Here is a 72,089-nt window from a genome sequence, read left to right as displayed (position 1 = left end):
GACCCATAACGAGTGGTTTACCCCAGGGATCGGTCTTGGGGACTTTGTTGTTTAGGATATACTTTTCTGACGTGCAGGGCAAAATTAGTGGGCTATGGCTAACCATGTTTGCAGCTGACTGAAAGCTGGGTGCTGTCATCAATTCCCCTAGTGATGTGGACATCCTCCAAGAGGTTCTCTCCCAAATAAATTACTGGTGCCAGAAACATGGCCTCAAACTGAATGTCAAAAAATGCATCATCATCCCCTTTGGGGAGAGTGACCTCCCCACAAATTATCACATTAATAACAAGGTTCCAAGCAAGCGATCAGTTGTGAGGGACTTGGGGAGCCAGGTTAATAGTAACCTGACTTTTTTCCACCATATTGCCTCTGTTGTACAGAAAGCTTTATACATGGCCCACTCATTAGTAAGGGTATCTCATTCATGTACAAGGTGGTCATAACATCCCTATATTCTTCCCTTAAAAGACCCATTATTGAGTACAATGCCCCTTTCTGCATGTACCTCACAAAGCACATGTAGCAACTGGAAAGACCACAGAGGTTCCTCACCAAGAGAATACAGGGCCTCAAACATCTACCCTACACAGATATTCTAAAGGATCTATCCCTCTACTCAGTCTCCTACAGACTCCTCAGAGGTGACCTCTGTCTGGCATACAAAGCAATCTCAGACTCCGCCTTGATGGGACTGCTGCATATCCACAAGTCAAGCTCCACTCAAGTAAACCCCACACGTGACCTCAATAGGACTTGTTTGCAGGACAGATTTGTGTCCCAGAGATTCCCTCTTCTGTGGAATAGACTCCTGCTCCACATCAAGCAGAGTACCTCATTAACCCTTTTTAAGTGCAACCTGGATAACTGGTTGTGGAACAGAAAATTCAACCCTGGGATTCCATCTGTGTCCCTGCTGGACAGGGGCATTGGGTGCTGACTTGTCTGAACATGAGCTAAATTATTGGATAGGCTTGTAAGGGCCTCAGGGTCAATAACCTAGTAACTTCCTATGATCCCATGAAATCAACAGTTATATAAGTCATGGGATTTTGCCCTTTTTTGAATGTGTATGACCCTGGAGTTAGTATATATAATACCTGGGGTGTGAATGGATGGAGACCCAGCATGAGGGAAAAACTTTTTTTTTTGTTTTACTTTATGTAATCTCATGTGTAACCTATTGGTTTACATTTGAGATTAACATATTGCAATGCAATATGTGCTGATTAATGGTAATCACCAATGAGCTTGTTTGATGTTTTTCGATCAAACCCACTTGCAGTTATTCCAATTATTCATTATAAACCCATATACACACACACACACACACACACACACACATATATATATATATATATATATATATATATATATATATATATATATATATATATATATATATATATATATATATATATATATATATATATATATATATATATATATGTCAATATCCATATATATATATATATATATATATATATATATATATATATATATATATACATATATATACATATATATATTTATACATACACACACACACACACACACACACACACACACACACACACACACACACACACACACACACACACACAGATGCATATATGTATGTTACTTACTCTACTGGTGGACGCAGATTGAATGACTGAATTTCAACTGCCTGAAGTTCCAACACAGTGATGATGTGAGTTCCTCCATAGGAAATCACTGTTGGTGAGTTGTGCTGGCAGTGATGCCCTTTTTGGGGGAATTTCCACATTTCCATCTGGTGTGACTGTGGAGTTGGTATATATAAATTTTGGAGTGTAGGGACTTTGTCTACATAACATTTAAGAAGTGTTTTTCTGCATACATGTATATTTATATGGTAATCAACACATTAGACTTTATAAATATGTAGATAGCACTATATTTTCAGTAGATGAGCAAATGCTCCAATCCTACCACTCAGTATGACTGTCTAATGCATGCCACCAAAATGAATGTTTCTTATAACACTGTAGGTCATCAACAGTAATCTAAAAGTATATTCTGTATGGTTAAAAACAGACTCTGTGATGTAGTACATTAATCCAATTCTTTCTAATGAATACTTCTGAGATCAAACATTCTAATTGCATGGCTTAAAGTATCTTTGATAAATACAGCTGCATTAATCATTACCCTTTTGGTATAGTATTTTCCAAGCAGGTCTCAGGAGAATAGTTGGAGTTCCCCTACCTTTCTCCATATATTACATCAACCATTTTTTTAAATGGAATTTATTATATTATGCAGCAGAGCCAAGAACTGTAATAACTCTGATAAATGACGACATGTTTATATAGACTCTGCTAACAAACTAAATCATTAATTGCATAATTTTTAGTTTACATAGATGACATGATGTATTTCATTTGTATGTCTGCATTCACATTTAGAAGAAGCACTTTTAAATACCAAAATTTCAAACAAATTAAACTGCAATATTTATTGTGTTTATAGACATATTGTTTGACTCATCACTCTACTTGCTTTACCTTGCTGTGCACTTCCTTTTATTACTGAGCTAGATGGACTTTAAAACAGGAAATTCCTCTTGATTCATACATTGCTAAAAAATTTTAAACTTTTTCAAGGCCAACCTTTTTGACTTCTTTTCATTGTCTTCTGTGTCCATTTCAACTTCATTTGTCTGAGAGAACTCCTTGTTTCTGTCATTTTGCATTGATTCATACTGTTGAATACCCTTCAGGCCTCCTTATGAGTTAAAAAAAGTGTTACATCCAAATTGAATGTGCATTCTGAATTGTGCTGAATAAAAGATGTGCACTGTTGAATCTCTTACTTTGCATTCCCACATAAAAGCTAAAAAGTGAGCTCCTGACGACAGGTATAGTCACAATAGTCATTATTAAAGAAACAAGCACACTTGACTCAAGTCTTCCACATCTTGCCTGATTATCATAGCAACAACCAAATCTGATCCTTTATTTTAAAATTTTCAAATCACACCAGAATGTGCTTTAGCTGCCTTGCAGATGCCACCACCCCAGCAACAAAAAAAGCTATATACTCTGTCTAGCCTTATCTGACTAGAATGTGATCAAGTCAAACCAATCATCTCATCTTATTCATAAGCCACACACAACCCTGCCATTTTTTTTACAGACACACTAATAATTTAAATGTTTTTCCAGCAAGCTCTGAAGTCATAATCTATTTGTTTCTGCTTAAGCATTCCTTATTCATATAATAGTCGTGCACATTGATCGTTTAATTCCTCAAAGTCCTTATTTTCATTCGGCATTTCTTGGATTTTGCCAGTATATTAACTGAAAGCATTTACGACTTGTGGAGTACTCTCCATACCTTCCTGTAGTATAGTTACCAAGCCCTAAATTTATCACTTCCTGTCTCCACGGCAACAATCAATGTTTCTCAATGTTTCTTATTAGGTCTCTCCAACAGCACTTCTTTCCAAAAGCCTTTCGAAGATATTGTTATCTTGTCACTGTTCTTTATATTGTTAGCAACCATTTCTGAGTACTTCAATAACTCACTGACTTACTCAGCTTTGTACTTTTTTACCATGTTTTGTTGCTAATAGCATTACACATTTTCAAGTTAAAGTATTTAACTGTAACCAGCTTCCAAACTATTACTGTTTAACACCATGGACACCAAACCTACAGCAGCACCTAGGGAAGGTATCACTTGAAGTCTCCAACTGATCTACAGATTGTGAATGTATCTGGAGAGGAGGCTGATGTGACTACTGATAGTAAAGCATGCTTGTGAGTTTAGATGTTGTGAGGACTGGGCTTTAAATGAAATGTTGCTTCTAGGTGACCATTGTGGGCAGAAAAGGTTGGACTCCTGACTTAAATCTGTCTACATTCAGCTGTGTGCTTGGGAATTACTGTAAGAAAAACAGCTTACTGAGAACAAATGAGAGTTAAACAATATTTACCAAATACAGGATAATCACTTGGAACTGGACCATTTCATAAATATTAGGCAGGAATAATGATACGTTTTTGAAGGAAAAAATAAAAATCTTGTGGTAGCTATTAAGAAAATATAAGAACATATTGCAACAATGCTATTTATGACATATGTATGGTATTAAAAGGAATACTGAAGCAGTTTTTCTCATTCTAATGGGGGCTTTCAAGGCATAAAGGAGTTATTTGTATAGACAACATGAAATAAAATAATTTTGGTACAGTAGAATGGAAAGGTAAAATAAAAACATATACATAACTGGTCAGATGAAATTTTGATAGTGGAGAAGGTGCAGAAGATGAAGGGTTTAAATGAAGTGACAGGAGAAGAAATGAGTGTGGTAGAAGTATATGTTAAAGTGAAATGAGAACAAAGAGTTATTAAACCATTGCCAAAACACTGCAGTCCTGGGATACCCAGATTAAATTACGAATATTATAAAAGTCTGGATAGAGATTGGGTGTACATCTTCTCAGTTGATTTAACTGAATGCTATAAATGGTTTTGGATGACAATGATGTTTTCAAATTTATTTGGGAAAAGAGAGGGGGATATGATCTAAAACAGTTGCTCTACTAATTAAATACAGATTACAAAACACTAGCAGAGAAGTTTTAAGTAAGGCAGTGAGGTTAGAGGATGTTTGAATGAGAAGGCTGTGAAGAGGAAAAGCAAAGGAGATATGAAAGCAGCTTATATGGTTAAGGGGGTTTGCACACATTATGAAAGGGAAGAGAATGTGTTATTCTTGTTTAGTTATATAAAAATGAGTATATTAATCATGAGATCTGAGGAAATATGTTTGAAGAAAATAAAGTAGGGAAAGATTTAATAGCTAGATAAACAGGGCATATTAGGGATAAAACCTAATATAATTGAATGGTGAATTACAGAACTGAGTTCAGTAAATTGTATGGATTAAAGAGATATTCAGATTTTAAGTCCTTCCATTTTTTTGAGAAGCCAAAAAGTAAAGACTGGAGAAGGGTTAAAATGCATTAGGTTTAAAAGCTTGAATGATAATGTAATTTTCACAAATGAGGTAGTTGTGGCAGCAGCAATGGAAAAGTTGGAATATGGCTTGAATTAAGTAGGTTTTGAAAAATAATAAATGGAGGCAGTTTGGCTGAGATGGCTAACTGAGAACAGCAACTGTTGAAAGCTCTCTATCTGAAAACTTTTTTTCTGACAGAAAATATAATAAAAAAATAAAATAAAATTTGGAGCTAATTGTATTTACTAATAATAATAGAAAAGATTTATAGCCTCAAATTCTTCAAAAGCTGTAATTTTCCTGTTTGAATTTCAGATGCTTGGTTAAAAGAGAAAAGACATCAACATAAGCCATTCAAGGAATGGTACCCAGGAGTCTTGTGTCAAAAAAGACATCCAGTCACTAATATCTAGTTTGTAGGATGTATTACCTAAAGTGGATAAACTGGATTCTAGAATAGAAAGTTTCATAAAAGAGATCCAAAAGAAAATAGAACATATAGAAATTATTATGAAACAAGTGCACAAATCAGCAGTATGTAAGAAGCTTTAAATGATCATGAAGGCAGAATAACTGACGATGAGTCTCCAACTGAATTTCTTTCAAAACAAAATAACTGACTCATAGATAAAGTTGATGATTTAGAAAATAGACTGAGATGAAATAACATCAGAATTTATGATATACTTGAAAGGTATGATGGAGACAATATAATAAACTTCTTAAAAACCTGGCTACCTGTTGCTGTGTCTTTTGGCTTTTCCCGGTTAGGGGTCACCACAGCGGAACTCCGGTCCGCTAATGATTGGTAGTTGATTTTTACATGCCGAGTTACCAGCCCTGATGCGCAACCTTCAATGAAGGTACGCCCATTCACGCATGTCTCCACACAGAAGACGCTCTAGCTGAGAATCGAACCGGACAGCGTCTTAATACCTGGCTACAGAAAGCATTAAATCTTCCTGAAATTTTATCTTTTGGAATTAAAAAGGCATATAGATCCCTGAAAGGACCTACAAAGAAGGAAAACTCACCACCACATTCAATTATTGTTAAGTTTATGTCAAACTTAAAAAAAATCAAATATTAAAAACAACACGGTCCAGTCCACCTATTAAAATAGGTGAACATGTAGTCAGATATGAAAATGATTATTCTAATAAACAAATGTGTGAAAAAAATCCTGCTTACCACAAATTAAGGAACTTAAAAAATATATTAAAGTTATGTTGGTGTTCCCTGCAAAGATCAAATTATTTCCTTCTGAAGGAACCAAAATATTTGGCAGATTGGAGGAAGCATTCACTTTTGACAGCAAAAGTAAAATCCTTAATAATACTGAAGAAATGGATTGGAACATTATCTCCTCAAGAGACAGAGTGAGCTGAATTCCTGGAAAACTGATTCTAAAATTCAAAAGTTTAAAAATAAGTGATTTTTATTCTTTGATTGCAGGATTTTTATTTTCTAAAACAATGGATTTGTCTTTTAAGTAAACAGATTTATATTGGTCTTTAAGCTTCAAAACATATGTTATTTATGAAGCAAGTAATAGCTTAAAAAGCTTGATAAGAACAGAACGTTCCGGTTCAGTCAGAATGCTGGATTCTTGCTTGCTTTGCTTCCCACTTTGTACTGTTCTGAATAAAATCTGGGTCAAAGTTTATCAACGGTGTCTGTGAAAACAGAAATTAACTTTATTTTTCTTTCTTCTTTTTTTCAAACATATATGTGAGAAATCTACTCAAAATAACATTTTTTCTTTTCTTAGAAGTGAACTGTAAAACAAAAACTGTAGTTATCTTTTATACTGAGCTGTTGCTGACATATAATTTACTTACATTTTGCTGAATGTTAATACCTTATACTGTAGTGTTATTAACTCAAACTGCACATATTAATAGAAAAAAGTAAAGTTAGATGTTTGTTAGTGATTAAAACAGTTTAAAAGAATTAAGAAGAATGAAAAACTTACAGAGGAAATCAGCAGCTACTGTGTGCCACGAGTTGTCATTTTCACATGCTGTAATCAAATTCTAATGTCAATATGTGAAGCTTAGATCAGAACAGTAGTTCACAATGGATAAAAGCACACATTCAAAGTAAACAAGCAGGCATTCTTTTATATATAGTCAAGATTGACTGTAATACTAGAATTAATAAGAATAATAAACATCTTATAATAATATGTTTATGCATAAGGGATGAAATATCTACTATTTAAGATTAAGCAGAGATAATGATTAAATAGCTCTTCTATGGAAGATTTTGGAAATACAAGTTATATAGAATAAAGTAGAATATTATTGGGCAAATAAGACAGAAGAAATATATGTAAATAGCAAACTGCTTACAAGAAATATATGCATTACATACACCTGCATATGTCAGAAATGTAAATGTACAAGATGTCATATAATTTACATAGAAAATTATATAAAACTATTTGAAAATATTCTAAAACCTGAAAATTGAAGCTTGGCCATGTGAACTTCAAAGCTTTTTGCATATTGTATGTTATTAGATTTACTGGGGTGGCCACGGTGGTGCAGCAGTTAGCGTTGCCACCTCACAGCAAGAGGTTCTCTGGTTCAATTCTCAGCGGGGTGTCTTCTGTATGGAGTCTGTATGTCCTCCCTGTGGTCATGTGGGTTTCCTCCTGGTGCTCCGGTTTCCTCCCAAAGACATGCAATAGATGGATTGGACACTTTAAATTGGCCCTAGGTGTGAGTGTGTGTGCCTTCTGTGGAAGGTTGGGCACCAGGCTGGCAACTCGACACCATAAAACTCCACAACTAATAGACAGATGAACTGCTGTGGCGACCCCTAACCGGGAAAAGCCGAAAGAAGAAGTATGTTATTAGATTCACTAATGCTACCTGAAATAACTCATTTCATAAGTCAGAGCTGAAATTTGAGTGTTGTATTGTTGAATAAATGTATCCATTTTGATAGAAGATAAAGTAGATTTTTCAATATGTTTGAACCCTGGAAGGGAGAATGCAATTTGAATTAAGCACATTGTAAATTTTGAATACAATATAGACTTGACTTGTTTTTTTTTTGACTCCATAGAAATAGCAAGACATTCTTTTTGACCTCAGTAATGTATATATTTTATGAATTAGTTTAATAAGTTTAAATATTTTTGAATATTTTGATATTTATTATATTAAGGGTGTTGCACAATTTTGAGATATAGGCACTTGTACTTTTGAAATTAATTCAGAGCTTTTGTTAGGTCTATAGTATGCCTATATCTTTTTACATATTAAATATATACTTGCATTGATTTTTTCCTTTTATGTAATAGTTTAGTATGATAATATTACCTCTTATGTGTAAGTTACAGACATCTTTGTCTCTTCAAGTCTCACTTTGTTCTACTTATTTATTTAGAGAATTAGTTATAATAATGTTGAATGAGTGAATAATTTTGAAATATTTAATTGATAATTTAATATTTGTGATAAATAGAATAGTCTTATTAAACTTCTATGTAGTAGGGGATGGTTTTAAATGGCTAAATTTAACTAAAGTAATAGTCTGTTATTATTTTAAACTTTTATATGATATTATATTAATTACTGGTAAGTCACAATAGATTTTATTTAGTTTTTTTGTTGAACTTTTGGTAGGTAAAGAGATAGTATAGTAGTGACCGATAAAACCAAAATGAAAACAGTAAACCAAAACCAACCACGAAGGACAAGCAAGCCAATAAAATCCACTTTATTGAACAATAAGATTTGTTGTTGAGTGTTTTCGTTCACGATAATCAGAACTTCATCAGAACATAATTGTACCCTCCCAACCTTTCAATATATACACTTGATCCAAGTCACCTGACCAATTAAACACAAATTGTTTCATTTAAACAACCCAAAATTGAAAAAGACAGTTGTAAAATTTACAATAAGAATAATATATAATAGCAATAAAATAACCTAATGTTAAACACAATTCTAAATTTCATAATGTCTAAGTTTTAATACTGGGACCAAAGAACAATTATAATTTTGCCCAGGATGAACTGTTGCATCCAACTTAATCTGCCACAGAACTTCTTTGAAATATAAATGCTCTTCAGTAACTTTCCCCTGCAAATCAATTTTAATAGAATCAATAGCAAAAAAAAAATCTAAAATCATGACAATTATTTATTTATTTATTTATTTATTATTTATTCCAGTTTGATGATCGGGGAGGTCCACTGGGCTCGGGGAGCCCATTTTCAGTGAAGGACAGGGGAGAAAAGCTCCAACAATACATAGTTACATGAATAATTACTAGGAAACTTTGCGTAACTGACAAATAAACAGGTAGCATTCATAAAGAAACAAACAATTACAATTTTGTTTAGGTGTAAAAAACAGGCAAATGGCCTTGAGGCTAGATTTTACAGTATAGTTATATATGTTGTTTGTCTTTCGGCTTTTCCTGGTTAGGGGTCACCACAGCGGAACTCCGGTCCGCTAATGATTGGCAGTTGTTTTTTATGGTGCCAAGTTGCCAGCCTGGCACCCAACCTTCAACAAAGGCATGTCCATTCAACACATGTCTTTTGAATGCCCACTCGACCAATACAAATGAGCAAGATTAGCTAGGTGAAAGGTTAACCAAGAGTAAAAGTGGATAAAATTATGCTTAAGAATATGTCTGTATAATGCATTTGTTAGCTTTTCATTTCTAATATCCAAAAAGTGCTTATACATGTGGCCCCTTAGTTTTTTAGAAGTTTTCCTCACATAAAAAGGGGCACTGATTACACAGGGCCCCATATATAACATCACTAGAATTACAGTTGTAGTAATCCTTACCCATATATTTCTTATTTTGCACAACAATATGATCACTTCCTAATACATGCTTACATTGCCTACATGCACCACACTTGTAGGTCCCTAATTTATTTTTCCTAGAGGTCTGACTATCCCTCTCTAGTAACTGTTTCAAGGTTGTGTCTTTTCTGTTTCCAATTTTTGGTTTGGATCCCAATTTGTCCAGCATGTTTAGGTTTGTAGGAAATATCCACCAATATTTGAAAATAATATTAATAATGTTAGGGTTGTCCAAACAAAAGGTGGTAATAAAAACCTGGTTACCCCAGACAGATCTTCCTGAAGTGGTTGATGCCATTGCCTGAGTACCACTTAGAATGGGTGAATAAATTCCCCTTTCCATTTTCGTTACTACCACCATTTGAATTTGGAGTAAAAATTCAGTGGGGTAACCCCTAGCTAAAAACATGCTAATAACTTTGTCACATTCAGCTAAAAATTATGACCCATCTGACACCATCCTAGGAAGGCAAATAAGCTGATCTTTGACAACAGCATTCTTTTGATGCTGGTAGTGTCCACTAGAAAAATGAAGATATGAATTAGAGAATGTGAGTTTACAAAAAATATTGGACATATATATTTGATTATTGAAATCCTTACTGATTTGCACATCCAAAAACACTATGTGATCATGATGGTAAGTATGAGAGAAAGTTAAAAACTCTACAATGTTATTAATGTACATCAGGAATTCATCTACTCTTGCCTGTGATCCGTTCTATAGCAAAAATATGTCATCCAAAAACCTGGTGTACATCACTCTATTCCTCACAAAAGGACCATTGAAAATGTACTGCTTTTCCCATTCAGCCAGTATATAGTTAGCAAACATGGGAGCACATGCAGCCCTCATGGCTACCCCAGTAGTTTGTCTAAAGAATTGGCCTTCAAAATATAAATAATTATTCTTTAAAACCAATTCCATTAAAATAGACATACCATTAACATTACCCAGCTTTAATTGGCCATATTTATGTAGTTGTTCTTCAAACCAATTGATCTCTAAATCATGTGGGATCACAGAAAATATGTTATGTACATCTATGGTGATGAATAAGGCATCCATATGAAACTCCACCTCGCTAAACATTTTTAAAAATTGACACAAGTCCTTACAAACCTGTTCAATATTAACAAACCATGTTTTAATTTCACATCTAAATATTTTGCAATAAAAATATTTTTGATTTTTTAGCACCTACAGTTGGCCGAAAAGGGGGATTGTTAATGTCCTTGTTTATTTTTGGAACCCCCAAAATACTAGCAACCACCGGTTGATGGTCATTCAACATGAACTCAAAATCACTTTTTGAAATGCTGCCTTCTAAGAAAAGATCTGTCAAACTTAAATCAATTTTCAAATATTCAGTATGCATTTCATTCTTTGATACCATTTCATAACCATCAGAGATCAACAAACTATTAATTTTGTTGACATAATCAATTTGGTTCATGACCACCAGTCTTCCCCCTTTATCAGGCTTCATTGCCCATATCTCAGTGTCAGATGTCAATTCATTGAGCAGGCTATATTCATTCTTACTCAAATTGCTAGATTGTTCCTGCTTGTGATATCTATGAAAATTTCTAATTTAATTTTCACAGCATTTTTCTTACATTTGATCTGTAGCCTGTGTGGGTGGATTAAATGTACTAAGGCAATCTAAAGATAATGCATTAGAAGGGGCCATATTATTGTCAAACCATAATGTTACATTTAGCTTCCTTACAAAAAGTTTCAGGTCTTTAATAGTTGTTGTAATGTTGGTCTATCTACTAGGAGCAAAAGTCAACCCTTTTGACAATAAATTGGCATGTGCCACGGTTAACATTTTATTAGAAAAATTATAGATGCAAAAGTCTCTGGTTGAATTTATTTATTTATTTATTTTACATTTGTTTACCGGGATAGTCTGACTGGACACATGTCCATTTACAGTGGAGACCCGGGGAGAAAAGCTCCACATTCAGTACAGAAAAACAAATAGTTGAACAAAATTATAACAATATGATCATCTATACAGAAGCAAAAAAATGACAATATATAAAAAATGTACAACTTTTGATACAAAACAAAATTTGATACTAGATAAAAAAAATATAACTTTTGATACAGAAACAGAAATTGACACTAAATAGGTATTATAACTGACTATAGAGACAGACAGAGACCACTTATAGAAATTAATTAGTGTAAATGTAGCATGAGCTAGTATAACTATTAGAAACTTGAGCAGAAAATATAAAACCTGATACTGTGGAAAAATTACAGTAGGTATAATTGGATATGAAGCTATCTGGGGTGGTAGAAACTATAACCAGAAATTCAGTACCTTGTGTTTCATAAAAACACTCAAAAATTACTGCTGGTAGATTAGAAATGAAAAGCTAACAAATGCATTATACAAACATATTCTTAAACATAATTGTCATGATTTTGGATTTTTTATCGATTCTATTAAAATTGATTTGCAGGGGAAAGTTACTGAAGCGCATTTAAATTTCAAAGAAGTGCTGTGGCAGATTCCTGGACTAAATGACAATTTTTCTTTGGTCCCAATATTAAAACTTAGACTACGAAATTTAGAATTGTGTTTAACATTAGGTTATTTTATTGTTATTATATATCATTCTTATTGTAAATTTTATGACTGTCTTTTTTTAGTTTTGGATTGTCTAAATTAAACAATTTGTGTTTAATTGGTCAAGTGACCTGGATCAAGTGTATATATTGAAAGGTTGGAAGGGTACGATTATGTTCTGATGAAGTTCTGATTATTGTGAATGAAAGCGCTCAACAACAAATCTAATTATTCAATAAAGTGGATTTATAGGTTCATAGGTTCATAGGTTCATACTAGGCTATCTGCCCGAGGGCATTTACAAGCCTAGCCCATAGTTTTGTGGCTTACGCCACCCCTTTAGTATGGGGAACTATATGGCTTCCTTGTCCTCTGTAGATAGTATAGTAGTTTGTCTACTTGATAGGCAAACTACAAACTTTGGTATCCATGGTAGGTTTTGTTTCATATATATACAGTTACAGTTGCAGACTTCTTTTTGTTTTTATCTACAAGTTTTAGTAGTTTAGTTTGCAGAAAGGAAGGATTCAAAAACATGGAATGTTAAAATAGTGCTGAAGGAATGTACTACAGTCTTATATACAATTAAATTAATATGGTGGATAAATGTGTCATATTATCTTTGAAAATAAATATTTTAAATACAATGTATGAATATTTTTAATATATTATTCATTAACATAAATGGATTAAATAAGAACAACAAAAGGAAATAATTAGTGAGATGTCTAAAGTTAAGTAGCAGAGACATTATATTCCTGCAAGAGATTTACATAATATACAGTATTTAAAAAACTTATGTAATTTTATCATCTGCTTCTTTTAAAAAAAATAGGTGATGAACTTCTATACTTTGGAGAAAATCTACTGTAATGCCTAAGGTCATGAAATCCATCAATGATCCCAAAGGAATGTATACATTTGTAGTAATTAAATATAATAGCAAACTCTATACACTAGCCAATTTTTAATGGATCCCTGGAATAGGCTCAAGAGTGGCTAAAGATCACTTAAACTTACCACAAAGTCATTAGAAGGGTATTTTAATTTTAGCGGGAGATTTTAACTGCATATCTACTATAGAAGATACAAGTGAACAAAAGAAAGGTAAAATTCTGACATCAGCTAAAGCACTAAACAGATGTAGTAGTAGTAGTAATAATTTGGTTGATTTAATAATAAAAGCAGAAGATAAGTTATTATTCTTCACTCATTATTCATATGTGCATAGGGGTCAAACTAGAACTGATAGGATTTGTGCCTCTACAGATTTACTTAATAAAGTGAATTATTTAAAAACTATTCCTTGTCCTTTATCTGATCATAATGAACTAAGCATTAATATATTAATGTCTATAAGGAAATTTCAGATTATTTATGGGATCCCAGTATATATAATGAAATTAAAAGAATTTTAGAGTTATCTTAAGGAACAAATTGAGACTTTTTTATCTTTGAATTATGACAGTGAGGTTAGTAAAGTCATACTATGGGACTCCTTAAAAATGCATATTAATGATAGAATGGAAAGATGGGCTAGTAATAAAATGAAAGAGTGGAATAAAGAGTTGTTAGAAAAACAAGATGAAATAGATAAAGCAAGGTTTGAACAACAAACAAATAAATTAGATAAAACATCTGAAATACTTGCAGCAGTAAGCTTACCTTAGACATAGAGGAAACACTTAATATTTTAAAAAAATCCATGAGGATCATAATAAAGATAGAAGTAATAATCCTGATGATTGCAAAAACTGACACATATTTAAAGAAAAATGTTATTAATAGATCAACAAATATCTCAGTTGAATAAGCCTGTTACCCTAAAAGAAGTTAAAGAAGCTTTAAAAATGGAAAATGGTAAAGCTCCAGGGTTAGATGGTTTAAGTATGAAATTAAACAGCCTGCTTCCATTAAATATTTTAGAGTTACTGGGTGACATTTTCATGATAATTCAGAGTGACAAAATAATTCATCCCTCATGGAAATTTTCTGTAATCTCACCTATACTTAAAGAAGGAAAGGATAAAAAAGTAAGTTTCCTCATATAGACCTATATCATTATTAAAATTTAGACTGTAAAATATTTACTTTCATTTTTGCTACAAGATTAAGAGATACAGTAGATGAATTAATTAATAAAGATCATACAGGATTTAAACTCAATAGATTAATGTATGATAATGTAAAAAGGGTAGTAACTATCCTAGATTAGCAAATGGGATGCACAAGAAACTGGCCTAATTAGCCTAGATATTGAGAGGGCTTTTGATTATGTAAATTGCAATGACTTGTTTAAAACTTTAGAAGGATTTGCATTTTCGGAACAAGGCTTTGTGGTTAACTGCAGAAGTATGGAATTGAAGAATATTCCTTAAAAAAAATTAAATAAAGTTGCCTAGAGAAACAAGCTGTTCATAAGGTAAAACAGTAGGAAGTCTGCTGAAATTAAACAAAGTTACTTACAGAAATGGCCTGTCTCTAAGGTAAAACAGTAGGAAGCTTGCAGTTGTTTGCTTTGTGATTAGCTGCGGAAGTATGGAACTGAAGTATATTCCTTACAAAAATTAAATAAAGTTACCTACAGAAACAGGCTGTTCATAAGGTAAATCAGTAGGAAGTCTGCTGAAATTAAACAAAGTTACTTACGGAAATGGACTGTTTCTAAGGTAAAACAGTAGAGAGCCTGCAGTTGTTTGCTTTGTGGTTAGCCTCACTCTCTTTGCCCTCGCTACGCTCAGGCTCACTACTCTCTACTATCCTGCCACAATTACCACCCACCCCACTACCTCTAATTTTATATCTAACTAACCACTCCCACTACTCCCTCAAACAATCCCCAAGCTATACTACTCTCTTTCCATACCTCCAACTACCAATTACCTTACCCATCTTACTCACTGTCCACTTATTCAACCCTTGAAGATGTACTCTGTTCTTAAGTCAGCACAACCTCTAAACCATCTAACACTACTTATACTCCTCCCCATTCTACTAGGTGCATACTACCAAACCACCTATGAAAAACAATACCTCCTTGGCTATGACTACCCCAAAGCCTGGTCCACAACTTTCCTACCCAGTTGCACTATCCCAAATAAACTAGACATTAATATTCCAATCTACCACAAGCCATTTAACAATCACACAAATAAAGCTAAAGATTTACCTACCTCTACTAAAACTAGACACTATCTATACTTAATTCTCAAACTAACCAAACTTATAGCAAGTATCCAGGCTACAATTCTAAAGGATGGAAACATTCACCCTAACCCAGGCCCACTAATTAACACCTGTAGAGTCAACAATCCCACTGTTCCCATCTAAGTCTAGCAAAGATCCTTATCTAATCTCATGGTAAGTCATCTGAACATTAGGAGCATTAAAAACAAAACTACGGGACTTACATGCTCTCCTAGCTACCTATAACCCAGACATTCTTGGTCTTTCAGAAACCTAGCTAAATCCTGCCATAACAGACAATGAAATTCTCCCTCCAGGCTATAACATTCCAAGGTCGGACCGTATAGGCAAAAAGGGTGGAGGGGTAGCACTTATATATAAAAACACCCTTGAAATGATCAAAGTAGCCCCTGAGCTTCGCACATACAATAATGCAGAGATCTAACTGCCAAAATTAAAATTAACAATAGAAAACATATCAATATTGTCTGTGGATACATTCCCCAGGTAACAATATAGGTACCTTAGAGGGTATTTTCAATTGACTATCTAATGCTAATCCCCAAGAAATTATTATTCTAGGGGATTTTAACATAGACTGGAACCTATGTTCCTCACAAATCCCAACCACCCACATTAACCTATATGGATTTTCCCAACTAATAAAATCTCCCACTAGATTCAATAAAAAGAGTAACAAAGGAAGTGTCCTAGACTGGATACTCAATAATTAACAACCTCAGAACTATATCTTGGGGACCCTCCCAGATGACTTAAGTGATCACCTCCCCATTTTTATCATAAAAACCAAAACTAATAAAATCCATTAGCCCATTTATCAGACAATCAGGAATAAAACGAATTTCAATTCCTACAGCTTCCAATCTGATCTAATTCATTGTAACTGGACCATACTCCACCATTTTACTTTAGATGAAACCGTAAACTACTTTAATTCCACCTTTCTCTCTATCCTAGACTCACATGCACCCCCACTTACTTCCAGAGCTAAACCTAAAACAGCACCGTGGCTTACTAAAAGTACTAAAATAAAGATTTCTGAAAGCAACTCAGCCTGGTCCAAATGCAGAACCACCAAATCTGTATCTGACCAGCTCTATTACAGGCAACTTAGGAATGACACAAAAATAGCTATTCTAAAAGACAAAAGAGATTACTTCCATAATCTACTAACTAAGCATCAAAATCAATCACAAAAATTTTGGGTAGGTATAAATAAAATATTAAGGCTTGGCAATGTTACCACACCAACCCCCTCTTCTCCATCTAGGGCTAGCACTGTCAGTCTACCAGACACTTTCAATAACTTCTTTACTGATACCATACTCACCCTAGCCAAACAGCAAACAGATACCTCTACTGATGGTCTGGAACTAAATGTCACCAATTATGAGAAGACCTTTAGCTTACAACCTGCCCCCACTAGTTACATTAGAAAACTCTTGACTAAAATTAAACCAACTACCCTTGCTGCTGACCAGCTCCCAGTTGAATGCTTACAACTGGCAGCTGATGTCATCGCTATCTTGATCCTAATAAATAGGACAATCACTGAAGCCACTATTCCCAGCATCTGGAAGGTATCACATGTCATACCTCTGCATAAAGGTGGAAACTCTTTAGAGTTATCCAACTGTAGGCCCATAGCCACCCTCTCATCCTTAGCCAAAATCATGGAAAAGTATATTCATATCCAGCTTATGCACTACCTAATCCGGAACAAACTTCTCACAAACTCAGAACATGGCTTTAGACCTTATCATAGCACCACAACAGCATTGCTGTCATTCACAGACACCATCAACCAGAATAAGAACAAAGGTAAAATCTTATCAGCTCTCTTTTTAGACCTTTCTAAAGCTTTTGATATGGTTAGTCATAACAAGCTAATACTCTCTCTTCATAAACTTTCCTTACATAATCATACTATCAACTGGTTTCAACATTACCTTCAAGGTAGAAATTAGGCAGTGATCTGGCGAAGTAGACTCTCCACCCTTCTAACTGTTTGATTAGGAGTTCCACAAGGCTCCATATTAGGTCCTCTACTATTCTCAATCTTTGTTAATGATCTACAGTCAGCCACCCCTGAAGCTACCTGTATACAATAGCAGACAAATCTACTCTGCTCTGCTCAGCCAACTCCTTCCCAGAACTCCAGTTCCAGACCCAGAAAACATTTAACTTAGTCAAAAGCTGGTTCTCTAGCAGATATCTACTACTAAATGCTAACAAAACCAAGTTATTGCTGTTCTCCCCAACCCATCACTCCCCTCAGGTCACCTTCAGAACCACATCCAACAACGGTACCATAATATCCCCTGATAGCCACACCAAACTACTTGGGGTACTAATTGACAGTAGTCTGAAATTTGACCTTTATGTTAACCAAATAATTAAAAAATAAAAATAAAAAACTGGGCTCACTATACAGAAACAAAGCCTTCTTAACCCCTTTGGCCAGAACCAACACAACATGCACCCACCTACTTTCCACTCTCCTGTATGCCTCCCCCATTCTCACTAACCTCTCTAAAACTGAACTAAATGAATTAACTGTCTGCTGCAACCATATCGCTAGATTCAGTACAGGGGCTACCTATCACACACATCACTGTCAGAATCTAAAACTACTAAAATGGCTCGAGTTCCCCAACCTACTACTCTACAATCAACTTACAATGGCCCATAGAATACTTAACCAACCAGGCAGAGTTCTGGATATACAACCCTTAACTACCCCTTGCATCAGTACCAGACCACTGAGATCTATTGATAAATTAATGGTAAAAATCTCTAAATCCTGCAATCATGCTGGTGACTGGGTATTCTCCAATTACATAGCAAAAATGTGGAATTCACTTCCTCCTGACTTAACCCTTGAACCCTCTCTAACAAAATTTAAGATTGCAGCAAAAGATTATTTCACCAAACACTGGATATGTTCCTGTCCTAGCCCAGGTTAATCTCCCTCCTCAGGCTACCACTCTGTTATGCTCATTGCTTTATATTTTTCTCTTACTCATTTCCCTGGCATTTCTACTCAGTTATTATATTGCTCCCTACAGCATACTACCCAAACTTACTCCCTAATTTTTATCTCATCTTATTATCTCCTGCAATCTTTCTTTGTATTAATTGTTATCTGAACTGTTGGTATTATATTTTAACTGTATTTGTTAAATTATTCTTGTATTTCTGGAGCTTTTCTCCCTGGGCCTCCACTGAAAATGGATATGTATCCAGTTGGACTTTCCCGGTTAACAAATGTAAAATAAATAAATAAAATTTATTGGAATATTAAAAAAGCTTGTACAGAGACTCCTAAGAATATGTTAAAATTGGGTCTTATATTTGTCAAGGATTCACTTTAAACAAAGGCACAAAGTAAGGGTGTCCCTTAACCCATCTATTATCTGCATTAGTTATCAAACCCTTAGCTAATAGTATAAGAAGCAGTGAAAAAAATGATGGATTCTCAATTAACAAGGATCGACAATCTAAAATACACCTTTTTGCAGATGATATTTTACTAACTATAGGAGATTTAAATTATTCAATGACAGGAATAGATGAGGACATTAAATAGTTTCAAGAAGTATTGCTGCTGAAATTTAATAATAATAATAAAACTGAGATTTTAGTGTTAAATCAGTTACTGGATTGTAAGTTTAAAGATAAATATAAACATAATTGTGAAGAAAAAGAACTACAACATTTAGGTATAAAATCTATCAATATGTGAGTAAGATTAATAAGAATTTTCAAAAAACAATTGAAGAAGTGTTACTTCTTACTAAAAAATAGAATTTTTTTTACTTTTGAGGTTAGGTTAGTACTTATTAAAATGATTATATTACCCAAGAATATATATATATATATATATATATATATATATATATATATATATATATATATATATATATATATATATATATGTATCTATATATATATATATATATATATATATATATATATATACACATATATATATCTATATCTATATATATATATATATATATATATATATATATATATATATATATATATATATATATATATATATTGCTTTCAATAGCTTTAATACCTGACAAAAAACTTCTAAAGAAAATGGAAAAAAAATTAACTTCATAGATTATGGAAGTATGTTGGTATTAGCTACCCAGTTGTAGAATCTTATTGTATTGCTGCAAATTTTAACTCTATTATACTCTGGATAGACTCAATTTATACTAGTCAATTTAAAACAATTCAGGAACAGATTATACTAAATTCTTATAAGTTTATCAAATACAATAATTTAGAAATGTGTAACAGTCCTTTCATTTGGTTAATAACATTTACCTTAGAAGGAAATTAATTTCAGTCTTTATACTCTGCATATACGAAATCAGTTCTTAATACAGTCAAGAAATATGTTTTTATCACTCCAAGAATATCAAAATGGAAATGTTTGTGCTTCCCATTGTACACACTTTTAGATTTAAGGAAACTTAGAACAATGTTAAAATGAATTTACTAAAAAAGACCTTAATGATTCAATGTTTCCTAATATTGTATAACAGTATGTGATGTTGAATTTCTTCCTTTTTTATGTATATATTGTAAATATCTTAAATTAACAAAAAATATCTTAAAATAATAAAGTGTTAGTACTACGGAGAGAGGCAGAGTGTATTGGGAATAGGCAGAGAACAGAAAGCACTAACAGTATGGAATAAAGAATTGTTTGCAATGGGTACAGTTTACGTTTAATTAAATAATGTCAGTAGGGTTGTGTAGTGACATAGGGACTATGTACACTTTAACAGAATGTTCTGAAAATGGGCTATTTTCCTGCTGTATAGAGTATGTGAAAATCTTCTGCAAAAGAGATGCTGTATTACAGAGATAAAGAAAGGCACTTAACCATAAGTCAAGCAATAGTTTGTCTGGGAGATTTAGGCTTATGTGGGTTTTCAGAAAATAAATGAAGAATGGCTAAATTGTAAGGAAATAATCACATTTTTGTATAAATTCTGGAAATGGAAGTGAGAGTGATACATTTTTTTGTTGTGGTGACTTCAAATTTCTTAGGCTAGGACAGATATATGAAAAGCTCATAGTGAATATAAATGGATCCACACAGCCTATTGACACATCAGAATATTTGGAACTGATAATTTCTTCTTTGCAGTAATTTATCTGTAGTTTTTCTCTCTACTGAATGTCATATGGTAAGATGCAAAATGAGTTCCCCACAGAAGACTATCCTTTTCCAGCTTAGATTTGTTAATCTTTTCTCAAGATTTTGGCCAATTTTCCTTAACAGTCATAATGTTGATTAATAGACCTATTTGAAATGACACTATGAAAAGACTGGGCAAGCTGGAACCAGAGCACTCTAGTGCTGAGACATGGTCATTGGCTCATTTTATGAAGTGAACATGCAGTCTAAATGGATACCTCTCCAGCAAAACCTCTATAGTTTTAGTACTTATAGATAGCTGTGAGAAGTTAAGAGGCCTAAAATCTTGTAATAAACCATATTCTGAGTGCATAGTAAACTGGGGTCTATCAGGTCTGAATCCAAACAGCAAACAAATTCCACCCCCAAATCTTTCATCACCATGTCAGATGAATGCATCAGCTGCAGACAATTCCTTTAGCCTAAGATTCAGATTTCAAATGATCTGGAGGATAGTACAGTCATTTAATATATACCTATATCTGAAGAGACTGACTAATCTCAGATGAAAGTTGTTTAGGTTAATAGGCTACCAAGACATAAAATATATATATAGGCCTTATATTTAGGAATCATCTTCAACTCCTCTATGAATTATTTTGCTCTTGAAACATTTTAGTAGAAAAGTTGAATTTTATAACATTTACTTTCATATTTATTTTAGTTATTCATATTCACATACCTGTGATGAACTTTGTGAAGATTTGTTGAATTTTACTGCTGATCACATGAAAATGGTTAAATGTACACTGTAACACTATTATATAGTAGCTGTTCACAGTAGCCAAAAACTTTGTAGTTTCTGGTCTAAGTACTTGTGCCCCCCACCGATTTCACTATGCAGGACATCTCCATACAATAGAAAATATGGACTTATGCCATAAAATAAAAACAGTATATATTTTGATGAGCAGAGTCTCATCTCTTTTTGTAACGTGCTGCTGAATCTGAATGTTCATAGTGCATTTTGTATGCATCTGTCTTTGTCTTCCATGAAAGGTGTGAACAGTTGCAAAGTCTGACTTACTACACACAGAATATTGACACAGAACACAATGCTGTTCACATGGAAGTGCATGTGGCACCCTAATGCTCCACAAACCTCTTAATTAGCATATATTGCCAGATGTTATCATGTCAGGTGAGATGTGTTCAACATGAAGTGCTTGGCATCTTTCAAAAATGGCACTGATTTCAAAATCATGTCAAACTCTAAAGTTGCCTGGGTGTAAAGTTTCTTCTTTCTTCCTCTGTGTAATAATGACTTTGGATTTGATTATATTAGTTAACAGTGGTGTTTAGGGAGAGCAGCTCCCTACATGGGATGTGGGTAGTGTATGGAGTGGCTTGACTTTCGGAGCCCTTGTATAAAAAGTAATATCTTTGTTTGCTGTTTATATCACCTTGTGGGATTACATCTAATTTTGCCTTTGATTACATACTATACATGGATATGCTGCTACAATAGCAAAAATGTATTGAAAATTTAATATCTTTCAGTTAAACTGCTGATACAGAGCCTATGAAAATAAAACACGTTCAAGAAAAAAATAAAAGTGGTGTTGTCAATATCAAAGATCTGACTCCACAAATATAATTTATGGGATGCATGTTTACAATTAAAAAATAATAAAAAGGATTATGGCATTAATTGTTTATGGAAACTATAGATAAGGACTATTGTTGTGCTTCTTTTGTTTTTGATTTAATTTATTTATTCATAATGAATATTTTCATTTTGAGAAGGCCAGCAAGCAGAGGGTCAAGTATACCTGCTTAGTGACTGGTTCTGTCACCAAATCATGTTGCTATATGTTTGCAAGAGGTTCACACACACACACACACACACACACACACACACACACACACACACACACACACACACACACACACACACACACACACTTTCATATGGTATTCATGATTCTGTCATTCATAAATCACCTGATTTGGTAATCTTCTGTCTTTCACTTCTTCATTATTTAGAAAATCTCTTATTCTGTATGCCTTATTTTTTAGCAAACATAAAGTAACACATGAAGGCTTTTCTAAAAGTTTCATCTCTTAAACCGTATATTAATGGACTTGGGCATTTTGGAAAAATGTTCAATGCACAGTAATTGAAGTATCGTACATGATTTGCAGTGATCTGATCTATTGTGGAGATCAGCCGTTCTGTGAGTGGTGAAAACAAGGACATCATACAGAGCCCCAGTTGAATAGCATGTAATACGATGGTCTTGCTTGCTTTTGAAGCAGATGCACTAGTCCCAGAGTCAGACCTTGTTGACCTTGTCTGTCTCATGATTTCAATGTATGTGTACAAGATGACGATTGTAATAGATGAGAAGTAGACACCAGTCAGTGTAATCCTCACATTTGTCTGCCATGCAGTCATGATGAGCATGTCTCGTGCACAGTAGACATTTGCCATAAAAAATATCATTGGTCTTGTTGCCAGTATTTCCAAGAGGTCAATTAGGAAATTAAGAAGTCCTAAAATCCAAATAACCCATATAAGAAATGAAATCCTTCTAACTGTGCAAATTTCAATGTGCCTGAAAGGTAGACAAATAGCTATATATCGCTCTGTTGCCATGGCAGTAAGGTTCAGGGGTGTATTAAAGAAAGTGCTTCCAGATAATATGACAATTAAGGTGCAAAACCCCTTGGAGATTTGCTGAAAGTTAATCACCAGTAGGTACAGCAGTACAGTAAATATTATATGAATGGTGTCATTAAGTAACATGTGAGCAAAGAGGATATATCGTGGAGTTTCTCGGAAGACATGATTTTGGAAAAAGGTGTAGAGTTGGATGCAGTTGATGAAAATAAAGCAGGAAGACATGGTTAATATGAAGGCCATCTTCATGTGCACTATCCAATTTACTTCTATAGCTGATACAGAATTAAGGACATAATCAGTTTCAGTTCCAGAATTATTTAATAGCATTTCTTTTCATCTGGTACACCTAAAAGTAGAACAGAACAGAACAATAAAATTCACAGACTACTTAAATTTCCTAAACAATACCATAGTTGCCTTCTGATTTTTTCTTGTATTGCCTTTTATTCTTCTATTCTCAAAGTTGCGTCTTCACTATTCATCCATAGCTCACTGGAAACTCTCAGCAAAGTCTATAGAGACATGACATAATGGTTGTTTACCTCAAATGTAAAAGGTACAGGGTTTGATACTCACTAAGGGAAATTGACTATGCCTAAAGGGTTCACAAGGGAAGCTAGCCTACTGCTCAACAATGAATATGTACCCTGTGGTTGGTTATATTTTCATTGATATTCATATTTATTCTTTGAAGCCAGCCTATCTGGAGCTGATTGAGGCTGATGGGTCTGTTTGGCATTAATCTGGCAGCCATGAAAACTGCTGAACTTTTTTCCAGGCCCACTGCAATGAGCCAAGGCTGGTGCTATTAAAGATTAGGTTACCAAACTGAATCTAATGAAATGCTAGGGTGCCAAAGACTGATGGTGCTGAATTTTTCATATCTACAATTGCATTCAAAATATTGCAATAACCTCCATGGGCTACATCTTGAACTGTGCTTCATCTTTAATTAAAGTTAATCAATACAGCAATACCTTTTATGATCCTTTTTTAAGGATGCAAGCCTCCCTGTACCCCTTGGATGGGGAGAAGACTGCAACTCCCAACTTCAGCCCTTCCTCATTATTCTCACAGCAAGGTTACAATACCTCAGGGAAACAGAAGCACTTATATTCCCTTTTCCATGGGGCTATGTTGCATTAAACTGAAACTAATAAAGAGAGGCATGAACAGACCATCTCCACAACCCAAAGGATACAGAGGGCTTGGCCTTCTCTAAAATGAGTGCTGAACAAATAGGTAATAGTTTTACATTTTAACAATGTATGACTCTGTACCATCTTTACACTGCAGAATTCTGATTCAGACATTTGTTTTTCTCGATTTCAGGTTTAAACATTGATGACATTGTGGCACCACAGTCTCCTTTGTACTTGTGTTTACTGTACCTTGGGCTGTTAGCATGCAGTTTACAGAATGCACATGCATATTGCAAGATGTCATATCTAGCAGTATTGGGAAACTCTTTCTGGGAGAAGCTAAAGCTATACATATCGTGTCTATTTATTTATTTAAACTTTGTAGACTGATATTCTACACTGATCCTCTCATGCCATTTTTAAATTCAGTCGCAGAGTACAATCTTAAGAAAATTAGAAAAAAAAACAGTTGTGATGAAAGCAAATGGGATTTATAACTATTAAAATTAGGCAGTAAATTGGCTTAAGAATATAATGTGGAGTTATATTTTTAAATAGAGAGAGAGAAAAATCTACATAGTAGTTGGAAAGTAAAAATATTTGTGTAGTAGTGTAGTTACTAAAGCTACAGAGTAAGTTGGATGGAGGCTGTACAGGAGGGGGGATGTATACTTATGAAAGCATTTAAACTTAGCAGCTTCAAGTAAATGTTTTAAAGATCATTCTGTAAAGTTTTCTTAGGACTCACTCCCTTTCAAAGAAGTGGGAAGGCCTTCCCAGAGTTATGTACTATGGTAGAGAACTGTACTTACTGCATGGCAGTCTGTTAAGATGAGATGGTACATGGGTGACTATAAACCTGAGACTGTATTGCACTGGGCCAGCCTTAACAACTATGGAGCCCAGTTTGAAACATTTTGGTGGGCCTCTTGGCTCCACCCCTCCCATTTCCTAGCTCCTTCCCCAGCCTACTTAACCTTCATTTTAGATTAGTTATCACAAATATATGGTATTACACTATTGAAAGCAAAACAATATCCATGTTGTTTAGCTTATATTTTGAGATAAAACATGTTAGAACAAAACTGTACTTAATATTGAATCTTTTTTCCTTACAATTGTACAAAATATGTTAATATATAATTTTTTATCTAATTTTATAGGTAAACGTTTGAAGATTACATGTTATGACATTAAGCAGAGTGTCTGAAGGACAATAGGCCCACAGAAACCCTAGGGTTATAAATGCTATGATAGACTTTGTTTTCCAACCTTTTGATCCAAATCATAGCCTCAGCAAAAAAACTTGAGTAAGAAAAGAAGGCCAGCCATATTTTTTTGCTTTCAAAGAAGAAATAAGTTGTGTACAATGTTGATGGTTCAAAGCTAAAAAAAAAAAACAGTAGTTCCCAATAAAATGAGAACACAAACACCTGCAAGGATACATGAATAATATCTAGAAATAGTGATCCCCCCGGAAAAAAAAAAACATTGTTACCTGTTTATCCCTCTGGTATTAGATTGAGAAGATGGTAAAAAAATAAAAAAAATAAATAAATGGCCACAGTTACTTATTTCAGTTCTTGCTGTCATACATATGCACAGCATGCTTTCCATCCCCACTCCTAAAAGACAGTCATCTTCTGTATACCCTACTAAAGTTAAATTGGGATGACAGCAAAAAAAAACAAAACAAAAAACCCCCAGAAAAAGTGGTCAAAGTAACATATTTCACCTTGTTACTGTCAGTCGTGCTATGTTATGGTGTGTACATGTGTGTGTGTGTGTGTGTGTGTGTGTGTGTGTGTGTGTGTGTGTAGATAGACAGATAGATGCATGTATGTATATAAACAGTCACACAGCATGCTTCATCTTTACCCTGAAAAGACAGACACCTGTATGATGTTTGACATTTGATTGTGAGAAAAGTATAAACAATAATGAGCACTACCTCAAAAAGACAGACAACTTTATCATATCTGACATTTATCAGAAAATGAAATAAATAATGATCACTATAATGCATACTAACTTGTTGGTCTTTTGGTCTTAGACAATACATTATCCCAAGATGAAGTATAGCAGTTTCTTTGCACAACTTTGAGGCCTGACTGTGAGAAAAGTTAAACAATGACCACACTTCCCCAGCCAGCCCCTAATTATGCCATAACAACCCTCAAAAGGGCCAGTTAACAAATGCAGGGTTGGTCTTTTGGGGGTAAAAGTAAGGAAGCATGCTGTGTGTGTGTGTGTGTGTGTGTGTGTGTGTGTGTGTGTGTGTGTGTGTGTGTGTGTGAATGTGTGTGTGTGTGTGTGTGTGTGTGTGTGTGTGTGTGTGTGTGTGTGTGTGTGTGTGCATATGCGTGTGTGTGTATGTGTATGTGTGTGTCTGTGAATGAGTGTGTGTCTGAATGTGTGTGTGTGTGTGTGTGTATGTGAATGAGTGTGTATGTGTGTTTTCGTGTGTGTGTATGTATGCATGCATGTGTGTGTGTGTGTGTGTGTGCGCATGTGCATGTGTATGTGTGAATGAGTGTGCATGTGTGTGTGTGTGTGTGCATATGCGTGTGTGTGTATATGCGCGTGTGTATGTGTGTGTCTGTGAATGAGTGTGCGTGTGAATGAGTGTGTGTGATTGAGTTTGTGTGTGTATGTGAATGAGTGCATATGTGTGTGTGTGTGTGTGTGTGTGTGTGTGCATATGTGCGTGTGTGTATATGCGCATGTGTATGTGTGTGTCTGTGAATGAGTGTTCGTGTGAATGAGTGTGTGTGATTGAGTTTGTGTGTGTATGTGAATGAGTGCATATGTGTGTGTGTGTGTGTGTGTGTGTATGTGTGTATGTATGTGTGTGTGTGTGTGTGTGTGTGTGTGTGTGTGTGTGTGTGTGTGTGTGTGTGTGTGTATGCATGTGAGTGTGTGTGCATGTGTGTGTGAATGAGTGTGTGTGTGTTTTACATAGCTGACAGCAAATATGCAAATAGATAAATGCTCCATTCCAACACTATGTATAATCACAGATATAATGAAATGACTTTTCACACATTTTCCCACACAGCTCCCTCATAGTAACACGAACCCTGACAAGCTAGGTGTATCATAAGATGCATACATAGACATTTTCTGGCAAATGCCAGATTGCTGAGAGGTGTGCCTTGTGCTTTTAAGGCAAACTGTCTAGCCTGTAAGGTGGACTTAAGGAGCATCTCACAAGACATATAATTCAAAGGAATATCTTCTTCTTTTTTTTCAAAACAGGTTTATTGTTTTAACATACAAGAGAAATATCATAACAATTTTATACAAGTAATTAAAAATAGATATGATTATAACATTCAACAAAACAACTAAAGTATTTACAACGACATCCACTTCAATCAGATCAATTAATTAAACTAAAATACCATGCTATTGAAATTAGGATTTTTTTAACACATTTTGTAAATTATCCCATACAATATAATAAGATGTTTTTCTAGTTGTTCTTGACCTAATTGTGTTTATTTCCATATGGCACACTATATTCATAACATTTTTAAATTCATTGAACGAAGGAGGTGTATCTTAAATCCAATTTCTGGTTATTATTTTCCTAGCCACTGCTAGAATAGACCATAACAAGGGAAGCTTAACCTTTTTAACACTGTGATGTACAGGTGTGTTGAATAATATAAGAGATTTAGAAATAATGAAATTATCTGTAAAAAGAGCCTGCAAAAATTCATTAATTGACTTCCAGTATTCTTTCAATTTTATACAGTCATAAAACATATGAGCCCAGTCAGCATTAATTTCTACATTACATCTCTTACATAGATTATCTTTATTATTTATTTTATTCATCATCAAATGTGTATAAAAAGATCTATGTAAAAATTTCCATGTATAAAGTCTCCAGACAATGGAAGACGTAGTTCTATAGGCAGATTCCAATATATATTGTTTATCTTGTTGATTTGGTGGGTCCCCATTAATAGAAGTGAAATAATTCCAGTATGTATCTACACTGTAAAAAGTTTCTTGTCTGATAATTTTATGTATGTATGAAAGTTTACCTTTATCAGAAACTTTATGTTGTAAATTTAAAATCAAGTAATCAATCAGTGTTGGAATAGATTCTTTAACTGTTATAGACATTAGATCTATTCTATCAATGAGATGTTGTCTAAAGGTCTGAACCTCTAACCAGCAAGTTTCTCTTAGATCAAATTCTTGTTTTAAGAAATCTAGATTTTTAACTTTATTATCAGATATCAACTGATACCAGTACTTTAGATCATTATCTATAGCTAAATGAGTTCCTTCAGAAGTAGATGACAAAAGCATACCCTGAGTATACATTATAGGAATATAATAAAATTCCATTCCCTATACTTAGGGTGCATGAATATAAAGTTACGATAGCTAATAATAATATTTAATGGGTAACAAACCATATGTTTAGGTGTAATAGGTGAAGTACAAAATTCCTTTAGTAACCATAACATGGAGTTATTTACAATCATATTTTATGTGTTAAGGAGATTTTCATGAAGTGCATACTAATTAGCTCCCAATAATCTTTCCATTTTGCGACATATGACTGATCTATTAATAAAGTAATAACTTTTACAATAGAAGAGATAGTATATAAATTAAAGTCTGGAAAAGAAATACCCCTTGAGACCAGCTATTAGTATGTTTCTTTAATGCAATCCTATGTCTATTAGGTGCCCATAGGAAATTTAACATTAGTGTATTCAGTTTCTTGATAATTATTTTTGTAGGTGGAAGTATTATTGATTGTATTAAGTATAAAATCTTGGGGAATATTATCATTTTAATAATTGTAAGTCTCTCCTCCATAGTAAAAACATATTATTCCAGGTATTAAAAGATTTTGTATATTAAGAAAACAGGTATTATAATTATTATATATAATAGATTTAATATCTTTAGATAGTATTATACCTAAATAAGTTATCTGACCTGAATTGGGTACATATTTAGTAAAATCACTAATGAGAATATTTTTTCGTGTATATATAGGTAGTATTTTAGTTTTTCTTCATTGAATATTAAACCAGAAATACTTTTAAAATTCATCATTTTATCAAATAGAGACTGCATAGAAGAATTAGATCCTGCTGATGTAATTAGAACATCATCTGCAAAAGTTGAATTTTGGATGTTGTATTTTCATCTATTTCAAAACCCTCTATGTCAGTACTGTTTCTGATCAAATTAGCCCAAGGCTCCATTACTAACGTGAATAATAGTGGAGAAAGTGGACATCCTTGTTTTGTACCTTTAAAATGGGTATTTTTGTGAAACATATGTTCCTACCTTAATATAAGCCAATGTTCCTTTGTATAAATGCTCAATTAGATTTACAAATGCATCTGAGAAGTTTGTGCACTTCAGTAAGGTAAACAGATAGTCCCAACTTACTGAATCAAATGCTGAACTTATATCAAGACTAATAAGTGTTAAATCTTTCTTTTCCTATTTGCAAAATCAATTAATGTTAAAGTTCTTCTTATATTATCAAAAGTATTTCTATTTATAATGAAGCCTGTCTGATCTATATCTATAATGCCGGAGATGATTGTCTTCAATCTATCAGCAAAAATACTCATAAACATTTTATAATCAACATTAAGTAATGAGATGGGCCGATATGAAGTACATCTAGTTGGATCTTTATTAGGTTTTAAAATTGGCGAAATAAATGTATATTGCCAAGATGGGGGGGGGGTTATTAACTCAGTTTGGGCCAAAATAAAAACCTTATGTATTAATGAATATGTACTTTTAGAAATTATTTTATATATCTCTGGTATAATACCATCATTACCCGGTGCTTTGTTTGATTTAAGCTTATTTATTTGTGTAATAACCTCTGTATATGAAATACTTTTGTCCAATAGTTTAATCTGTTGTTTATTAAGCTTTTTATTCATGTTTGTGGTTATAAACTCCTTTATTTTATCTTTAGGTTCCATGTTAATGTTATTATGGTTAATTTTGTGAAAGTGATTTCTAAATTCATCTAGTATTTCTGGTATACTAGAAACATTCTTCTTTTTCCTTAGAGAAAAGATTTCTTTGATATGGTTTTGTTTATTCAACCTTTTTGTTTTATTTTTAAGTCTATGTAAGTATTTGGGGCTTATTGAATAAGACAAAACTTGTATTTCTCTAAAGTTATTTTAACTTTATGAGTTAAAATTTCTTTGTATTTCTCATTTAGTTTGTTTATTTCTTCAATAACTTTCTTGTCCATAATATTTTCTTTATTATTATGTTTATAAGAGTCTAATTTACTTTGAATATCTAACAATTCCTTATCCCAAGATTTCCTTTTATAATTATACCATCTGATACTTTGTCCATATAGATATGATTTTAAGGCATCTCAAACATAGACAATGGAGACTTCAGGAGTATTATTTATGTCTAAAAATGTTTTACTTCTGAAAGTATATATTCTTTATAGTCTTTTAGTTGAGTTAAGTATGCTGGTATCCTTTTGATCTGAACATTATGAGTATTTTTTATCATGAATTCAAAAACAATTGAATTATGATCAGATATAGGACATGAAATAATTTTGGAATTAATTAAATCTGTTACCATCTGGTTAGAAATAAAGACCCTATCTATTTTTGAATAAGTTTTGTATCTGTTAGAAAAAAAGGTGTATGGTAATGATTTTGAATCTATTTGATTATTAATATCATTCAAATCATAAGAATTAGCAAAATCATTTAAATGTTTTGCATTAGATGTAATTCTTCTTTTTCCTATAGTGGTAGTATCACTTTCATGTAGTATACAATTAAAGTCACCAGCTAAAATAATATCTCCTATAGAGAATGATATGATCTTATCAAGATGATGTTTCACTGTATTAATACCAATTCCAGGTATCCAATATACATTAATTAAAGTGTAAATCTTCCCATTAATTTGTATTGTAACCATACAAAACATTCCTTTGTCATCCTGATAAGACTTAATGGTTTTAGGAATGGGCATACTTTTATTCCATAAAATAGCCGCTCCTCTTTTTTTCTGAGTGTGCTCTGAACTAACCAATACTGTATATTTGTTTGTGGCTAGTTTATCAGTATCTTTTTTCAAGAGATGGGTTTCTTGCAGGAAGACTAAGTTGGCCTTATGTAAATTAATGTATCTTATTAGGCTTGCCCTTTTACATGGATTATTCAATCCATTAATGTTTAAAGAAATTCATTTTAAAGATGTCATTTGGCAGTTTTAAAACTTAAGAATCTTATGATCAAAATAACAAATAACAACATAAGTAATGTTACATCTCCTCCTTTAGGTGTACCTTTAAATATAGCTGTATTTATTGAATCTCTTATGAGATTTTGTATAGGATTCAATTTTGTTTGTAGTGACAATGAGTGTACAAAATATATTGTGGATGTCAAAACTATATACATATAACAATGAACAAGTGAAAATAATGTAAGGATTAAACCTTGCATCCAGCCTGGAGTTAAAAACTCCAACTTAGAGTAGTATTTACCACTCAAGTTAACCCCCTACCCTAAGCAGCAGAACCTCAGCTACCACCTTATCAATTTAATACTGGTTATATTTAACTTAAATTAACAGCTTTCAATTCAATTATCTAGCAAGACAAGACTACACATTTGATAAAACAGCATCATATAAACTAAAATAAACTTTTTTTTTTTTTAAACTATTCATATTACTATATACATATATGTAATATAATACACTTGTATTCAAATAGCATTCAAATAATCTTGATATTAGGAACCAAGAGGAGAGAGAAATAAAAGACGTGAAAGAGGGAGAGAGAGAGAGAGAGAGAGAGAGAAAAGGAAGGCATATTTACATATTAATTTATTCAAAGTAAGTAAAAATAAGTTCTAACATTCATTTAAATCAAAAACTTTGGCTAATATGGTTCAGATATTGCATATATTAAGATGCATCTATTTTCTGTCATGTAAATGCAGTCAACAGCTTCCAAAAAACCTTGAATTGCTTGTATATGAGCATTTTACTCATACTCATTATTGTCAATAGAATAAAATATTATATTTATAGAAATTGTTATAAATCATACTGCATAGTTATGCAAATTCTCAGAAACACTTGCATTATTGTAAAAAAAGCCATCTGTATTTTGTATGTCTATACTACTGCTTTAAAATATATCACATGACAATTTCTTCCAGAATAGAGTTATAAAGTTATTTATGCTTGTCAATCAGATGAATTAAATGAGTTATAGTAATGTATATGTTTGGAACATAAGTTTTAACACAGATTAGTATGCTGCAGTCAAGTAGATTTTCAAAAACACTTGAATAAATGTTTCATTTTCTATGCCTTCTAAAATAAGACATTTACTTACTACAAGAAACTGCATCATTTAAAATCATTATAACTGACATATTTTATGAATTATAACATAAAATAACTCACATTTAAATGTTAAAGAGTTCATTTTCCTTCACATAGTCGCATTTGCATCAGTTCTACTTCCTGGTAGAGTGTTCTTCCTGAATCTGTGATGTGTCAGTGTGATATCTGGGTGAAAGGTCAAATTGACTGCTTTCAGCTTCTCTGTGAGAATTCTGAGAGTTGAAGCTTTTAAAACAACTCGAGGACACTGTTCATGAGGTAGCCCACATCCCAGATTGTCTCCCTTAACATTTTGGTGGGAAACTTGTTAAAAACTAGTGACAAACATTCATTTAGCAGTGTAAATGCATCTAAACATGACAAAACCTTCGCGATGTATTTTACAGGGTTATTACAGCCTCTATGTAAGTGAAATTAAGCCCAAAGTTATTAATAAGTAATAAAACTCAATATTTTTGTCCCAACTCAATTTTTATGCAAATCTTATTATTTACTGTGTCTATATGATCAAAAGCATTTCTATATATTAATATGAGAAAAAATAAAGAGAAAGAATAAAGAAAAGAAAAAGAGTAGAAAATAAGTGTAAAGCAGAAATAAAAAATGTAAGAGAAAGCTATAAGAAGTATATACAATGGAATATTACTTACTGTTTATATTAATAGAGTTAAAATAAAACATATTATTTACTATTATTTAGTTCTAATTATTATTAGTTAAAGCGTGACAGATTATTTACAAACAAGCATAAGCAGTATAATCAAGAAAGTATAATTAGGAATAGCATTTGAAGAACATATAAACTTTTTACAAGGAATAAATATGTTATTATTCCATTTATCATATTTTCATTACTCTTCTCTCCTGCCCTCCCCACCCTTTACCCACTACATAATCTAAATAGAATGCCATTGTTTAAACAAAGAAAAGAAGAAAAGGAGAAAAAAAGAAAAAAAATGTATCAAATTACTGACCTTACTTCTCTTTTTCAGAAAGAGAAACAAATTGAATAATAGCTTGTTATTAGTTCCTCAGATATTTTGACTGGTTATGAAACAAAACATTTCTTTGCACACAGAGAATAACTTTGATTAAATCTCTTTCAGAATATTTGTGGCTTTCTGGAAATGCAGGAACTATATTTAAAAAGATTAATAATGAAGTAAAATGATGAGAGAAAAAAAAAAACATAGAACAAATCATTTGTTTTTAGTTTCTTCTTCTTCTCTGAAGTCTTCCGAAGTTTCAGTTGCCAGTCTCTTTAATGAAGGACTAGCCCATTCCATTTCCTCTATTTTATCCAAAATCTTATTTTTTTGATAAACAGTAAAGCAGAGTCTAAGTCATCAAAATTTTAGGACCATTAGGAAGGAAGATTTTAGCTTGGCAGGAAACAGAAGGTATGTTTTAAACTGTGCTTTTTAAGCTCCCTTATTAGTGGCAGAAAAACTTTTCTTTTAGCTATTACCAAGGAAGAATAGTCATTGTCAAAACGCACAGTTGTCTCATTAATCTTAACAGGAGCTTTAGCCCAAGCAGATTTAAGAACCATCTCTTTATCAAAAGATGATAGAAATCTAACTATAACTGATCTAGGATAGTTTTTGTTAGAGTTAGTATTAGCTATAGATCTATGTGCTCTTCGATACCAAAAGAGAATGCTTCTGGTAAGTCTAAAGTTTTAGGAGCCATGTTGTTAAAAAGAAGTAATATTGTTACCTTCAATATTTTCTGGCAGTCCAAAAATCCTAATGTTATTGCGCCTAGATCTATTTTCCAGGTCATCCAGCTTTGTTTGTAAATGTGTATTTTGTTTAAGCAGAAACTCAATGTTGATTTCCTCTTCTTGGATTCTATTTTTGATGTCATTCACAGCTTCTTCTATGCCTGTCATCTGGATCTTCTATTGTTGCAGGTCTATATGTAACAAGTCTATTTGTTTTGTAGTTTTTTCTATGAAGGTATCAATTTTAGTATCCATTTTATCCATCTTAGCAGTAAGTTGCTGGATTATAGTTATCAGAGACTGAAGTTCTTTCTTGATGCTGGAGTCTTGAGAATTTGTCTTACTGGAACTCATTTCAGACTGATAAACTGACAGGAAAATTTCCAAAGTAATTTCTGACAGGAATATTATTAAGATTTCCTTTCTTTTTTAGATACAATTCAAGAACTATATAAAACAAACATATTTAGAAAGAAAATTACTTCAAAAATTAATTTTTTAAGTAATTAATTCCTGTCAGTGTAATGAAATTGGTGGAGCTGAAGAAATCTGCTGCTATCCTGTGTTCATCCTTGGCCACACCCCCCCAAAGGAATATCTTCTGATGCAACCTGTGATCGCTTATTAGTATGAGCAGTGGAGGCCATTATTGACAAGTTTTGGGACCCCTGTTTCTCTGGGCCCTATTGCACCTGATCAGTTCAATTGGCTAAAGCCCAGCCCTGAGTGAGTGCTTGCCAGCAAATGTAATTTTGAATAATTTCAAAAGGTGTGGTCTTAGTATCAGACCTGCTGTTTACTGGGCAAGGAGCTAAATTCAGGCCTTAACTCCAGATGAAGGGCTTCTTTAGCTGAAAGCTTAATTAATTGCCAGACCTATGTTGGTCAAACAAAATGTTATTACAGCACATATATGTTCCAATGTTTTTGTAGCTTCTGAAATGCAGTAATTCATATATCGAGTACAAATCTGTTTGCTTTATCTTCCACTGATTACTCTATTTCAAACACTCTAGCTTTCTGTAGTACAGAGCATCTAGTAAATAAAGTAAAATTGTATCAACTGAATTTTTACCAATCAGGACACTGACACTGCCACATCGTGTAGTACACGAGCGGGTTAAAATTATTCAAATTATCCTACCAGTGTGATACTTTCACTAGACTGTAATGAATCTAAATGTGGCAGCAGGCTACCCTACGAAAGTTTAGATACAGCCTCTGAATTAATGAATTAAATGATACCCACAATGAGAAAACCCCATGTTTACTGATTTCTTGTAGACTACTCTCAGATGTTGAAATACTGGAGTTGCACTAAGTTTTGCTGATGGAAATCTGGTGGAATCAGAGCTGATAAACACTTGATCTTACAGTTTTGATTAAGATCTATTATATTGCGTTCTGTTGTATTCTATTACATTATTATGTTGCATTACTTAGCTGATGACAGGAGGCAATAAGCCTATTTGTTTTGCCCTTTTAGTGTATTTAGCATTATTATACCCTGGTCATCTGTACCTTTCCCTTTATATTTCTCCACCTGCCCCGTACCCTCTTTTATGCATCTATGAATTCTTTCTTTAGCACCCATTCTTGTAATCCATTCCATGGGTTCCACAGCCCTCTCTGTGAAGTACTTTTGTGGACTTGTTATTCCCCTACAGTCATGGCTAACCTCCTCCATCTGTCTATCTGAGATGATCCTTTCACATCTCCCTAACAAGAAATTGTGTACATGTCCACTTGTTTCTTCTTTTATGTACTGAGAACAGCTCCAGATCCTCTAGTTCTGGTAATAGACTTTCTATTCCATCCGATACACCTTCTTGCTGGCTTGACTTTGGAATCCTTCCAGCTGACATATGTCACTGTCCTTGTATGACCTCCATGACTGCACACTGCATTCAGTGTGTGAGCTAATCCAGACTATAGTATCAAGTCATTACTTCTTTGTTTCTGGAGTCTGTCCCCCTGAGGATGGTCACTAGCATTCTATTTGTACTGCCATTGTTCTATCATTCTGCTCCAGATGGCCTTTTGAGACGTGACCCATGTGCTTTTAATGCTATGTTGTCAATGATTTCACTCTACAAGGTGTTTCTCCATATCAGAGTCACCATGGCCCAGGGTATTACTTTGCACAGAGCCTTAACTGCTACCCTTCAGCCCACATGATCATCTTTTTCAAATTGTTCCAAAGACTCTTTCCTCTCATCCTCTACTGCTACACCCATCATTATGTTATGAGAAAAGATGATGACCCTGTTATCTGTCCCTTCTGATATATGTCAGGCAAACAAAAAACTGAAAAGCACTGGACCCATGAGCAACTTCTGAAGTAATCAACTAGTTATTTTCCTTATTTCTGACAACACCCCTCTCACTACAACCTGATGTGTCCTATTCAACTATGCTACAGCAGCTGAGTTCCTCAATTTTGGTCCTAACCCCATCTTTTCCAGTTTGCCTTCCTGCATCCACTGCAAGGCCAACTCAAAGGCCTTGCTTGAATTCAAGCAGATGATTTGTGCTAGTCTCATTCACTGGTAATCCAGTCACAAAATAATACTTGATTTGGCTGACATGTTCTTCTGGTCATTATTCTGTGTTGCTTGCTGTCCTGTTGTTTACTTCTAGAAATACCAGTAGTTTTCACCAGTATTCTCTTAATGGCTTTCGCTGCTGTTGAGCTAAGATGTCTTAGTTCCCTGGATTTTTCTTGCCTCTTGTCTCAGCATTTCTACATTGTTCAGTGACCTGTTGAAGATTACCATCAGTGGGTTCTGCCAGCAAACTAGATTATTGAGAATTCTAGGAGATAGTTAATCAGTTGTTTGAGCTTTATGCTCCCAGTCAGTTCCCTCTCCACCTCCTCCGTCTCTGTCCTGGTGTCTGTTTAGTCTTCTTCCATCTCTGTCTGTTTGTCTCCACCCTTGCGTGACCCCATTTCTTTGCTTTTCTTTGTGTAAACTGAAGCTACATTCTTTCAGTACATCTACTTTTTCCCAGTCATCTGGGATCTCCCTACTGTCTTTGTTTGTTTGACTAACTCTGTCCTTCCTTTTTGCTATATACATAAAAGTGCCCTTGTTTCCCTTCCTTGTCCCTTCAGCCAACTGTCTTTCAACTTGCACTTTTATTTTCCTCACTAGCTATGTTGCCCTTTCTGTTTGTTGATAGGTTCATAGGTAGGTACTAGGCTATCAGCCCAAGGGCCTAAGTAAGCCTAACCAACAAGGTTCCCTGGCTTACGTCACCCAAGAAAGTTATTTTCCTGTGCCCTTGTCACGCAGAGTCATAGAAGTGATCCCCGGGGTGTATTTCCTATTTCCCATCCACTCATCAAGATTTTTCTTGAAGGGTGCTAATGAGGAACTTTGCTTGACACAGATGGGTAGCTTGTTCCAGAGTATGGGAAGTCTCTGGGACATGAATCTATCCCTCCAGCATGTCCACTTTATTGTGGTGACAAGGTTTAGGTCCCTAGAGTGTGTAGTTCAGAGGGATTGGGGTTTCTTTAGGTATAGCATGTCCAACAGCTTTGATTTTGGCATAGCTTTATATGTTAGGCAGAGATCACCTCAGAGTAGGCAATATGTTACAGAGTAAAGCTGGAGTTTTTTTGAGACGTTCAGTGTAGGGCATCTGTTTGAGGCCAGTAATCCTCTTTGTGAGGTACTTCTGTAGCCTTTCCAGCTGCTGTAGATGTCTTGTGAGGTAAATTCCAAAAGGGGCGTTGTACTCTATAATGAGTCCAATGAGTGTTGAGTAGAGGGGAACAATGACCTCTTTTTTCCTGGATGAGAGCCCTTTTGTGATGAGGTGTGCCACATAGAAGGATTTCCTGACTACTGTGGTGATGTGATTATCAAAGGAGAGACTACTGTCCACCTGGGTCCCAAGATCTCTTATCACACATTTGGCGTTGAGTAGACTGCCGCCTATGTGGTAGTTCATGGGTACAGAAATTTTACCAAAGGGGATGACAATACACTTTTTGGCATTAAGCTTGAGGCCATGTCTCTGACATCAGGCATCTGTTTCAGTGAGGCCCTTCTGTAGGATGTCCACATCATTTGAGGACTCGATGGTGGTGAATTTGTCATTTGAACCTTGCCTAAAAAAGGCACTATAGGGTAGCAAGAGCCTTAGCCAGTATCCCGAATCCCAGGGGTGACAGGTGCAGGCCATCTCTGGCAAAGCATCGTGGACTGTTGACCATGTCGTCCCAGGCAGACAGATACTGGATCCCCTTAGAATGATACCAGAAGCTTAGCCAGTTATTTAAGTTAATCATTTTGTTCTTGTACTGCGGTATCATTCTGGGCAATGGCAGGATGCTACTCAGGGCTATGGTCATACCTGCCTTGGCTACAAGATCGGAGAGCTCTTCCATGTCTCTTTTCATGTAGTCCAGGGAGGTACATCTCAGGTTATTCACACCAGCATAAACAATGACAGAGTCATATTTGTACTTGTTGTGGAGTGACCTGAGTGCGTGGGTTATGTGGCAGATCCTGGCACCCGACAGGCAGCTGACAGTAACCTTCTTCTTGTTTAGCCTGGTGAGTGGGACATCAATGTGCCTGACTATAGACTCACCTATGACTAGTGTGTTGAGTATGTTGGTTTGCCTTATGGGCTGTGGTTGAGTGGCACACTGAATCTGTGGGCTATGTGTCATTTGGGTTGTGTTTGTGGGTGGAGGTTGCTTGCATTTCTGCTTTCAAATCTCTGTTGCTTGAGTAGATTATTATTGAGAGCCTCTGTGAATGTTTTTGTGTTTCTATGTGTGGATTTTGGTAGTGTAGGTTTAGTGGGACTATGTCATGAGTATGATGTGGTGCAAGTGTTTACTTTCTCCTCTTGGCTGTCACGTTCAGTCTTGGTTGGAGAGAGCTTTACCTACAGTTTTGCTAGGTTAGTGCATCTCTCACAGGTTGTAGTGTTGGGTGGTAGGAGGAGAGGGTTGTCTGTGTACATGAGGCAATTGCTACATTTCCCCAAGGTGCCCAGATTCATCAGATAGACAGGAGAGAACACTGGGAACTGACCCTTGGACATGCCTGAATAAAAACTATTTTCCTCTAGACAAGTGAGGAAAGTAAGTACAAAAACTGTTTTCCTCTAGGTAACGAGGAAGGCTGAGTGCTGTAGCAATTTGTAGCTTATTTAGTGCTTACAACAAGTTCTGAACAAGTGCTGAGCACGAATAAGCAAATTCAGGTGCTAAAACTAAGAATCTGTATCTGAACTAGACTAGTTACAGGAAAGAAAAGTGCAAATGCGGGCTTTTAAATCAGAAAGTTGAGAGAGATGGAAAAATTGCCCAAATGGCCAGTAACTAATTTCTGGCCAGAAACCACTCCTTATGTGGTAGATAGGTTACCTAGTGCTTACCCTGCATAACCTTGCATAACCCCTTTATTATATTCTATAGTCGCTCATCTTCCTCACTTGATATATCTATGTGATTTGGGCAATGGTGTATACAAGGCTAATGACAAAAGGGACCTTTTTATGCCTAGCTATGCATTCCAAATGTATCTCACAAGTTTAGGAAACATAGGATTATTGTAAGGGATATATGTAGGCTAGGGCTTGGGTAGTCTGAGTCTGCCCTGTTTCCTGTCCTGCCCTGTCCCATTGTTGGTTTTGAGTTCTCCTTCTCTCTGTTCTCATAGATGATGCTCTCATTTATATAGACTGTTGTTCTGTAGTCATCACTCCATTTTTTATTTCTAAACAGCCTTTTCCAAGACACCCCTATATGTACCTGTCAACCTCAAAGTGCAAAAATCTAGACAAAGCCAAAAATAAAGGGGTGTCAATTGCTAAAAATCAGGTGCAGATCTTAAATATTGTTTTTACAAACTTAGAAGGTTGCTAGAATAATAAGCTTTGTATTATCATGCATTTTTAGAAAAATATGAATTCTGAATGTTAAATGTATGTAATTATTTAATGATTTCAATCCTTGAGGGTTTGCAAGAAAACCACAAATTTTATGAGGAACAGATAAAAAAAAATATGAAGAAAAAATCTGGACATTCTGTGAAATTTGTACAGTTGAGAAGTATGCCTTCATACCTTACCCATGTTTGTTACTAGCCCATATTTCTATGATACCAGCAATATTCACCATCCTCTCTAACATCATCCCTTACAGCTCTCTGTTCTTCCTACCCAGACTTATTATTTGCAAACTACCACTAACCAGACATGAACTGTTATCCTTCTTGTTCTTCTATTGTGCCCTGTATTTGATGTCCTGTATTTGTTTTTAACCTACCTACTACCTGAATACATTCTATTTCATCAGCCTCTATTACACTCCCTCTGCCTCTTTCCAAGTTAGTGTAAGAATGACCATTGATCTTTACATTTCCAACTTTATGTCAGCCTCGCATCTTTTTAATTCATTCATTGATTAGTCCCAGTAGTTTTTTTCAGAAAGGCTATTTCAGTCATAAACCATTCTTTTTATGCTTTTTTTAATGTGGCACCAAACTGTACTGTATGGCTTTCTTTGAGGTATTTAGTAATGCACATCATACATGCCTCAACCTCCTTTCCATGAGACTTTTCATTTTAAGCTTTTTCCATTTCTCTTTATGTGATTTTTAATATAAGCCTTGTACTGCCATTTTGTTGCCTCCCGTAAAATGCGTGCATCCATTCTATACCACTGATTAGGTAATGTCACATGACTTCCTGTTCACTTGAAGGTAATTTTACTATCTTTCTGTAATGAAGGATGTGAAGTTATTTTCTGCTTGTTATGCTTTCCCTATATACTCTAATAATGCACCAGTGACAATTTATAAGATTCCTGGACCATGTGCACTATTGTTGTTTTTGAATATATTGCATGTGCATGCTCCGGATGATTCTAGATTTAAATGCATCTCTGACCAATACTTTATAACAACTGTATTTCCTCTAATACTAAAGGGTTTCCTGCCCTTTTTAACACGTTATGCATGGATGGTTTAAGGGGGAGCACAAGGCCTACCCATACAAACAGTAATACATGATATACATTTTACAGAAAGTTTAATTCTAATTAAATAGATAAAAATACTATTAGCTTCAAAATAAATTACCATTATTGCTGAAATATGTTATAGTAAACTAAATGCCTCACTTTCACTGCAGTTTTTGACAGAGTGCCACTCAGTCATCAATAAATTTGCTACTGGCATAATGTTTATTTACATTAAATATGTAGCTTGGTCTAGTGGTCTTTACAGTCTCTCTAATGGCCATCTTTTTGCTTTTTTCTCAGACTACTTGCTTACTTTTAGAACTTCTTATGTTAATATTCCATGCCCAGTCTGTTGCTTTTTCTCTCCTTCCTTCATTGTGCACCCCCTTCCATGGCTTCTGCTCCGCAGACAAAGTGCTTACATCTTTGTATTGAGCTTCATCTAATTAACTACAACTCTTCTGAACTTGTCAAGCCTTTTCTTTCCTTTTCTCACATTTTGTTTCATTCCTTTTGCCTATCTATTTTTTGTTTGTTTTGTTTTGTTTTTGTTAATTGTGTAAATGGGCTGTGACAAAGACCATTTCTACAATATATCTGGCCCAAGGCTGTACATAGCAGGCTGTACATAGCAAGTACATAGTTGTAATTAAGTAATGTGTAATAAAGTCACAGTGCAAATATATGGTGTTGCTCCATAGAATGCCAAAGGACACTTAGATGGCTTAATTAATCTGTTTAGTTGTTGTTGTATCTTTCGGCTTTTCCCGGTTAGGGGTCGCCACAGCGGAACTCCGGTCCACTAATGATTGGCAGCAGATTTTTACATACCGAGTTGCCAGCCCTGATGTACAACCTTCAATGAAGGTACACCCATTCACGCATGTCTCCACACAGAAGATGCTTTAGCTGAGAATCGAACAGGACAACATCTTACTGTGAGGCAACAACACTGCCGCAGCACCACCACCGCAGTTAATTAATCTGTTTAGTCTGTTTGTGAAAGAACTGTTTTCATGCATGTATATGTGTGTGTGTGTGTGTGTGTGTGTGTGTGTGTGTGTGTGTGTGTGTGTGTGTGTGTGTGTGCGCGCACGCGCGTGCGTCTTTGTGTGTGCTGTGTGTCTCTATACCTGTGTTTATGTGTACTTCTTCTTCTTTCGGCTTTTTCCAGGTTAGAGGTTGCCACAATGGATCACCTGTCTGCTCATGATTGGCAGTGGAGTTTTGCAGTGTCGAGTTGCCAGCCCGGTGCCCAACCTTCTACAGAAGGCACACACACTCACACACAGGGCCAATTTAGAGTGTCCAATCAACCTACAGCATGTCTTTGGGATGTGGGAGGAAACCCACACGACCACAGGGAGGACATGCAGACTCCGCACAGAAGGCACCCCAGCCGAGAATCAAACCAGAGAACCTCTTGCTGTGAGGCGGCAACACTAACCACTGCACAACCGTGGCTGCCCACCTGTGTTTATGTGTACTACAAATGAAGAAATAATAGTCTATTTATGTAAGATATGTAAATTTGTGAGAGACGTACATCAGATGGACACCTGAAAGACAGAAAAAACAAGTAGAGTTGGAACATGTAGTTGAAGTGGTAATTATGGGCTCTTTATTTGTTTAATAAATATGTAGTGATACCTTTGTAAGTATATACAAAATTCAATTAGGTTTGTGTCTACAAAAAGTTAAATCTGTGTTTGATGAAAACAATGAATTTGGATCAGTGTCGGTGGCTTAACATGTGACATACTCCTCTTTCCTTTCGGGAAGCTCAGATGTTTGTAGATTCTATCCTAAGTTTTACTGCTTGGAATCAAGATCCAGCCATGGCATGGTAGTGTACCCTGGGATGGTACTACAAACCTGAAGTAGCGTTCTTGGGTCTTTATTATAACAGTGAAAGTTTAAAATAGCGAACACTGCATAATCGACCAAAATAAAAATGAAAACACAAAATTCCGAACAAAAGGAAGAGTGATTTTTTTCCCAGGGAAAAAAATTGCTGGTCCGCAAAAAAAAAAAAAACCCAAACACAAAATAAATTGGGGGGCTTTGCCCTCCACACCCCCTACTTAAATATACCAACCCCAAGATTGCACCACAGTGGAAGAAACAGCAAAGTCCTGAAAATGGCCCAGTGATTTTTTTCCTGGGAAAAAAAATCGCTGTTCCGTGTCTTCTGTATTTTGCTGTTTTGACATTTAGCTATATTAAGCATTCGCTTACTTAATAGGGAACCGCGTTCTTTGGGTGAGATTTTATACCAAGGGTTCTTCTCTCTGATTTGGTAGCAGTTGAAGAGAATGATAAATATCCCATGGAACTTATCAGGAAAAGTAGGGAAAATTCTATGGTGCCATGGCCAAATTATCCATTGGCAGTATGAATAAACATATAGATGGATGCAAACAGTGATAACTAAGGCAAATCATAAGAAGGAATGAGAGACAAGGAGCTCAGGAGAGAGGCTAATTGGTTTATAGCTGAGCCATTTTTCAGCAGAGGCTCAGGAAGAAAAGCTCTACAATAGACTCAAAAACATTTCAATAGTTGATAAGTAATTATACACAAGGGAAGAACAGCTCTGCAGCAGATTAAACATTTTATAATGAGTTGGGGAGAAAGGCTGCAGAAACACATAACATTTTACAATAGCTGATAAGTAACTCTATATAAGGGGAGAAAAGCCCCACAAAGGATAAGACACTTTAAAATAGATTGTGATGTATATTCTATACAGAGGAAAAAAAAAACATACCAGATTGAAATACATTTGCAGAATATTGCTATTGTGATCAAGAATACAAAACCACTGCAAGCAGCAATACACTTTGCAGAAGTGAATAGCCTGTGTCAAGTAAACTAATATATAGTTATTCAAAATATTGACTATATTTCTAATGATAAAGTATTCTGATGCCAAAGTAGACAGAGTAATAGAATGAGATGAGAAGGAGTAATTTACAGGAAGGAAATTAAACAGATGCGAATATTAAGGAATTCCACTAGAGAGGAAATAAATAGTAGCAAGCATCATCTGAAGAGGAAGAAGAGCTTACCTTAGTAGTATGGTATCATTAACGTGAGAGCTACTTTTGATGTTAGGCCATTACCTGCTCAGATAAGGAGGTGTTAGTGATTCAGACTGAGAAAAGCATAGTTTAAGTAAGTGGTCATGCATCTGCCTTGAGGGTTGTGCAGGTATAGCTCCAGGTATCAGATAGTTACTTTTTTATATTGGTCTTAAAACTGGAAATGTTGGTAGTATGTTTAAGGGATAAGGGGACAGAGGTCCAGGACTGGGCTATATAGCTGGAATAAAGAGAGGTTCCTGCTGTGACAGGTGTGGTTTGTAGGTAGTGAGGAGTATTTTGTTTTCAGATTAAAATAGCCTACCAAGGGTGTATGTATGCAATAAGTCTAGTAGAGCTTTGCTTTGTTCTGCTCTGGTTTGTATATTAAGTTGTCTGGGAGTAGTTTGGTATAAGTTGTCTGCATGTGTACGTCAAGCCAGTTGAGCTGTTTTAGGGTTAAAAAGTGATGGGTTCTCTTGGCGGAGTTAGTGTCAAATTTTGCTATTTTATTGTCGCTCCTGTTTAGTTTATTTTGGATGGAGGCTTGATGGTTAGGCAGTACAGGGGAGCCATATAATAAAGTGGAAAGTAGGAGTGTTGAGGTCAGGAGTTTCCTGGGTGAATCATTTCAGTAGTTTTTTCTTCTATATAGTGCCTTTAATTTTTAGTGAGTTTTGTTGATAACTTGTTGCACATGCAAGTCAATTCAGGTTGTCATCAATTGTCATGCTTAGTAGCGTGGTATGGGGGGTTGACTTTTATAGGAGTTTTATCAGAGTCTGCTATAAAGCAATTTTGTTTGAGGTATTTATAAAGGCTTTTGGGAAGAATAACAGCTTTGTTTTTTTTTGACCAAGTAGAAGTTGGGAGTTATTTAGCCAGCTTTCAATGATGAAAATGACTCTTGGGTTATGTGTTATAGAGTAATTGGGTTACTGACAGTACAGATTAAAATGGAGTAATCTGCATACTGTATCAGTTAGTAGTAAATATATAGTATCATTGCATTTGTTTACAAAAATCTCAGTTACATTAACAGTTGCAATCAGCACAGTATGCTTGTAGACATTAGGTGGAGTGTAGGCTGTTGATAAATCTGTTGAAAAGCAGTGGACCTAACATGGAACCTTGGGGAACACCTCTTTTGAAAGGTAGGAAGGATGACTAGGAATTAGTCCATTTAACAGACTGGAGTCTATTGGAAATGTAGCTGGAAAACCATTTGGCGGAGGTGTTTGATAGGCCAAGTGAAGAGACCTGTTTTAGAATTAGGCTATGGGAAATATAAAATTGTAAAGTGACAGAGATAGAGAGTGAAGAGGAAGGGAATGTAGGTAATATAAATGTCCTACAGTGCGACAGAGATTAAAGGACAGGTGAGACTCCAGTCTGCCATAGTAGCACTTGAAAGGTATTTCTTACAAATAAAAGTTAAGGAGGTAGTGTGAAAGGTGATGACTCTTGTACTAGATACACTATTAGTTTCTTCTTAAAAGCAATGGGATTCAGTGTGTTTTAGGTCTTGCAAATGTCATTTTCATAGTGAAGGCTTTACAGGAAAAAATCTTTTATCACATAACAGAGTCAGACTTAATGTTGCTTATCAAAATTTAATATATCTAAGAGTAAATCACTGAAAAAACTTGAAAACAGGTCTTATAAAAATAATAAATCCTATATAAGCACAAGTCAGAGTATAGAATTATAAAGTACAAAACTATGCGATATGACAGAAAAAAAAGTAATAAAAGTATTTTGTATTTACATGGGAAAGGCCCATTCACAACAAATGAAATATGAAGGTTGCACCCTTCACACTAGCTCTACTTATGTAGACTACGTTCAAGGTTAGGACTTCTAGGTGAATGGGAAAATAGGCAGCCCATAATTATGTTGTCCGATCTCTTACTTAAAGTAAATAACTAGTATAGGCAACATTACAACACGGTGTGTGTTAAATTTTGTAAACGTATATAGAAATATTGATTATTTGTCTGTATAAGGTAATGGTGGTGTTTGTGATTTAAGGGGGTGTCAGGTGTGGGTTATTTACAGTATGGTGCAATATTCCGTTACCAAACTTACTGATAAATAGGTGACTGAAATCAATTCTGTGAAAGGCGTTAAAGATGAGTTCCAATCACTGTCTTTTGTGGGAATTAAATTCCCTCACTCACAACCTGATATAATATGCTTGGCCTCCATAACCTGTTCGAATACATTCTTACCTCTGCTTCACTATATCTTATAGATATGAGTCAATATCTTCCCCATTTGCAGAACTGTGTCTTATTAGTCTGTCTTCAGAGTGTTGATATATCATCTAAATGCCCGGTTAGGATGCATCAGCTGACTATGTGTTGGCAATGGGCTGTGTAGACTAGATTATGGAAATTGTGGCTATTGAGCTCATTTTGGGATCTGGGAATTTTTTTATACAATGTTCTGGGACAGCCCCAGTGTACTAAAAGCACTATTATTGAAACTACAGGTTCTGCACCTACATGGCATTATATTGCTATTAAACTCTTAACAGCATTTCTGAAAGTGCTATACAGTGAGAATGATTTTGGGACAAAAAAAAAAAATAAATGCAGATCAAAAAGCAATGCATGGTTTCTGATTTTTTTTTTTTTTGATTTGCTGATTTAGTTTGGGGCTTATCGCCACTCACCAAAGTGTGGCACATTCATTTATTAGTTCAGTGTTCATGTGCCAGTGTAGAAAATAAGAATCTGCAATTAGTCAAGCATCAGAAGGCAAGCTGGCCTCACATGCAGTGATAGTCTTTTATATGACAGACAGATAAGTAAGCATGATGCTGTTGTTAGCAGTCATCAGTGTAAAACAAATACCTCCTCTTACAGTCCTAAAAAAAATATTGCTGAGCTGAATCCTATGTGAGCCACCATGCATCTGCATTAGCTAAGTAAGCATTCTGTATAGCTGAGCAGAAGTTGTTGTTAAGTTGACTTTAAAAGCTGTTCTGATGTAAAGTACCCATTACATAAATGCACAATGTTTCTCATCATCCCAGAGAACTTCCTGCACATTCAAAAATGATGCAAGTAATAAACAGTTCTACTCTTGTATTATTACCTGTTCCTACCCAGGTTGCAAAGCTGTAGATGCTGGCAAGCTTACCACAGCTTTGGCTCTGAAGTAAAATATAATAATCATCTGTGCAAAATAAGAATGCTTTGTTCCTCCATCCCCACATTATACCCAGCACTCTTCATGTATCCACATACTTAAAATTCCCAGTGCATAAATGACATGATTAATAACATCCTTCCTGCCTTCTCCACCTGTTATTTTACCTTTTCTGCATTGCACATATTCAAGAAAACTGAATGGTACATGACCTCTAGTCTAAAAATAAAATGGCAGCCTCCTGTGAAGCTGCGGCTGTGTTGGCTTGACAGAGAAATGCACAGTATTTGTCTTCTTATTTACTTAAAAAAAATGGAAAATGTTTTTGAGGCAATAAATGAAGATACAGTTACTTATAGTAGGGAGAACTTACTGGAAATCAACCAACAAAGCTCGCCGTGCAGCTGGATGGATGAACTGCTGTCTGCACAGTCTGTGGGGCCTACCACAAATTCTATACTTCATGACCTTGGTATGCTTACACAGCATGGCTCAAAGTGCCTCAAACAGGTAAAAAAAAAGATCAACAGGAAAAGATGTGAAAGATCCAGAAAAAGGGGATCAAGGGCTGGAATCTCTGCTAGACTGAAGGCAAATCCTTTCAGGCCTGCATTACCATCCTTACTTCTAGCAAACAAGCGGTCTCTGGATAATAAGATGTACTACATAAGGCTGGAAATAACATCAGAATGCAAGGTACTTGTGTTCTTATGTTTACAGAAACTTGCCTGTATAATAACATTAATGACAGTGCAGTACAACTGGAAGGGCTCACTCTTTTTCATGCAAACAGAGATCAAGCACTCATTGGGAGATCTACAAGAGATAGAGTCTGCATGTATGTAAACAATAGCTGGTGTATAAACTGTGAGACTGCCCTGAGCCATTGCTCTGAAAACACAACGTTCTTAGCAGTCAGATGTACACATATTTATCTGCCTAGAGAGTTCAATGGTGTCAGCATCATAGTCATGTATATCCCACTGAGTGCAAACACTAAAGAGGCACTTGCTACGCTGTATAACACAATATGTGAGCTGCAGAATAATAACCCAGATTTTGTACATATTATTTCAGGGGATTTCAGCCAGGCAGATCTGAGGTCAGTATTAACCAACTACTACCAGCATGTGGGATTTGCAACAAGGGGTAGCAACACTTTGGATAAGGTATGCACCAATATCAAGACATATAAAGCAGTGCAATACCCACACTTGGGCAGCTCAGACCTCAGATCATACTAATGCCAGCACAGAAAGATGCACTAATCAGGGAAAAACCCACTGTGAAGCAAATCTGGGTATGGTCAAATAGAGCAATCACAGCACTCCAAGATTGCTTCAGCAATGCAAACTGGAGCATATTTAAAGAGGCTGCAACAGCTGATCTACATGTTAACTTGAATGAATACACAGAAACTGTGATGGCATATATATCTAAATGCATAGATGGCATGACCATCAACAGAAACATCATCATAAGAGCCAACCAAAAACCCTGGCTCATCAGCAAAGTATACAAGCTTCTGAAGCAATGTAATGTGGCATTCAAATCAAAGGCCAAGGAAGCTCTCAGTGTAACAAGGGCAAACCTGAAGAGAGGGATAAAGGAAGCAAAAAGGGCCTATGGAAAGAAAGTCCAGAACCACTTCACTGACATGAGAGACCCCAGATACATGTGGCAGGGCATAAAAGGCATAACTGAATACTAAAATAAAACAAAAGAAAAGCAGGAAAGGCTAAAACACTTGGAACAAAATAAAAAATAAAAAACAAGCCACCAAGGCAGTACAATGTCTCCACACAGTTTATTAAGAACCAACACGACTAAACACTTTTGCCAAAGCATACAAATGGCTAATCCATTTGTATGCTTTGGCAAAAGTGCTTAGTCTTGATGGTTCTTAATAAACTGTGTGGAGACATTCTACTGCCTTGTTGGCTTGTTTTTTTATAACTGAATATAAACACCTGTCAGCCCAATGCAAGGGCAACACAGAATTCCTGGATAGGCTGAACACCTTTTTCTGCAGGTTGTAGGGGAGGAACAGCTCCAAGGCCATGAAATTCAGTACAAACCCAGGAGATGAAGTGCTCAGCTTATATGCAATAGAGGTGAAGAGGACCCTACAACTGGTGAACCCTAGAAAGGCTGCAGTACCAGATGGTATTAAAGGACTGTGCTGAACAAGTAAACACTGTGCTCAAGGATATATTTAACATCTCCCTTGGTCAAGCGAAGGTACCCAAATGCTTCAAAAACACAACTATTATTCAACAAGCCTCAGTGACTATAGACCAGTAGCCCTCATGTCCACCATTATGAAAAGCTTTGAAAGATTACTCAAAAAACACCTGACAGCAAGCCTTTTAATGGCACTTGATCCATTCCAGTTCACATATCATGCCAGTCTCTCCAAGATGGATGCCATTTTGGTTGCATTGCATCTCTCATTGACACACCTTGAGAACAAGGACAGCTATGTTAGAATACTGTTTATTGACTTCATTTCAGCATCCAATACTGTCATCCTATGACAGCTAATTGAAAAACTTGTTCATCTAGGTATCAATGCCCATATGTGCAACTGGATCCTGGACTTTTTGACTAAAAGACCTCAAAGGGTATGTGTGGACAATAACTCTTCGAAAAGCATCACAATCAACACTGGAGTACCTCAAGGCTTTGTGTTGAGTCCACTACTGTTTACTGTACTAACCCACAGATGTAAAAAACAGATTCAACACCAACCACATCATCAAGTTTGCGGATGATACAACAGTCGTGGGCCTCATCAGTAAAGGAGATGAAAAAGACTACAGGGAGGAAGTGAGCTCACTGATTGACAGGTGTGCCAAGTACAACCTCCATCTTAATGTCAACAAAACAAAGGAGATCGTAATGGACTTCAGGAAAACACAACCAGCCCATTCTCCTCTCATGATTTATGGTGAGATGGTGGAAGGAGAAAGAGCACAAAATTCCTGTGGATGCAGATTGATGAGGATCTCTCTTGGTCGATAAACACTGGTCATATAGTAAATAAGGTTCATCAATTTCTGCATTTCCTGAGGAGACTGAGGAAAGTGAGCCTACCACTGCCCATCCTCTCCACCTTCTGTAGGGGTACCATAGAAAGGATCCTAATGTGAAACTTTTCAGTGTGGTATGGGAGCTGCTCAGTTATAGCCCAAAAAGCCCTACAAAGGATAACAAAAGTGGTGGAGAAGATAACAGGCTTCAAACTTCCAGCACTACAGGAGTTATACACAGCACATTGTCACAACAGAACTACAAAAATAATGAAGGATCCTATACATCCTGCTTATGAACTGTTAACATGCTTGTCATCTGGCAGAAGACACAGCAGAGTGCACCCTAAAATGTCCAGGTTCAGAAACAAATTCTTCCCTCAGTTGGAGAGAAATCTGGCAATAATCTAAGGGAAGCCAGACACTGACAAGATATGGGACAGTCAACTCATTTGGTGCAATTAAATGAGAGAGTTCAGATTCTAATGTTAATACATAGATGGCAATGAATGTTCAATGTTATACTAATTAGATCCTCTTATTCAATGTGAGAATCACACAGTGCAATAGGAATATGTGGAATAAGAAATCATTCAGCTGCTAAAAATTATAGATAGGTTAAACTGTGGTAATATGTAGGTAGAATAAGCTGTCTAATGTGAAATTAATATATGTCTGCTGTATGTGTTATTGTATGTATGTATTATGTATATGTCTTCTCAATTCGGACCTGATGCACACAATTTCATTTAGATTGCACTTGTGTAGACTAAATGACAATACAGTTTGCTTTTACTTTTGACTTTTGACAAAAGTCAAATTTTTTTCTAATTAAAGATGTTTTTTTCACATCTGGTACCAGTTAGCTCACAGCAGGCATACAGTCCATCACCCAACGCCCTATTAATATAACGGTTCTATCACGTAAGTTATTTTTGACACATATGGCCAATGGGGTGGCAGATTGTTTCATGGAATGTTCTTAACTGCAATCACTTCTTATTTATTACTTCATACTCAAAACAGTACAGTCTGATAATTGTTTTGCTCTAATACTCAATGTACTTGTTTGCAGCTTGACCTGTGACTGTTTTCATAGTTGCTTTCACTGTCTGCTATTTTGTAAGCAGTCTGCGTTCATTGGGTCAGGCTAGCATGGACATTAATCCCTTGACTATTCCTTCCATGACAAGCACACAACAGTTTAATCAAGAGGTAATGTCTGACACTGAGTGACTGGATGACATGTTTGCTGCTTGGGATGCATGTTTTGCTTGGCCAACCTAGTATGGTTGGCATTTGGACTGGTGTGCTGTTAATATGGTATCTGCCATCTACATGTTCTTTTGAAGACTGGGCTGCCAGTGCTAGCAGCTGGTATGCTTACTGGTTTATAAACACCTTCACTGTAACAGTTGTTACATTGCTGATTACGGGCAACTGTAGTGCTGCAGGTTTTTGTGTTTGAACTGTGTGTGGTCCATTTTATTTTAAGTGGACTCAAACCACTGCTACTTTGTTCTGGTTGTTATTTTTGTTTCTCTTTTGGGGACCATTAGGACTTCTGGCATCCAAGTAAGGAAGATTGATGTTTTGGTTTTAATAATAAATTTACAACACTGATGTATTTTTTTTTCGCTAACCTTTGACAAACTATATTATTTGCAATTAATTCCTGATGGTTAGTCCTTATCTAAACACTGTATGGGGAGGTAGTTGTCTTTTTGGAAGCCATGTGCAGTTACATTGTCAGCAAGCAATAGTAACATAACATATTTTATTTACTTGAAGGGTTTTTTGATTTAAAATGTTTTACAACTTTAGTAGATTGTATTTCATACTTTTTGGTTCAGTCTGCTCCACTTATAGACATACAACTGATTTTGATGAATGTGCAGTCACTTTGTTTTTCCACCAGTAGGACTCTGAACAAATGACACTACTTTTTTAAATCAATTCATGTTCATTTTTGCATTCCCATGCTACAAACTATGCCACTATCTTTGTGCAATGCCATTTTCCACAACAAATTTGAAATCATACTTTAAGATGAATTCTACTGTGACACACTAACTTCATGGCATATACATAAGAAGATGATGTCATAAAATTGCCATAAAATAACTACCAAGGTTATAATTCTGAATTTATTTCAACAAACCTTTTCTCATAACTTTGCTAAAGTTCATATTTTTTTTTATTTCTGAACTGCAGAATGCCATGCTGTGAGCAACTACACTCTCCTTTCTCAGTTTTATCCCAAAAGGTGATTTTAACAGGGAATTCTATTTCATATAATGACTGTGACATCATTTTTTAAGATGAACTTGTACAACAATTTACCCTTCGTGTAACAGATCTATGAGTAATCTGACATTTTATTATGAAATATGAATACCAAAATTATGAGTCTGTAATTGATTTGGAAAACCTTTCCTCATAGTTTTTTCTAAAGTTTAATATTGTAAACCAGTTTTACAAAATGTGATCTCTAGGTTTTCACTAACTTCAGTCTTCATCTTGTGTACCGCAGGATCAACACTCTCCCTGGGATGCATTAACTTCCACAATAAATGTATACTAAGTGTACACTGTTCTGAGTGAACACACAACACAAGCATAACTCAAAACTTCTTCCTCCTAGTTTTAGTTTTCTTACTGATTTTATTGCAGACTTAAATATTGAGGGTGGTTCATAAAGGTTACCACAAAGTATAGACTGCATGTAAACCTTGTGTAATCTGAGTGACTAGAAAGCACAAAATGTGGTGGGGATGTTCTTGAATACAGATCATGTACTCTTAATGTAGACATTAACAATCTGGCCTAAATTTTTGTACTAAAATAATCACTAATGCCAGATTTGGATAGAAAAAATCTGGCCTAATTTTTTGTCCTAAAATTATCACTAATAACAGATTTGGATAGCACCTCTATAAGACTTCATTATCCCAAAAGATGATTTCAGACAGACTAGCCATTTTTCACAGGGAGTGTGACGTTACCTTTTAAGATGAAATTACACAACAATATTTCAGAGTTTATGTCTTGAACCTATAACATAAGTATTTTAAAAGTTTTGCTGTAATGTACAGCTAACAACCAAGGTTATAACACTGGTTCATCTGACATCAGTTCCCTATAAATGTATCAACGTTCAAAATGTCTATGACAGGTTTGTAAAATGCTCTCTATGGAACCTTTCATTGTGAATGGTTGTGCTAACCTTTTCCCTCTGCCACACCACAAATTCATGTTTACTGCTTCTTGTCTGTGGTCTCCTACTCCCACCTATTGAATTTATTTTCATAGTTTGCCGTCAAGGATCCTTGCTCCCATCTGCTAAATTCATCTTCAGTTCTTGTTGTTGAGGTTAACCTTCCCACCTCCAGAATCTGTTTTCAATGGTCATACCTTAAATGCTACCACAGTGGTAGGCTTTTTTTCCTCTCTGAACTCATGGGTTTGGTGTTTCTTCTTCATCTCCAGTATTTTTACTCCAACTGACATTTGGGTTTTCATACTTTCCTTCTATCCCTGTTGGCATTTTCTTAACACTAGTTTTCCATTCACCTCCTGAAGTCTTTCTATTTGAAAAGATTCTCAAACTCTTCTATGCATATATCCTTTAAACTTGTCCTTGCTGCTTGTGTCTTGTCAAAAACAGCCATCAGGATCAGTTATCTTGCTTAGTTATCAAATGATGACAAACACAAAGATGACTAATGAACAGTGTTAGCAAATATCTATATGTATATAAATGTATATATATATATATATATATATATATATATATATATATATATATATATATACCTATTTTGTTAAGTAGCGCATGTGTTGGAACTCTAGCAATTTTTCTGTTATACAATATTTGTGAGAATCAAGTGAACTGCATTGAGTGTATTATGTCAGTTATAAAGCCACACTGTTCTATCATTTATAAGTTTGCAGAAATATATCCACATATTGTGGTACAGCACATAAAATGTGTAAATAATAAGTTTAGTTTAATTTAGTTTTACTTAGTAGTTCAGTTACTACACTTGCTGGCCATGTGGGTAACTGTTACCTTTTTAACTTTTATTCCATGGCAACAGCCATGTTCATTCATTCCTCATAAGGGGAGAAGTTAATCTGTGGCATGGCCATCATAAAGGCAGCCATCAGGGATATTTACATTATGGCCTGAACATCATTTGCACATGCCCTGGGCAGCATGTTTTGGGGAACATGAAATGGATGGACACAGTGAAGACATACCGCTTGTTACGCAATGACATTGGTTCAGCAGCCCTGCCATCTTTTTTAGTTAGTGAACTACTTTTCCTCCCAATGGGATGTCACCCTTCACACTGAACCTTAGTATTTCCCCTGTGGCATGCGCATGCGCGCGCACACACACACACACACACACACACACACACACACACACACACACACACACACACACACACACACACACACACACACACACACACACACACACACACACACACACACACACACACACACACACACACACATGCACGTGCATGCGCTCAAACTTTTATCTATGAAGAGACGAGCAAATGAAGCATCATCACCCCCCTCAACCTGTTCATCCAGTGCTAAGGCAGGTAGTGAAACCCATGGTCTTTGGGTGGTCATCAGGCTACATGAGTATCTGGGTGGTGACAAAAGCAGTGATTCTTTTGTGTAATTTCATGTCACAGTGAAATCCTAGCATAGCTTGCCTTGCATTTTAAACAGGAGCAGTTATGTGCTGAGGTTTATGTACGTTGACTTTTGTTAGATTGTTATACTTGAAGTAAAACACATTCCATTTAGTCATACTTTTGTTATGTACAGCTTCATTTAAACTTTCTAGTTTGTATTCAGTATTTAAAAGTAATGATTATGGTTTAAAACAAAAATTATTTTCTCCTATTTCTTCTTTTCTCTTTATTGTACTACCTCTAAGATGTGAACCAACACAAAATGAAACTTGAAGCATTTGAATTGATCTCTCATCAAGGTCTGCTTTTTGCTACTTTTTATATACCCACATCTCTCCTCTCCTTCTTTATACAGTAATGCTGCAGCAGATGTCTTCTTTTTCTTTTGGCTACATCCATTAGGGGTTGCCACAATAGATAATCTGTTTCCATTTCTTCCTGTCCTCTGCATCTTGCTCTGTCACACCATCCACCTGCATGCCCTCTCTCACCACATCCATAAACCTTATCTTATGCCTTCCTCTTTTCCTGTTACCTGGCAGCTCCATCCTTAGCATCTTATTCCCAATATACCCAGCATCCCTCCTCAGCATATGTCCAAACCAATGCAATCTCACCTCTCTGGCTTTATCTCCAAACCTTCCAACCTGAGCTGACCCTCTAATATACTCATTTCTAATCCTGTCCATCCTTGTCACACCCAGTGCAAATCTTAACATCTTTAACTCTTCCACCTCTAGCTCTGACTGCTGTCGTGTCATCAGTGCCACTATCTCCAAACCATATAACACAGCTGGTCTTACTACCATCTTGTAGAAACTCCTTTTCACTCTTACTGGTACCCATCTGTCACAAATCACTCCTGACACTGTTATCCACCTACTCCACCATGCCTGCACTCTTTTTTCACCTCTCTTCCATACTCAACATTACTCTGAACTGTTGATCCCAAGTATTTAAACTCTTCCACCTTCAACAACTTTATTCCCTGCCTCCTCACCATTCCTCTGTCCTCTCTCTCATTCACACACATATTCTCTCATAGTCCTGCTGGCCTTCATTCCTCTCCAATCTAGAGCATATCTCCACCTCTCCAGGGTCTTTCCAACCGGTTCTCTACAAATCACAATGTCATCTGCAAACATCATAGTCCACAGGAAGTTCTGTCTGATCTCATCTGCCAAACTGTCCATTACCACTGCAAATAAGAAAGGGCTCATAGCTGATCCTTAATGTAATTTCACCTCCACCTTGAATGCATCTGTCACTCTTACTGCAGACCTCACCACTGTCACACTACCCTCATACAGATCCTGTACCACTTTTACATACTTCTCTGCCACTCCTGACTTCCTCAGATAACACTACAACTCCTGACTAGGCACTCTGTCATATGCTTTCTCTAAGTCCACAAAGACACAATGCAACTCCTTCTGACCTTCTTTATACCTCTCCATCAGTACCCTCAGAACAAACATTGCATCTGTAGTGCTCTTTCCTGGCATGAAACCATACTGCTGCTCACTAATCATCACCTCTCTTCTTAACCTAGTTTCCACTACTCTTTCCCATAACTTCATGCTGTGACTGATCAGTGTTATCCCTCTGTAGTTATTACAGCTCTGCACATCACCCTTATTCTTAAAAATTGGTACTGATACACTTCTTCTCCACTCCTCAGGCATCCCGTTACATTCCAAGATCCAACCTCCTTGCTTGTAAGTACGTATCCCTCATTATTCTTTATCACCCTAACCTGCTGCACATCTTTCCCAGCTCTGTCTCTCTGTCTAATCAATTGGTACAGGTCCTTTTCTCCTCTTTAGTGTCCAAACTTTCATACAACTCACCATACACTTGATCTTTAGCCTTCGCCACCTCTCTCTTCATCATACATCTCCTCACCTTGTAGTCCTGTCTATTTCCTCATCTCTCTGGCAATTCCACTTCTTCTTCACCCACCTCTTCCTCTGTGTACTCTCCTGTACTTCCTCATTTCACCACCAGGTCTTCTTGTTCTCCTTCCTCTGTTCAGATGTCACACCAAGCACCTTTCTAGCTGTCTTCCTTACCATCTCTGCTGTGGCTGCTCAACTATCTGCTAACTCTTCATTTTCACCCAGTGTCTTAATTCTTCCCCGAACTCCACCTTACAGTTATCCTTTTTCAATGTCCACCATCTGATTCTTGGCACTGCCTTCACTCTCTTCCTCTTTTTCTTGATCGCCAACATCATCCTACAGACCACCATCCTAAGCTGTTTAACTATGCTTTCCCCTGTCGCCACTTTGCCGTCTCCAACCTCCTTCAGACTGGCCCTCCTGCATAAGATATAATCCACCTGTGTGCATCTTCTTCCACTCTTGTGTGTCACCCTATGCTCCTCCCTCTTCTTAAAATACGTATTCACCAGGGCCATGTCCATACCATACCTGTGCAAATTAAAGGTTGGTTTTGACAAGTGCTTGTCATGTGCAGTGTGACAAATATTACTGATTCAGATTAGCTGTATCAGTGAGCCAAAGCTGTGGAAAGTGTAGGTGTAACATTGCTACACTAGACTGGTGGAAGCTAGTTTGCTCTTTTTAAAATTATGTCATCATGCTGTCTTTAAATGGAAACAAGATGGTAGATTTTCTTAGGCATAGTTTGGGACAGCTTAATATTGTTTTCAAGTTCTAACCTGAATAATGTTTGCCTATATTCGCTCTAGCTGAGGAGTGAGGACTATTGTTACACTGTAGTCTGTTTGAAGTGTTTGCAATATTTTATTTGTGAAGTTTAGAGCACAGCATTGTCCTATACACCTGCTAAGGTCACCCGAAGAAAAATGTAGGTTTGTCTTGTCTGTTCAATTGTTGCAGCCAGCACTATTTAGCGATTCACTTTTTCATCCTATTTCTCTTCTCCATCTTTTCCAGGTTCAGTTCAATAATCACTGAGCAGGTGGCCTATTCTATTTGTCTGTAACCCTCCCTGTGAAATAATTCCTAGCTAGTCCTTAATGGTTGAACTCATTATACTTCTTGACTCCCTACCCCAAGCATTTCTTCTCATCTCAGTCCTTTCCTAGCTCCATCCAGTTAATTGGCATACTCCATTTCATGTCTCTCCATTCCCTTTTATTCTTTACAGGGAAGTGCTAGTTTCTCCAACTGTCCAAGGTATGGCTTCCAATTATCCTAAGAGCCTTTTTTTGTAGTTTGTCCAGCAACTTGATTTCTCCACCCTGTATAGCCCTCAGAACTGCAAATGATACTCCATTACTGGCCTGGTCAGTGCACTGTACAGCATGAGTGTTGACACCCTGTCCCTGGGATCTGTACCTTTAGCATACAACTCAGTATTTATCTTTTCTTTACTGCTGCTTTGTTGTTTAGCACTTGTTGGCTCATTTTAACCATTATTGTGTACAATCACTTTCAACTATATATTTTCGTTGCACCACTGGGCCCTTGCATTACTGTTTCCTAGATGTAAACCAACAAGAAACCAATGCACCAATACAAGGACACTGTATAAGTACACCAGACCATGACGTTTCTTGCTGGTTTCGCTGTATTTTTTTGTTGTGCACCTATGCTTTTGTGTTTCCTGCATGTATCAACTTGTGGATCTTTTCAGTGCACTTGATTCCCTCTTTCAGACCATTTAGATAGTTTTATCAGTTATCTTTCAAGACTGGTACATCCATCCTTTTCCCTGAAGTACGAGTTTGTGTCTTTTGCAAACTGACTTACCCTATTCTGCATACCTTGTGTGATTTTTTTTTAAACCACATTGAAGAGTAAAGCTTCAGAACACATCCTTGTAGTGGCTTGACTGCTTGTCCTTATATCATTAAATAGGGTTCCATGAATGCTACCATCTGTGTTCTGCCCCTCAGCTACATCTCTGGTTGCAGTGTTGGCTGTGTGCATGAGTTATAACTTTTCTGAGCTCTTGGCCCATTTTGTTAAAGTTTACCTTTCAAAAACGTATTTGTTAACAGCTGTCTGTCCATTTCTAGGTTGGAGATCCTCTCTTCCCTCCCCTTTGAAAATACCAAGGCCAAACAATTCCTTCTTTTTTTAATCAAGCTCAAATACTACCATTTTTAGGTAGGCCATCAAAAATGATTCTGCTCTAAGGTTTGATGGAGTTCAGTGCAGTGGTATCAATTTAGTTGAGGTATATTAAAGTTTTCCATCAACGATACTTTCTCAGTCTTTTCCACCTTTTGGGTAATATTTTTTATTATTTTCTTGACTTTTTCCCTTTCCATGACGACAGGTTCTATATGCAGTTCTTGTGTTGAGTTTTCTTGCTGCATATAGTCTGCAGTTTGAGTCAGTGTCTAATTGTATATATTATGTATTTATATCTTTTGCCCATACCTTACTCTCCTTTATTTGGCTATGCTTTTTAAGTGGGATCAGCCATGCTGAATTCATCTCTATCACTTGTACCGCAGCTCTTTCTTTCTCAGTACCACCATTATTTGGGCAGACCTTGATGTTTACCTTTATCAATCAGGTCTACCCTCTCCAGATGAAAATAGTGTCATGGCTAGCACACGTTTGTGGAATTAAGTGAAGAAGTGAAGGGCTCAACCACATAATGAAGTTCTGATTTATGATGCAGCTGAATGGGACTATCGGGTGTTGCCAATGGAGTGCCTCACCTCTGTAGTGGTACACATCCTAATAATCCCCATCACCATGCTTTGCTTAGCAATTTTTGCCACTAGGATGTTTTGTTTGCACTCTCAATGCAGAACATCATGCCAGTACAGAGCTGAATCAGTACAAACAGATCCCCATAGCCCAATGAAACAAAAGTATGAACTCTTTACTGGCTGCTTAACCATTTGTGAAAGGCCTGACATGGTATACCCTATTAAAGTGCATGCTATATACAAACAGCACTTCAAAGTATCACAATATGTGCTAATGCCTATGAGCCCTCAACAGTTCTTAAAGTGTTTACATTGCTGTAATGCTTACTCCAGCCAGGTCATTTGTACTGATGTGGCATCAGCATTCCCAACATGTGCAACTGCTCCAGTACCTGTAAGATTTGCTTTCTGTCTCACCCAGTCAGTGCAACAGGAATGAACCAGGTATACACTTTCCTAATAAATTGTCCAAGAGATGATGCATCCTTCACCTTACGGGATGCTGCCTACTCCTATGGTTCTTCTCTGTGAGGGTTATCAGTGTTCTCTTTTATCTCCACTGATGATGCACCCACCTAACTGTTGCAGGGCAGCATAAAGGAATCATCTTATCCTAATGAAACACCATTAACTGGGAATGCTTCCTCTCCCCACTGTTGGGGTACTCTTGGAGATAATTTGAAAAATAGTCAGTTGTGGTCAGTGTATTACCTTTGTAAACAAATGTCTATTAAAATAAAATAAACATTTTATTAGGTTAGAAGGAGTGGGGTTAATTTCCCCACAAGATATTTTGTGGTGCATCCTCCTGCAAAAATAATTGCCCTTGGGCCACACCAACAGATCAAAGATAGTGATCTATACCATTTGGGATGTTTGGCAAAATGTCTTTTAAGGAAAACAATACTAACTTGCATAAAACTATAAACTGGCACCATTTGAGAGATACATGATCGAGTGATGTTAAAGACATGCAGGTAGGTTTGTACGTCAATGGGTGTGCCTTCTTTGAAGGTTGGGCATCAGGCTGGCAACTCAGCACCATAAAAATCTACTGCCAATCATTAGCAGACCGGTGTGCTGCTGTGGCAATCACTAACTGGGAAAAGCAGAAAGGCAATTTTGAGAGATACACGATTGTTTATCTGCTATCACTTTCTAAATGTCTAATATTTTCTAGTATATAAATGAATAAAACTTATTTATTTATTGACATTTCATTACTGGGATGGTCCCCTGGGCTATAAGAGTCCATTTTCAGTGGAGGCCCTAGGAGAAACGCTCCAAGTACATGTTACAGCCTTGAACAATTACAATAAATTCTACAAGCAAGTTAATTTCAGAGGTTCTATGTTGTCTTTCGGCTTTTCCCGGTTAGGGGTCTCCACAGCGGAACTCCGGTCTGCTAATGACTGGCAGTAGATTTTTACGTACCGAGTTGTCGGCTCTGACGCACAGCCTTCAATGAAGGTACGCTCATTCATGCATGTCTCCACACAGAAGACGCTCTAGCTGAGATTCGAACAGGACGTCTTACTGTGAGGCGACAATGGTACCGCAGCACCACCACCGCAGTACATACTTTAAAGTCATGTACTGCCATTAAGAGCATGTCAATATGCTTACTTGTAAATGTAAACTATTATTTGTATTATGTACATTGTTTTGTTACATTATAATGTAAGCCAGTCTGAGGTTGTAATTGGTTATTGTTTGATCTGTGTTCTACCAAGGCAAACAAATTTAAATAAATGAATAAATAAATAAATACTTATTTATTAATGTTAATGACAAGGTGTGTCTTGCAACATGAAACTGAAGCCAGAAATAATCTCCATTTTTTCCTCACCAGCAGTCTCTTCCCAAACATTTTTCTATTCAGCTATAGAATAACATGTATTGCCTCTCTGCTACCATTTTAAAATACTGTAAATTGCTTTCCTTGGACCATATAATACAAAACAAAATGTCTCAGATCCACAGAGTAAAAGCCATTCTTACCCCCATTTGCATTCATTCTAATATTCACAACATATCATTTGTAGACTGTACTAATTTTAATGTACATAGTGCATTTTTCATTGTTGTATGTTTTCCTACAATCATTTCAAAGAGATATTTACTGCTTCATCATGATGGTAAAGTGCAAAGCAACAAAGGGTGGCACAGTGGTGCAGTGGTTAACATTGTCACCTCACAGCAAGAGGTTCTCCGGTTTGATTCTCAGCTGGGGTGCCTTCTGTGTGGAGTTTGCATGTTCTCCCTGTGTTTGCGTGGGTTTCCTCCCACATTCCAAAGACATGCATCTGGAGCATTTCTCCCCGGGACTCCGCTGAAAACAGGCTCTATGGAACCTAGTCGGACATTCCCGGTCAACAAATGTTAAATAAATAAATAAAATATTTCATCCTTATTTGGTAAAATCCATTTTCAGTCACCCATCTTTATTGACTGTATTGTGAATAGCATTTGATGCTACTTTTATTTCGATCACTCACAAAACAATCAACATTTTGAAGTCTGTATTAATTCAGTAGCATACAATGCACAAATGATATTTGCAAGCATATAAAATAAATTGAAATATTCCTCTGGTTTATATTTATATTTATTTATTTGACATTTGCTGACTGGGAAAGGCCGACTGAGCAAGAGCCCTTTTTTCAGTGGAGGCCCAGGAAGAAAAGCTCCACATTGTCACAAAGTTAAAATGTGGTAGAGTAAGTATATTAAACAACATATTTAGAGACATAACTACAGTACATGATGTTTTTGGAGAACATATCTTACATAAAAAACAATTAGTGATGTCACAAGGTGAAACAATATGGAGTGAAAAACAGTAAGTAACTGGCTATTGAAGTTAGAGCTGACTACGAAGAAAAAGGTTAGTCTGATTCTAAGATACAATATTAAAATAGGATACAAGTTAAAATACTGTTCTGTTAGTAGAATGTAGTTAAAAAAAGGAAGTGTCATTACTGGGGGATAAAGAGGGGTTGATATGGAAGCTGGAAGCTTGTGAGGACAGAGATTGAGTGATAGCAAGGTGTAATTGTATGGAGGAAGTTCATGGAGGGTTTTACAGTGACATGTCCAGGTGCTGTATAAGTGCTCCTTGAGAGAGTTTTTTTTTAAAGCTGGAATATTATTTATTTCTCTGCTGTGTGGAGGAAACCAGTTCCAGAATAGGGTTGGGAAGTAGCTGTGTAAGTTTTGCCCTATAGATTTTTTAGCCTTATAAATATTTAAGAGGTTTTGGTCAGCACTCCTAAGGTATCTAGCTGGAGTATATTGAGAGATGATAGAAGAAATGTCAGGGCAGAAGGAAGGTTTATTAAGAATGGAGTGAATGACAAGTAGTTGTGAAAAGAGAAGTTGTTTTGGGAACTCTATCCAGTTTAAAGATATTGAGAGATAGACAGTAATGAGAGTTACAGGGTAGATTAATAGCAAACCTGGTAATTTTGTTGTAGGTGGTTTCCAGCTTGGTGAGTAGAGAGGACTGGATGTTAGTTAAGATTTGTGACCCACAGAGGAGGCTTTGGAAAAGGTAGGCGTGGGCAAATGTGATTTGGGGACCCTTTGTAAGGATTTTTTTATTTCTGTAAAGTAGTCAAGTTTTTCATGATTTTTTTTTTGATGCAACTGTGGATGTGTAGGTCAAATTTAAGTTGGTTATCAATGATGACCCCTAGCAGTTTGGTGTGTGTTTCTACATTGATAATGGTGTAATTGAGAGAAGTTATAGTGAACGGTATAAAAAAGGTGAGAGATTTTAGTAAGAATAGAAGTAGTTTGGTCTTTTTTGGGATTTAGTATAAGTTGATTATTGGAAAGCCAGTTTTCTATAGAGGTAAATGAGTTTTGAGTAATGGTGTGCAGGTCAGAGCAAGTATTAGAGGTGGAGATGATAGTGGAGTCATCAGAATACTGAATGAGAGAAGTGTGAGGAAAGAAAGTGTGGAGGTCATTAGTGAAGATGTTAAATAATAGTGGGCCAAGGATTGACCCTTGAGGACCTCCCATAATGATAAGGAGTAAGGCAGAGTGTGCAGAGAGACATTTTACAGACTGCAGTCTGTTGGAGAGGTAGTTGGAGAACCAGGTGATACTAGAAAGAGAGAAGTTAAGACTGGAGAGTTTGGAGAGGAGCAAGTGGTGAGAGACAGTGCTGAATGCTATGTAGAGATGTAGAAATAGACAGAAAATTAGTTTGTTTTGGTCTCTGGTGAGGGATATTGAGTAACTAAAGGAAATTAGGGCAATAGAGGTACTGTGGTAAGGATGGAAGCCATGTTGGGAAGGGATGAGTAGGTTTTCATGGAGAAAGTAGTCCAGAAATTGTCTGTGTACACATTTCTTTAAAATTTTAGAGAGTGGGGATAGTATAGCTATAGGCTGGTAGTTTGAAAGGTCTGTGGAGTTGTCACCCTTGTGAATAGGTATGGTATAAAATTTTTCCAAAGTGTTGGAACTGTTCATTCAGATATAGAGTGGTTAATGAGGATAGAAATAGGGAGAGTATTGGAGGGTGCAGCTAGTTTAAGGAAGAATGAAAGTAGGTTATCCTCAGAAGGAGAACATGGCCTAAGATTAAGGAGGAGCCTTTCTATGTGGCTAGTGGGAATCGGTTTTAGAGAGAAGGAGTTCTGGTTAGAGGCAGAGATAGTGTAATTAGGTTTGCAGGGATTCATAGCTGTATTAGTTTACTGATTGTGCCAGTGAAATAAGAGTTAAGTATAGTGGCTTTTTCTAGAGGAGTGTTATTAGGACAGGGATTAGGAGAAGAGGAGTTACCTGGGTATAGGATTTGGTGTATAGTGTTCCAGAGTTTTTTGGGGTTATTGAGCTGAGTTGTCTGGGGTTTTGTATATAAGTTTTTCTTATCAATATTAATTTGCTTTTTAGCAAGGTTTCAAAGTGTTTTGTAAATTTGTAGGTGGGTGGCGGATTTAATTTTAGACCAGAGTTTCCAGGCATTATCTCTTTTGTGCATGAGAGCTAATGTGGGTCGGGGTAACCAGGGGAGAGCAGAGTGATTTTACTCTTTTGATACTGGGAGGGGGTGATAGAGTTAAGACTGTTCAGAAAAATAGATTTAAATTAATGAACAGCATCATCAAGAAGAAACTCAGAAAGGAAAGTTCAGTTAATAGAAGAGAGCATGTTGTTGAGTGTTTCAGGGTGGAAGTTGGTATGATTGCTGCAGTTTAAAAATTTGGAAGGCCTAAGATGATGAGGGTGGAATCACTGAATGCTAACAGGTGATTGGTCACTAATGGAGTCAAGTAGAGAGGTAGGATGATGATAAAGGTCTGGCTTGGAAACTAGTATCCAGTCAGTTGTACTAAAGTTGGTTGGTTTATTGAAGTGTGTGGGAGTTGAAATAAGTTGGGTGAATCCATGTAGAATAATGAAAGAGGTGGGTGAGTTGGTGCATACAGATAACCACTTAATGTTGACATCACCTAAGATACTTGTTTCATTGGGAATGTTGTGGGAAAACCAGGAGAGAGTATGTTCTATTAGAGGAATATTTTCTCCTGGTGGTATGTAGACAGCAGCAATGGTGAGTGTTTTGTGATCATTAAGTTTGAAGTTTGCTGCTAGAAGTTCAATAAGATGAAATATTGGGGGAGGGTTGGCTAGAGGGGAAAGAACCAGGTGGTCAGCAAATAATATGGCAACACCACCTCATTTTTTGTGAGGTTGATCAAGTCTTAAGATATTATAACCGGGGCTTATAAATTAAGGTTTTTTTAACTGGGTATGGTAAATTAACAGTACCCAAAGTGCCTTATGTTAGTCCTTTCATGCCTCCAAGAAGCACTCATGTTATTAATGTTTTTGAAAGTGTATTATGCAAACAGGTGGAATTTGCATACAACAGATGTTTATCTGGGTCAAAATCTTGGAATTTGGATAAAACTCAATGGTTAGCTCTGAAACAACTTTGAACTTTAACTGATCAGTTTGCATTCACACAGACAGATAAGGGAGGGAACTGGGTAATTTTGAATAAAAAGAATTACAGCAACATGGCCTTGGATTTGTTAACAGATGTTAGAAAGTATTGAAAATTGAGTTGAAATCCATTAAAGGAATTTAATAGTTCCTTGTTAAAACTTTTAGAAAGGGGAGAGACATTGGGATTTTTTTCTGGTGGAGATGTTAAAAAAGTTGAATGTGAAATCTCCTAAAGATGCTATGTTTTTTGTTATCCCAAAAATTCATAAGTGTCTAGAAAACCCTCCTGGTAGACCTATTGTCTTGGAGGTGGGTTTGTTTTTACAAAATGTTGGAATTTTTCTGGATTCCCAGTTAAAACCATATCTCTCAAGGACACAATCTTACATTAAAAATATGGCTCATGTGTTGGAAGAAGTTAAGAAAATCCAGTGGAACCCTCACCTGTATTTTGCCTGTGTGGATGTAAACTCATTATACACCAATATCAATATCAGAATGGGTCTAGAAGCAGTTATGAGAATGTTGGGAGAAGGACCCAAAACTACATACATTTGTCAACTTTTAGAGTTTGCTTTGATGCCTAATTATTTTGTTTTTGAGGGAAATTTTTATTTACAATTGGAAGGGACAGCAATGGGGACTGATGTTGCCCCCTCATATGCAATCATGTTTATGTCATATTTTGAAAATATGTTTATTTATGGAACTGATTTTTTCAAAAATAAAGTTGTTATGTTTAAAAGATTTATAGATGATTTGATTTTTGTATGTAGTGGAAATATTGGTGAATTTGATCAGTTTATGGATTTGTTAGGCCATAATACATATAGTCTATAGTTCACATATAGAGCAAATAGAAAATGTATGCAATTCCTGGATGTTGAATTTTATGTTGATGGGAATGGCTTGTTGCAGTACAAACCTTTCCATAAGGAAACTGAAGCTGACAGTTTTCTGGAAGCAGGTAGTGCTCATCCTGATCATTTGATCAAGTCACTACCATATGGGGAATTTAAAAGAATACAAACTAATACCTCTGATGTAAAGATTTTAGAAACAGAGTTTGCAATGGTCAAGGATAGGTTGTTAAAATGTGGTTACAACATGGAATGTATTAATGAGGCCCTAGAAAAATTGGGAAGTAAAAGGGGATTTGAGAGATTAAATGGAAAGTCAGTTCAAGGCAGGAAAGCTATTGATAATAACAATTTGCATGAATTGAAAGCTGAACCCCTGTTTTTTGTTAGTAAATGTTCCCCTTTTTCTGAGGTACTCAGAAAGTTGGTCAATGATCTTTGGCCCATTATTTATGGTGATGAAGTAGTAGTTAATTTGTTCCCTGAGAAGGTTGTTTTTTCATATGGAACGTTTAATAATTTGAGAGAACTGCGGTGGTGGTGCTGCGGTAGCGTTGTCACCTCACAGTAAGATGTTGTCCTGTTCGATTCTCAGCTAAAGCGTCTTCTGTGTGGAGACATGCGTGAATGGGCGTACCTTCGTTGAAGGTTGGGCATCAGAGCTGGCAACTTGGCATGTAAAAATCTACTGCCAATCATTAGCGGACCGGAGTTCCGCTGTGGCGACCTCTAACCGGGAAAAGCCAAAAGACACAACAACAACATTAAGGATGAAAAATAAAACTAAGGTAGTGGAAAGGAAGGGTGTATTTCCATGTGGGGGTTGCAAGGTGTGTGGAAAAATAAAAAATGTGGATGGATGGACTATCAATGAGAAAATGTTCTTTGTAAAAAATGAGTTTAATTGTAATTCATGTGGTGTGGTCTACATCATTGGATGTGGATGTGCACCATGTAAATGGTATGTGGGACAGACAAAGAGAAAGGCTAACCTCAGAATTCTAGAACATCTAGGAGATGTTAGAAATAAGAGACTGGATAGTCCAGTGGCACAGCACTTTTGTAGTGCACATGGAGGTCACTTAGATAGTTTTTTCTTTAGTGTGCTGGCAAAGCCACATTTTGAACAACATTTGGGTGGCGATGAATTTAAAAGGAAATTAGTTCAGTTGGAATCTAAATTAATAGTTTATTTTGGCACTTTGTTCCTTAAAGGTTTAAATCTAGAAATAGAGTGGGGTATTTAGTATTTATTATATATCTGTTATTTATAATATGATTAGGATTTCATTGCACAATATTTTACATATAGATCAATAAAACAATATTTTAAGGTGAAGTAATACAGCATATCTATTAATACAAACATGCTTATAAAAGAAAATATTCATCTTATTATTTGGTATAATATGGCTTAGGGAGGTTGCAATTCATTTATCTTCGTATGGACAGTGCATATCTTTACTAGTATTTAATATAAATAAATTGATGAAATTATTTAATAAATAAACTTATTATAGGAATTTTGATAATGCACTGTATAAAATGTATGTATAGTTCACTTTTGCTATTTTGTTAATGATGAAGTGGGAGTGTATACTATGTGGGGGGCACATCTCTGTTCTGTAATGAAGTGTATTTAAGTAAAGTTAATTAATGTTTTCTAATTGATTAATTACTTGGTGGAATTGAGTGTGGTGTTGGACTATAAAAAGCTGCCCAATTTATATGTATTCATTCCACTGAAGGCTGGTGGGGCCGAGGTACCAGAATGTGTTAATAAAGAAAACTTGGCAGCTACAGCAGTGCTCTATGTGTTTTTTGAAGAGTATTCCTGTTTTTCCAGTTTGGAGGTAGCAGTTTTTGTGTTTATAGAACATTGTGGGAAAACCAGGAGAGAGTATGTTCTAGTAGAGGAGTATTGTCTCCTGGTGGTATGTAGACAGCAGCAATGGTGAGTATTTTGTGGTCATTAAGTTTGAAGTTTGCTGCTAGAAGTTCAATAAGATGAAATATTGGGGGAGGGTTGGCTAGAGGGGAAAAAACCAGGTGGTCAGCAAATAATATGGCAACACCACCTCCTTTTTTGTGAGGTTGATCAAGTCTTAAGATATTATAACCAGAGTGAGGTATTCATTGTTGAAGATACTGGGTTTGAGCCAGGTTTGTGTGATAGTTATAAAATCAAGAGGATGTAGGGCCATTCAAGCATGGAATTCACTTATTTTATTCTGAATGCTATGAATATTGATAGAGTATATAGATAGGTGTTTACTGGTAGAGTTTGGGTGATGTGATGTAGGTAGTGGTGTTGGGTTAGAAGGGGAGGTGTGGGAGTTGGGTCGTATATCCCCAGAAAGGAGTAAGGTGATCTGGTGATAAAGTAGAGTTGAGTGGGAAAGGTGTCATAAGTAGTATTTGTACTTAAGTCTTAATGGAGAAGTGGAGTGGGGTGATGTTTTGACCTTGGGAAGAAATGAGTTCAAAAACAACCCAAGCTCAGATAAATGGTCAAAACAATCAAAAACCAATAACCATAAATGAAAAGAATGCTGACCAAATGTCTTCTAGTAAAACTCCATCAGAAAACCTATGTTCAACATTATTTTAATTTATTATATTTAGCTATAACGTCCTACTATCTGGCAAAAGAGAATAGAATTTCTCAGTAAAGACCATGGTGCTTAATTGTTGCTTCTCCATTAAACAGTATATCAAATGACAGCCACAGTAAAATATTGTGGAATATTTTTCTTGCTTATATTTCGCTTTTATTTCTTACTATTCAGAATTACAGAGTCCCATTACTTAAAGATCAGAACTATGTTACTGTATGTTGTTTCTCCATTAACAGCCAGGCTATCAAACAATGCTTCTATATGCTGCTTCCCTATTAAGCAGCGCACAAACTGACATCTTCAGGAAAATAAAGTGAAATAGTTATTATGTTCAAAAGATCAAAGCCATTTTATGCTTCCCAATTACATCTTAGATCAAACATTTTTTCCAAACATATAAAATATGACAATTTCTTCTTGCTTATATTTCACTATAAATTCTTACTATAGGGCATCACAAAACAGTTCTTATCAATGAAGACCACATTGTTGTAAGTAAAGCCCCAATCCAACAGAGCACCAATTGACATTTGCTGCAAAACAAAGGGAGATGTTTCCCTTAGTATTTGGATTTTATTTCTCACTACTGGATAAAACACAATCATGCTTGCATTTCTGCTGCAATTTTTTTCTGCTAGCTATTAACTTTTTACTGCAACAATAATGAGGATCTTACTTAATATCAGTTTTGGTGGTAACTCTGTCAATGGCTGCTGTGAGGGTACAATAGATAAATTTACTCACTTTTAACTGCTGGTATGCAGTCATTTACTTTGGTAATGTTTTGCTTCTATTACATTTTTCCCTATTTTTAAATGCATACCTCTCAGTCTCCTAGAGTAACAAATCCCTTTGTGATTTGTCAGAAAACTACATATTTTATGAGGAAGAGACCAAAAATATGAGGCAAAAGTCTGAGCATTCTGCAAAATTCTGGGCAGTTGTGAAGTATGATAAGGGTGTGTGTGTGTGTGTGTGTGTGTGTGTGTGTGTGTGTGTGTGTGTGTGTGTGTGTGTGTGTGTGCACGTGTGGTTGTACGTGTGCATGCATGTGTGTGTCTGTGTGTCAGCTCTTAACCTCTTAGCACAAGAAATTTGGACATAGCCTTAATTAATAGGGGAACAAAGGCCCAAACTGAACCAATTTTAAATATTTCTTTGACAAACTTAGTAAGTTGCTAGAATAACAGGATTCATATTAGCATGCATTTTCTGAAGGATATAAAGTTTGAAACTAAAATGCATGTAATTATTTAGAGACTCAGTTTTTAGTGGTTTGCCAGAAAACATAGATTTTATGTGGAAAAGACCAAAGATATGAAACAAAAATCTGGACACTTGAGAGGTATGGTGTGTATGTAACCAACTGATAATGTCTTGGCTCAAGAATCAGGGATGAAGAAAAACTGGAGACAAAATTCCCAAATCAGACAGATTTCAAATATTGTTATATACTTTGAAATTTGATAAAATGACACGTTTTGTCTTATGATGCATTTTATGAAGTCTAAACCTCAAACTGTTAATGATTACTCAGGGACTGAAGTCCTCAATTTGTGAAAAATGTCTGAAGAACAGACAGCAATATGACAAAAAATCTGGGACATTCAGCAAAGTCAGGGATAGCTGAGAACATCATATGTTTATGTGAGAGGAGGGGATGATGAAAATTTAATGCTTTGGTCTGTATGTGTCTGACTTAATTGACAGACTATCCTTGGATGTTTTATTCTGAATTAATAAAGAAATACATACATTCTGAAAACAGTGAAGTTGTTGTGTGTTTGTGTGTGTGTCTGTGTGCGTGTGTGCGTGTGAGTGTGTGTGTGTGTGTGTGCGTGTATGTGTATGTGTGTGTGTGCAAACATGCCCACTCAGGCACGTGTTTGAGTTTTTCTATATGAGTGAGCCACTGCCTTTTTGCTTCAACATCTGTGTGTGTATATATGTAAATGTCTGTGTCTGCAAGACAGTGTGTGTAATAGTAAATACTTACATATGGTATATTTTGGTTGATGATTCCAAATGATGCTGTTGAGTATGTCAAAGAATAACTATTGGTTTTTACAGAATACACTTAACAGTATGTAAATAAATGATGTCAACTCCTACTCTTAGTACTAAATAACATATTTTTGTTTCAAACACAGATATAGACAAATAAAGGGGTTAGCTATGGGTACCTCCATCACTAATAGTTACATAAGTATAGTACTGTACATCTGGGAGCGTAAATTCATTCTATCCATAG

At 35.8% G+C, this 72,089-nt stretch overlaps 1 protein-coding gene across 1 annotated transcript; it reads right to left on the bottom strand.

The window, feature by feature from the left end:
- Positions 1–22,858: 22,858 nt before the first annotated feature.
- Positions 22,859–70,606, bottom strand: LOC122802363 (odorant receptor 131-2-like). Its single transcript, XM_044071998.1, has 3 exons — positions 70,515–70,606; positions 70,051–70,136; positions 22,859–23,748 (listed from the first exon to the last, which is right to left on the bottom strand). The coding sequence occupies exons 1-3, from the start codon at positions 70,604–70,606 to the stop codon at positions 22,859–22,861; spliced, it is 1,068 nt and encodes a 355-aa protein (XP_043927933.1).
- Between the last annotated feature and the right edge of the window lie 1,483 nt (positions 70,607–72,089).

This window comes from Protopterus annectens, chromosome 5.part0 (assembly GCF_019279795.1).
Source record: "Protopterus annectens isolate FY-2018-M chromosome 5.part0, PAN1.0, whole genome shotgun sequence".
Classification (NCBI taxonomy): Eukaryota; Metazoa; Chordata; order Ceratodontiformes; family Protopteridae; genus Protopterus; species Protopterus annectens.
The sequence above is the reverse complement of the archived record's forward strand: the minus strand, read 5'-3'. Positions and strand labels throughout refer to the sequence as shown.

Excerpts from the sequence above, each read along its gene's own strand:
- LOC122802363 (XM_044071998.1), bottom strand. The coding sequence starts at position 70,606 with ATGACTGCATACCAGCAGTTAAAAGTGAGTAAATTTATCTATTGTACC. Across the intron at positions 70,137-70,514 it reads ACCACCAAAACTGATATTAA|ATGTCAGTTTGTGCGCTGCT; the intron begins GTAAGATCCTCA and ends ATTTTCCTGAAG. Across the intron at positions 23,749-70,050 it reads TAATGGAGAAACAACATACA|CTATAGAAGTAAATTGGATA; the intron begins GTAACATAGTTC and ends ATTCTGTATCAG.